The sequence below is a fragment of the Gadus macrocephalus genome, chromosome 18 (genome assembly GCF_031168955.1).
Source record: "Gadus macrocephalus chromosome 18, ASM3116895v1".
Classification (NCBI taxonomy): domain Eukaryota; kingdom Metazoa; phylum Chordata; class Actinopteri; order Gadiformes; family Gadidae; genus Gadus; species Gadus macrocephalus.
Window position 1 is genome coordinate 17,045,845 of NC_082399.1, and position 65,574 is coordinate 17,111,418.

General features: G+C 43.7%; 1 protein-coding gene and 1 long non-coding RNA gene across 3 annotated transcripts; both read left to right on the forward strand.

The window, feature by feature from the left end:
• The first annotated feature begins 35,380 nt into the window (after positions 1-35,380).
• si:ch211-214e3.5 (zinc finger protein 518A) lies at positions 35,381-56,378 on the forward strand. Of its 2 annotated transcripts, XM_060036068.1 has the most exons (3): positions 35,381-35,600; positions 35,741-35,846; positions 52,078-56,378. In XM_060036068.1, the coding sequence occupies exons 1-3, from the start codon at positions 35,550-35,552 to the stop codon at positions 56,097-56,099; spliced, it is 4,179 nt and encodes a 1,392-aa protein (XP_059892051.1). In that variant the 5' UTR covers positions 35,381-35,549; the 3' UTR covers positions 56,100-56,378. The 2 variants fall into 2 exon arrangements, with proteins under 2 accessions (XP_059892051.1, XP_059892052.1); XM_060036069.1 differs by having other exon boundaries at positions 35,382-35,977.
• Positions 48,579-51,242, forward strand: LOC132446020 (uncharacterized). Its single transcript, XR_009522762.1, has 2 exons — positions 48,579-49,287; positions 49,321-51,242. It is a non-coding gene; the product is annotated as an uncharacterized LOC132446020 (long non-coding RNA).
• Positions 56,379-65,574: the final 9,196 nt, after the last annotated feature.

Below are 65,574 nucleotides of genomic sequence, written 5' to 3' on the forward strand. Positions count from 1 at the left end.
GCTCAAAAGGAATTTTGGCTCGCAAGATCCATCGTGAGAAAAATCGTACGAGCATGGATCCATCGTTATCGGGAAACGGGGCCAAGGATGGTCTCACGAGGCTACAAAAAATTGTTCTAACACAGCAACAGTAGTCATCATTGTTCTAGACAGGATCTGTCATTGTCCAATCAGATTCGTCAGATTCAAGTTGTGTTTCGAATCGTCCCTCCTCTCTGGGGCGATTTCAATCACATGAAAATTGCCCCAGGAGTTTCACATTGACTCTCATGTAAAATCATTTTTCTCGAAAAACAATGGGTTCGGGGAGAGCTCGCACCAACGGGCTTACGTCATACGTAACTGAGTAAAGAGAGGGAGGGGGTATCTTCGATCAAGTCACGTACTACCTTCCAGATTGCGACTGTACAGTGCGTTGTGTCTTTGTAAGTAGTTCCATTTAGTCGGCGATCAAATTCAGCCAAATTGGCATTAAATTAAGCCGATAATTTCCAGGTAAGTCAATAAATATTTGACTTAAAGGACAAATCCGGTGTAAAATGGATCTGGGATATGTTAAGTATGATAACGAGTTGGAATGTTCGTTTGGGAGCATCTGCTGTTTTTAGCAGATTCTACCAAAACGCTATAAACTTGGAACGATGGGGGCATTTTTTATGGTAAAAACGAAATCACTATTTTAAACCACCTAAAAGGCTAGAAGTAGCCCGACATGTCTTGCTAGTATAATAAGGGTCTTAGCATTAACAAGGAGGCATTAATAACTTTGTACGTGGACAGATTGTTTATTAAAAAGGAAATTGTGTACACATAGTACCATCAGTAGTTCACCCGTCGACGCCATCTTGTTTTTAAGCCTCGATAAGTAGATTGGCGAACACAGAGCTTGCATGTTGCTAACGGATGTCACAACCTCGGTCTTCGTCAAAAGAACGTTCCAACTCGTTATCATACCAAACATATCCTAAATCCATTTTACACCGGAATTGTCTTCTAATATGCTGCCCCTGTCTTTGGGCCCTATTTTAACAGTCTGAAACGCAAGTGGGAAGCGCAAAGCGCAAGTAGCTTTGTGGGCGGTTCTACGGCGCTATCGCTATTTTAGAGGCGGATAAATGACACTTCCGCCGCGGCGCAAGTGTCAAAAGGGTTGGTCTGAAGCAGCCTAATTACCCGTAGGTGTGGTCTGGGCGTAACGTGCAATGAACCAATCAGAGCGTTTTCTCGCATCCCCTTTAAGAGCGATCGGCGTTTGTTCCATGGCGGATTGCTATTATGATGGCGGATTTGCCAGGCGCACGCCAAGAAAGGTTCACAACAGATGATGTCCAGAGGTGGGAGAAAATAATTTATTTTCCGGCTAAATCTCCTTCAAATCTTTGCAACTTTTCATTTTTCGTTTTGTATTATTTTTCTTCATTTACGCCAACGAACATATAGTCGAATAAAATTCTCAAGGACATACTATACTTTCCGATGTTTGGGGCTCACTTTCTCTGAATCACAAGGTTATGAATGCATGGTAATCAGTGGCGATTTTGGTTTGGAAACTCTGGTGGGGCCCATGCAGGAAAATATTATAACGCAATCCAGAAATACCACATATTACTACCATCACAAAAAAACAGTAGCAAGTGACAGAGGGGACCAAAATTGCAGCTGAATAATGCCATCACTCAAACGCGAATCTGACAACATATATTAGGCTATTATAGCAATAGCACCACCAAATGGCAGCGATCTCACAATATCAAAACTCAAGAAAACAACAACGTGGCAACAATAAAAACACAACGGCGCACACCCTTTACACAGCAATCAATATACAAAGCCACCACTCACAATATACCAAAAAAAGAAGAAGTATGGTTTAAGTTGCATTAAGTTTGCAGGCCACCATACTGTACAATTAACAATGAATCTAGCCTGATAGAGTGGTTGCCTATTCAGACCTGGATAATCCTGGGTGAAAATTTAAGTAAGTTTGGGCTAAGATGGTAATTACCTGTGCTTTAAGGACAGTGCTGTCTGGTCTCCTTTGTGTGGCTGAGGTGAAACACAAGCATTTTTTTCCGCTTGAACAACTCCTGGTTGAACGATCTATTCTTGTCCTTTCCCTCTTGAATAATGATTAAATCCGTCCGGCGATGTGGTCCCAAACGTTTTATCTCCAACTTCTGTTCAAGTGCTAAATCTCACATGACAGATACTCAACACGATTCATCATTTAATGAATGAAACGTCCATTTGTTGTTATTTACTGTAACAGTAACTACGTTAGCCAGCTAGCAAGATCTGATCGGCTCCGGCCGTAAACCCCGCCCTTTCTACAAATCAGCCAATGAGAAGAGCCTTGGGGCACTAAACTTCTGGCCCCACCGCCGAAACAGAAGCGGGCGCTGCGCACGCGCTTGCTCGCGCAACAGCACCAGTTTTCTACACTGCAGCAGACGGGGCCATCTCGGCTGTGCCCCACCGAGCGGAAATGACGAGACGGAGCAACGAACTATTTCACACACAACTACTACACTACAACAATTGCGTTCATCAAATTAAAACTGCGGACATGTAATCAATTATTAACAATTAATGTATTATTAACTTATGCTCAATGACATTTTTGAAAAAAAAATGAAAAGTATAATCGTGCCCTGCACGGCAGCGTTCTCTGGTGGGGCCGTGCCCCACTGGCCCCTAATGCAAAGACGCCACTGATGGTAATAATTGTACAATGTAGTTAAACAATAGAGCGGAGATGTCATTAGTTTGCTTATACCTCAATATACGATGCAGCTCCTCTGACAGATGAGCTCTCGATCCACTCCCGTGCTGCTGCGGCATTTGGACGTAATGGCATCGGCACATGCAGTTCAGCATCACGTCTCCTTAAGTCCTCTAATCTATCCTCATTTATGTCATCGACACATCCATGATTCATGGCAATGTTGTGTAAAACACAACATGCAACAAAGAATGCTGCGACTTTTTGAGGACCTACTGTAAAGTACCACCTGACCTATCCAAACACCTGAAGCGCATTTTCAGTATTCCGAATGTACGTTCAATTACACTGCGTGTTTGTGTGTGTTTCCTGTTGTTTCGCGCACTGTTGCTGGCATAAGAAATGGGGTCATGAGCCATGACTTCAACGGATAGCCGTTGTCCCATAACAGCCACCCATCCAAGGGAGGATTCCCCTCGAATATGGCAGGAATGGTCGAGTTTGCCAATATGAAAGAGTCATGGCTTGAGCCAGGGTAATTAGCAAAGACATGATTTATTCTACAATTAGCATCGGAAATGACTTGCATATTAATCGAATGAGATCCGTTCCGTTTACGAGTGCGTTTACTGATGGGGCACGTACCTGCACATGGGTGCAGTCTATAGCACCAAGGACGCCAGGGAACCCTTACTTGGTCCAAAACTCCTGCTTTGTTCTTTCCTGGCTGTCAGGTGTAACAGGGAATTTGATGTATTCCCCAGCATGTCGGACTCGACCTGACGTAACTGCATGTATAGCCGAACTTATTGCCGATTGTGAAATGCGTCCAGGATGCTGGAACGACCCAGATGCATAGAAATGCAGTGCCGCTGTAACTTTCACTTCAACGTGGAGGGCATAGGGACAGCGTGCATCAGTCCCCAGCTCATCTGCCAGGAGATGGCAGATATCTGTGACAGCCTGACGGGTCAGGCGTAGCTTACGCCTGCATTCCTCCTCACTCAGGGAGAGATAGGTGTGTCTGGGCCGGTAGACGCTCTCCCCCCGGCGTCTGATCCTCTGTCCCAAGATGTATTCCATTCCACTGTGCAATAGAAAAATTATGAGCAACCTCAACTTAACTGGTAAGTTGCAGAGTAAGGTTTTAAATGGACCTACAGAAGTTGATTTCGCAGTCTTCAGAATTGTGGTTCCTGATTCTTGACAGGCAACCCACTTTGACAGGTGTCCTTATATACATGTATCTCTTGCCACTATTGGTCAACCAGGTTAATTTGATCCGTCATTACGCCTGCTACAATTCGCGTGAATAATTTGGGTAAATGTGTACGCTAGATTAATGCCTATTTATTTGATCTTTATGGACACCACAATGATTTTCCTTGTGTGGTAATTTTTTTTTTTCCTTGTAATTATGTATGGTTTGCAAAAATGGGAACTGCTGTCCGTGTAGATGAGAGAAGCAAAGTGTATGCGCGAGGTGCACAAGCAATCCGTATGCATCGCATGCGCATGTATGCATGCACCCTTAAAATAGCATCTGAACAACGCGCCACTCACTTTAAACCAGGTATTTCCTGGTCAGTAGCGCAATGGTATTCAGAAACGGCAAAATACCGTTTGCGCCAGAACACGCCTCCTCCTTCCGCCGAACCGCCCCTTGGGGCGCATGATCATCCCTAATTTACCGGCGAGTGGCGGTGGTGGGAAAAGAACGCTCTGCGCCAGTTGTAAACTAGCAACGACACATGCGCCAGTGACTAGTCACTTGCGCCGGATGCAAGATAGGGCCCTTTATGTTGTTGCTGGACATATTTTCTCCTGTTTAGCTATTTTTCATCATTATATTCATGTGAATAATTAATTGTTGCGCACAATATTTTTTGTTGATGGAGTTGCCATCTAGTGGACACAAGAAGGATCTAAGTATTAGTTAATCATCTAACAAAAAAATTATACTGTCTTGCTTAATGCACCTATTGAATGGGTCACCTTAATCCTTATCAGAAAAATAGCCCCACCTGAGATTTATTTCAGGTGCCGCCACTGATTGAACAAGCATTCAAAATTCAAAAAATGTACTTCAGGTGTTTGGATTGGTGAGGTGGTACTTTACAGTACGGTCCTCAAAAAGTCGCAGCATTCTATGTGGCATGTTGTGTTTTACACAACATTGCCATGAATCATGGATGTGTGGATGACATAAATGAGGATAGATCAGAGGACTTAAGGAGACGTGATGTTGAACTGCATGTGCCGATGCCATGAAACCCAAATGCCCCAGCAGCAGCAACGGTGAGGAGAGCTCATCTGACAGAAGAGCTGCATCGTATATAGTGAGGTAAACAAACTATTGACATCTCCGGTCTATTGTTTGACTTCATTGCAAAATTATACCATGCATTCATAAACTTGTGATTCAGTGAGAGTGAGCACGAAACATCGGAAAGTATGTCTTTGAGACATTTCTTATTTACATTTTGTCAAAAACAAAAAATCAACAGACCGTTCTTAACAAAAATATAATAATACAAATGATAAATGAAAAGTTGTAAAGATTTAAACAGAAGATTTAGCCTAAACAATAATTATTTTCCCTCCTACCAGGCACGCCATGGAGAGATCGGACACGTGGGGGTCCGGGATTGGCAATACGCTCCTGGTGGATAGTGGAGCGGGTGGAAGGACATGGGGGGAGGGAGGGGGCCAACAGGAGGAGGAAGGGGCCCAACAGGAGGAGGTGGTGCGTTTGGAGTCCCACACTCCATGGCTGCAGCAATCCTCTCCAAATTTGAGACGATGCACCCGAGAGGCCGCAGCAACATCGCCACCCGGTTAGGATGGGCGTTTGTACTTTGCCGCATCCCGGACAGCTCCTGCTCCAGCATGTCATGTTTGCTTAAGCTGCAGGAACGGGTGGTCCTTCGGTCTGGTGATGCTGCCACGGCATGTAGTGGGTCTGGATCCTCTACACCTTGGTGGATGCTCTGCTCCCTCCTCAGTTGGCCCCGTGCGCACTAGTCCCGAGGCCAGGGTCTTCTTCCTGAGAAGCTGACTCCATCCGTAACTTGTAAACAAATAAGAAATTCAGTTATAAAACTGAAAATTCAGCATGTCTTATTTATGAAACTGCAAAGAATTTGCGCATTTCCACCGGAGGGTGCGGGTCGGTTCGGTGCGGTTCCGCGTAGCTCAGTTACGGCTTGCGTTTCCACCGCCGACAGTACCCTTATGGCGCATTTCCACGTGAGGGTGCAGGTTGGTTCGGTGCAGATTGGTGGAGTGGATGGTAGGGGGGGTATGCTATGAGGTCATTGGGACCTCATAGCAGCCCAAAAAAAAAAGAAGAACGTGCACAATGAGAAAGGATGAACCATGTAGGACGTCTAAGAAGGACGGCAAACTTTTGTACGACATTTTCTTAAATAACCAAAACTTCCGGCGTTGTCCAGAAATACCTCGCGATTAATGTGTTTATTTATTATCCCCCTGTCTCACGGAAGTGCGATTCTGTCGACCAATCAACGGACTGCGTGTGTAGCTCGAACTTTTCGGCACCGTTTCAGGCGTCTCAGTTGTCCCTGAAGATCGTGGATCTAACATTAGTTTGGCATTACATTAATTAATTAACAGTTTCATTTAATTTTATACTGTGTATTCTCCATGTTAATCCATGCACCGAACCGTGACGTCCGTACCGATTCGGTTCAATACGAATACATGTATCGTTACACCCCTAGGGTGGACACAGCGATATCCTCTGCTGGCGTCTGTAACGGGGGGGTTGACCGTACCCCACCCAATCGACCAGATACTGGACCCCACGTCCACGGCGGCGGGAGTGGAGGAGACGCCGGACAGTAAACACCGGGCCTCTATCGACGAGCTGAGGGGGAGGAGGGGGCGGAACGGGAGGAGCCAGAGGGCTTTTCTGGACTGGTTTGACCCTGGATATATGGAAGGTTGGTTGGATCCTCATGGAACGAGGAAGCTGAAGGCGTACCACCTCTGGGTTTATGATGCTGGTTATGGGAAATGGTCCTATGAACTTGGGGGCCAGCTTGCGACTCTCCACTTTAAGGAGCAGGTCACGGGTGGAGAGCCAGACCTTCTGGCCAAGTTCTGTCGTGGCAATTTCTCTATCAGATATTGCGTCTAAGCAGATGTGATATTTAGATGCAAAAAGCACACAATACTTGCAGGCAATTGCTGGTCATATATATTTGTAATAAAAGTACGAACAAAGATACATCACAACATGCATCAACAAACAACATAACAGGCATATATTACAATAATCTGAGGCCTCAGATGGGAGCTTCTCTTTGCGTGTTACTTCATACTCTAAAGGTACGCTCGGGAGAAGTCCCCTGAGTAGCTAAAGGTAGGAGCTTTTATACACTTAGATCGGATCCTTGAGGGCAGTTGGCCCCCAATAAACCAAAAGCCTTTGTTAACCAGAAATTAATCTATTGATTGAGGTTTCTTCAGACGTTAAGAAGGTGGTTGAGGCTGTTCCTTATCACCCTTTGCTTCTCCACGCTCCCCAGGGGGTCAAGTAAAACAGGCCCAAACCAAACTACATACAACACGGAAACGGAATGTGAAACCAGATTACATCACATGAAACACTAAGAATTACAATTTAGAAGACCCTGCAGAATAGCAAGATTCCAAGAACGGAATGTGAAACCAGATTACATCACACGAAACACTAAGATTTACATTTTAGACGACCCTGAACGTAACATGTAGATTTTCCATCACAATCCCCCCTTTGATTATTTTATAATCACAAAATCATGCAACCCTTAAGATTAAAAAAGATCACTTAATCACAACATGCATGTGTTCACAATCTATTATGTCCGACCATGGCCTGCCAGTACAGATATTTAAACCACCGTTCTCTTTTGCAGAAGGTAGTACAAAATCACTTAACATCACCGGGAAAAAATTAAATAAACTTCTATCACACTATCCCATCAGATAGTGGTCCAGGGCTGGTGTCCATTCTGAATGATGTTCATTCTGGCCCCATCTCTCCCCAGGCCAGAGACAGTCTTTTGGGCCTGGTTCTGACGTGATTGTGTTTCAGTGTTGGGGTGGCGGCCAAGGGGGTTGGGTCGGAAGTTACCTTTGTTGTCGGTGATGGTGCCCGCTTGCAGTGGCTGGCGTGGATCCGGGTAGCACTCTTAGCTACCTTGCTATGATCCACAGGACTTGGAATGGTTCCAATCACCTTGGTGAGTTCCAGGCACGTCTCCGATAGTAATCCATGTATCATTCCTTGGGCTGTATCTGCAGTTGCCTTGGCTTGTTGTCCCATAGACGTTGTTTTCTACGGGACCATTCTCCCTCTCTACTGTCCCACCACTCCGAGGGTGGTACGCACAATGGTTGCGTGGGTCAATTCTGTTGGATGACTTGGTTCACCAAATGTGAACCATTGTCACTGGATAATTTCTTTGGGAATCCCCCCTTTTGATAATTATCCACATAAACATCACAATCAAGTCATTTGTTTTTCCATATATTCAAAAGTCATAAAAAAAAACTAAAACAAAGAAACAAGGCTACCTTTTAAAAACATTTCTAAACAAAAATATTCTTCGTATTTGATGTGTCCTTAATGCTGCTTCCGTGATACAAACACATGAGTAGTTGGCAAGCACTTAATGCTTACTACTCTAAACATTAATTGTCAATCCAGCCAGTATTAATAACACACAGTATAACCCAAAATTTTAACGGTATTCTTCTTTTCTTTCACATTGTCCTTCATGATGTCTCTGAGGGACCTACATGGGGTTTGTTTCATTTTTTTTTTCTGAGTAATTATTTCCTTTGGTTTGCTTTGGTATACCCAAGGTTGTTGTTGTGGGCTCCCCATCCCCCCTCTTGACACATGGACTTTTCCATGCATCAATTTACCATAATAAGGGAAAGCCCAGGCCTGTAAGCATGGCTTGCTGTTGCGAGCGCACCAAAAACCCTCTACTTTAACTCTGAAAAACATTGTAGCATACATCATGGTTATGCTTTTTGGGGTTCAATTAATGAATTCTACCGCTTTCGTACATTTGGATTCTGTCTAGCACATTTCTTTAACCTTCAACTTCTCTACTTGTCTTGCTTCTTCAAACCACTTTTCCTGATGACTTCCAAACCTTTCAGATGTACTTTTTAGAAATTATCACGCAATTTATACACAGTCCTAGTTACACATTAGATCTTGTCTCTTGTAATATGTGTGAATGCTGTGTCTAGTGCGATACTTTCCATACACTGTCTTCTCTCCATCCGCCTGGACACTCCTCCACCTCTCTCTCTGCTTCCTGCCTCTCATCCGCATCACGGGCTGTCCTTTGAAGTGCCTGTCCCCACGTCTCTCCCGTCTCTGAGACCCTCCTTTGTCTCTTTGTTCAGGCCACTTCCTTGTGGCTACACAGGCACCATGGAGGCCACCACTCTGGTGCTGTTGGTCCTGCTGGACTGTCTCCTTGTGTCGTCCAGCAGACCGTTCCGTAGCTCTTCAGGTGGGCCTCCCATGGTCTGTAACTTCATAAAGTCTGATGTAGAGGAGTCGTGACGTGGGGTATTTGCACTGGATTGGGCCACTGGTCGGGCTGAAAGCAGGAGAAGGAGGAGCGTTGTCCAGGTCCGGATCTATTTGAACAAAACTAGATGCAGATGGGTTATCTTTCTTCCAACCCCTTTCCTTATCTTGTCTTGCCTTACGTTCTCATCTTTCTGTTCGTTAATTCACCTTCTTGCCATTTGGCCATAAAACATTAACAAAATATCATAATATAAAAAATCTGCATTTTCAATATTAGGCAACACACTTCTGTTGTCCCCGTCACATTGTCAGTCGGGGGTCAGTCGGGGTCAGTCAGGGTCATGTCATGGCTGTGTGATATGGTTGACCATTAAACTGGTTGTGATAGATTGTAATAATCGAATATCCACTGTCTACAATAGCCCGTTGTTTAAAATAACCATATATAATTCTTTTATTATTTATTTATTTTTTAGCAATGTTCTTCTCCCTTGGAGGACAAAATTAGTCATATTATATATTGAAATATTGTCCCTAAGGTCCATGCGGGCCTGGTATCCTATCACATGCGTCGCGCCTAGTTAGGAGCTTTTATACACTTAGATCGGATCCTTGAGGGCAGTTGGCCCCCAATAAACCAAAAGCCTTTGTTAACCAGATGTTAATCTATTGATTGAAGTTTCTTCAGACGTTAAGAAGGTGGTTGAGGCTTTTCCTTATCACCCTTTGCTTCTCTACGCTCCCCAGGGGGTGAAGTAAAACAGGCCCAAACTGAACTACATACAACACGGAAACGGAATGTGAAACCAGATTACATCACATGAAACACTAAGAATTACATTTTAGAAGACCCTGCAGAATAGCAAGATTCCAAGAACGGAATGTGAAACCAGATTACATCACACGAAACACTAAGATTTACATTTTAGACGACCCTGAACGTAACATGTAGATTTTCCATCACAGTTCATAGGCAGGGGTCGGCGTGCAGTGTTTGTTGGCAGCATCAGTGTGGCGACCTGCAGACTTGGAGAGAGCAGTGCGTGCCAGGATCCAGGTGCGTCGACAACGATGGATCAGTGCTTGAGCCAAGGGGCAGGATAGGGGTGGCAGATACCCGTAGGCGCACTGAAGGGGAGAGAGGCCGGTGGATGAGCAGGTAAGGGTGCTATGCGCATACTCTACCCATACCAGTTGGTCGGACCAGGATGCTGGATTGCGGTTCACCAGGCATCGGAGGGTGGTCTCTAGATCTTGATTGACCCTCTCGGTCTGTCCATTGGACTGCCGGTGGAAGCCGGAAGACAGGTGGGCGGCGAGAGGTCTTATTCTGGTTACAAACAGGACAGGCGTTGAAGAAGCCCCGGACATCCTCCTCCAGTGACAGCCACCAGAAGCTCCGTCGCAGGAAGTCCTGGGTCCGCTGGATGCCGGGATGGCAGGTGAGCTGGAAAGCATGGCCCCACTGGAGCACGTCGGAACGGAGTGTGACGGGAAAAACGGGCGGTCAGGGGGACAGCAACTTAGAGCTGGCTGGTCCACAGTGGTGGTTCGTACTCTCTCCTCTATCTCCCAGGTGACGGAAGCGACGAGGCATGAAGCTTGGCCGATGGTGGAAGGCTTGACCGTCTCATCGGGACACTCGGGGAACTGTCGGAAGAGAGCATCAGGTTTTAGGTTACGAGAACCGGGTCGATAGGACAAGGTGAAGTTGAACCGGTCGAAGAACAGTGACCAGCGGGCCTGTCTGGAGTTCAACCTCTTGGCGGACCGGATATACTCTAGGTTCCGGAATCAGTCCAGACCAAAAACGGAACCTTGGTTCCTTCTAGCCAGAGCCTCCACTCCTCCAGGGAAAGCTTCACCGCCAGAAGCTCCCTGATATCATAGTTTCTCTCCGAGGAGGTTAGACGGCGAGAGAAAAAGGCGCAGGGATGGAGTATCTAGTCGGTGGAAGAACACTGGGAGTGGATCGCCTCTACTCCCACACTGGATGCGTCCACCTCAACAATGAACTGCCGGTCGGGCTCGGGGATCTGAAGGATGGGGGCGGTGGTGAAGCGGGTCTTGAGGGTCTCGAAGGAGTTTTGTGCCTCGTTAGACCAACGGAAGGGGACATTGGGCGAGGTGAGGGCCGAGAGGGGGGACGCGATGGAGCTGAAGCCTCTGATGAAGCGCCGGTAGAAGTTAGCGAACCCCAAGAAACGGAGCATCTCGAAGGCAGAGGAGAGTAGTGGAAGGGGGTAACGGTTCTTTACTGTGATGTCGTTCTGTCCTCGGTAATCGATGCAGGGCCGAAGGGACTTGTCCTTCTTGCCCACAAAGAAGAAACCTGCACCAGCGGGTGACGAAGAGGGTCGGATGATCCACGCTGCTAAGGAGGACTGGATGTACTCCTCCATGGCTTGTCGCTCAGGGGCGGAGAGGGAGTGCAAACGTCCCTTGGGGGGTGAAGTGCCCGGAAGGAGATCAATGGCTCAATCATAGGGACGGTGAGGAGGCAGGGAGGTGCCCTTAGCCTTATTGAAGACGTCCCTCAGTTCATGGTAGACTGCAGGGACCCCGGAGATGTCTGAGAATGGAGCAGCAGCGAGGAGGGAAGGCGACGGTGATTGCGTCTTAAGGCAAGAATGCAGACAGGTCACTCCCCACTCCCGGATGGAACAGGTAGAGCAGTCAATATTGGGGTTGTGCCTACGAAGCCAGGAGTGACCCAGGATGACAGGTTGGCTGGGGGTAGGCAGAAGGATGAACCGGATGGTCTCCCTGTGACCCCCCGGTAGGAGCATGTGCACAGGATTGGTTCGGGAAGTTACCCTCCCCAACACGTGTCCATCTAGGGCTCTGGCAGAGATCGGCGACGGTAGTCTCTCAGGGTGCAGTCCCAGCCGAAAGGCAAGGGACCGATCCATGATGCTCTTGTCGGGCCCTGAGTCGACGAGGGCGGTAAAGGGATGGGAACCGGAAGGCAACAGGAGCTCACCGGAAAGAGTGGGTCTTATGGGAGGGGTAGAGTCTGCGACGGAGCTCACCAGTATTGTACTGTTCTCTATGTGTTTTTCTTCTAAAGTGTTGACATAGATAAACAGTCAGCCAAACTCCTTTTCAAGAGCCAGGAAGTGAGCGTGCTTGCTCCTTTATTGACCTCTTAAACAGCAGGTAAGTCAGGATGACAGCATTGAATCGGAGTGAAACTAGAAAAGAAAGATACAAAAAATGCTTTAATGGACTGCTATGAAATAACAGGTAAGTATATGATGGTACATTTGTCTTACAGGCTCAAACACATTACGCTGCTACTTTCTTACAAACTTGGAAAACATATCAGTAAACTCGTCAATATAATCATCAATATAAATTGTTCAACATGTAAAGAATGTTTAACACTTACAGTCATTGCTTTCTGAGGGATACACACAAAGGATTACTCAAGGATTAACAGCCATGAGATCATGCAAACATGCCATCATATCTTCTCACTGTTACTTCCTGCTTCCTGTAACTAGGTTGCTTTCAAAATAAAGGCTCAACAATACCTTTGCAACAATAAAACGTTAACAGTCAATTTAAGTGTCTTTTAACATATAAAACAAATTCAGGGCAGAACAAGTATGCCTCTGGTTACTGGTGAGCTCTGGCTTTTACCGGGCATCGATCAGTGTCCTGGCTGACCGCAGAACAAACAGAGGTTCTGCCTCCGTCTTCTCTCCTTCTCCTCCGGGGAAAGATGGGTGCGACCCACCTACATGGGCTCCGGATCCCTCCTCCTCAAGGGAGCGGTTGGGGTCAGCGGAAGGAAGGCGGGGATTACTGGGGACCAAGGGCGAGAAGGGCTGCGTGGTGGGACCTTCCAATGAGGATGGCGGGTCGTGGGCAACGAGCTCATCTTTGATGTACCCAGCCAGCCCTTGTAGGAAGACATCACGGAGGGCGGCCGGGTTCCAATCACACATTGTGGACCCTGGCGCGGAACTCGATAGCGTAGTCCAAGACAGAACGACTTCCCTGGGACAGGGCCAACAATTCTCATCCGGCCTCAGCTCCCAGAGGACCGGTTCCAAAGATTCTCCTAAACTCTTCGGCAAAGGAGCGGAAGGGGCAACAGACGGGGGTCCCTCTCTGCCATTCAGCGGTGCCCCAAAGACACCCCTGTCCTGAGAGATGGTCTATGTATAAGCCACCCGGGCTTCTTCGGAGGCGAAGGTGAGCGGCTGAAGGGAGAAGATTATGGAGCAATTGCAAAGGAAGGTGTAGCAGGTGGTAGGGTCGCCATCGTGACTTTCAGGGGCTCCCACATTTGGCTCACAGGGTGGGAGTTTCGGTCGCCTCTGGGGCCGGACATGGGGCGGTGGCGCCGGCCTGGACGTTCGCCAATTCCTAAGGGACTTGTGCCAGGTCTTGCTGTCCCTGAGCTGTGGCGGCCCTGGTGGCGGCCATCACCTGCTGCAGTGCGTTCTACGACAGGGAGAGGGGTCGGCAACGGGAGGGCAGACGAGGGGCAGGAAACAGGGAAGCAGACAGGCCGGCAGGCACTCGACAAAAGGCGGGTGGTCAGACAGGCGAGGGGTCGGCAACGGGAGGGCAGACAGGCAGGCGAGGAGCAGGAAACAGGGAAGCAGACAGGCCGGCAGGGACTCGACAACAGGCGGGTGGTCAGACAGGCGAGGGGTCGGAAACAGGCAGGATCAGCGTTGTAGAAACAGTTCAGGAGTTGCGGGAAAGCTCTGTGAGTACGAGCGAAGATCTTGCAGAGACTGAGTGGAGAGAGAGGATTTATATAGAGGGATCACAGGTGAAGGTGGTTGGGTTAATTAGGGGAGATCAGGGTGGCAGGCAGGTGAATGGGCAAACCAGGGGATGCGTGAGGTCCTGGTTACTGGCAGATCCACCTCCAGTCATTCGGCGTGTTCGATTGTTGCCAGCAAGCTTGGCCTTACCTCCCCTTCGGACATCGTTGTAGCCCTCTGATGCAACTGTGGCGATTTCTGCCCACGCCCGTTTAACTGACTCTATTTTGGGTGGGTTTCTCCCATCCCCATACAAAGTAAGCGCTCTGCAAGGCTCTGACGAGCACATCGGTCTCCTCGGCTGTGAACCGTTCCTGGTGTGCGCCTGGCAAATGCCATAATAATAGCAATCCGCCATGGAACAAGTGTGCCTCGCTTTTAAAGGGAATGTGAGATTACGCTCCGATTGGTTCATTGCACGTTACGTCCAAACCACACCTACGGGTAATTAGGCTACTTCAGCGCAACCCTTTTTCGTTTGCGATGGGCGAAAGAGTCATTTATCCGCCGGTACAATAGCAACATCGCCATAGAAACACCCACAAAGCTACTTGCGTTTGGCGCTTTTCACTTGCATTTGAGACCGTTAAAATAGGGCCCTGTGTGTGATGGAGTTGCTTATCTGAAAGCGTGAAAAATACACTGAGGTTGAGAAAAGCGTCACTTTAGCCAACCCGCATAGCGCTCAAGGAGTGGGCGAGCAGACAGCTGATAAAAAGCTGTCTGGCCCCTCCCAACTTCACATAGTGTGTGATGGAATAGCTTGTCTGCAAGCGGTGAATAACACTGCAGGGCAGCTGCAGGGTGGCTATGGAGGTCGGCGATGGAGGAACGTTCCACAAGCAACTTTGAATTCTCAGAGAAAAGGGGGAAATGTCGGGGTCTAGGGGGATCCCCCTTGGGGTCGGGGTCCATCCCCCCTCGCTTCAGTTGTTTTCCTCCACCTTGGCACCAGCAAAGCGAACAGCATGGCTCCACGGGGGCGCAGGGGCCACACAAGGCCTGTTGCTGGAAGCGCCGCCAGGCAGGAGGAGCAGAGAGGCCGTCCCTCTGTGGGCTCCGTCACGCCGCCGCTGCATTTCTTCATCGTAGATGGTTCGAGACTGGTTGAAGCAATTGCTGAAAGAAAAGAGAGAATGACCGCTGTGTTGAGCCGCTTTATATACACATTGCCGTGGTGAATGTGGGAGGTGCCTAGCTGAAATTATCATTGCACACGAGAGCGTTCACGGGTCAAGCCCATAAGGCGAAGCCTAGACAGCGTAGCCTACATTAAATGGAACAGCAATCTCCACATATATTTAATAGAGCTCTTCTATGGCAATATGGAACACCAGGCCATGTATCATTAATTGCAAAACTTTACAATAAACCAGTCTTCCAAAATCACCGCACTTTGTCTAGGGGAGCCCAGTAACAACAGGTAAACCTACTTGATGCAAGATGTAGAACCCAGGGTATCCTCCTGTCCTCACTTGCTCCCCAAAACAGCCGCCCTCAACTGAACACAAAGGGGACTATATATCAGGTGAGGGGAAGCATGATCGCTGATCAGGAACAGGTGGGGCGAATGATGAACTCAGGGGTAGATCTGCGAAAAGTGACAGGAGGGAGACAAAAACACCACAAAACAGAACCAAACAAGACATGCCTACAAACATACAGCATGCATAAACCCCAGACGTAACAGTGTATGACTGATTGTATAGAGGCATGTCTTATATTGCTCATATATATGTAAGAAGGTGTACTTTTTTCAAATCACTAATGAGCCATTTACTTAAAGGGCAACTTCACCCATTTCACATAAGCTTTGTATTTTTAGAACCCCCCGCATATTTTTGAATGGTCTAGCATCATTCCCTTATTTTCTGGAGAGACTGGAGAGATCCGTATGATAGGCGTCGATTACGGGGGGGACAGGGGGGACATGTCCCCCCCACTATTTGAAATACGAATTTTGTCCCCACCAGTTTTAAAAATGTGCAAACCAATTGCGACTGAAAAAATCCCCACATACTCAACCGAAATCGTCGAGTCTAAAATCATGCGATAGGCGCGCTCGAAGACATCATTTATTAGATAGGCCTACCTAATAAACCGTTGGAACACACAAGACCGGAACCCATAGCAACACCGGTAAACAAACCCCGACTCCCGAGAAGCCCAATCCCTATGAGCTCCCTGCGCTACGGCCATCCGGAGGCACACAGAGCTTTTGGCCGTGATATTATATATACAATTATATTATATTATATACTATTATATATAGAGCTCCGAGAGTCGCAAACGGCAACAATCACTTTCTCCTCCATGCTGCAGTACACCCCGGACTGCACTGCGCTGAGTTTGACGGTTGAACGCTGATTGGCTGTTACGTTACACATGTCACTCAGTGGCCACGCTGTTGAACGCTGATTGGCTGTCAGCACGTGAAATTCGTGTCAAAGTTGAAATTTGTCGCGCCACAAATCCTGAACGCGCTCGCCTGTGCACGGCGAAAGTGTGGCGCGACTAATCAAAAAGACAAAAAAAAATTCGCCCGATACGCGTCTATACGTTCACTTTGTATGGGATCTTGTCGTCCCGTTGCGTGTGAACGCACTGGAGAAGTTTCAAGACAGACAGCCAAAATTGACATTTTTATTCAGAAAATAGGTCCTTTTGCTTCCTATAAAAAGCATGTTTGTGACACTGGATATCGATATGGATACGTTATCTAGCCTGCATGTGGAGGGCCACATAAGGTAAGAAATTGGTTTAGTAAACTTTGCTGCTGGTTCTGTTTGCTCGTGAATCGTGATGACCTGGCCAAAGGTTTCCCACGGTCCCAAGCGATTGTGATCTGATTCTGGTTGGTTCTCCAGTTAGTATGCATTGTATATATAGATTGCAGCTAGTAGCAGCTACACACGGTGCGATTGCTATGCCAATGTGGTTATAGTTGGTTTTGTCTGATTGAGATATGTGACGACTTGGAGCCTGGTAGGCCTATCCTGACATAAATATGTTCTCGCATAACCTGTGTGATTATCCTAAACTGAAGGGGATTTTATTTGCGGACAATTTTCTTATGATGTTGTAACGAGTGAAGTCTACATTGGTCCTTCGCAAGTGTTTACTGGTGGTCAGGATTTGGCAGATGCAATTCTCCTCTGGGTGTTTGTATTTTTCTTCTTTTTTTAATGCAGCATAACATGCTACCATGCAGCAGCCCTTGCTCGTCTTCAAAAGGCTGATGCTCAGTACTTCGTTTCATTTCGTACCCCCTTTACAGTCTGGCATTGTTTGTCTGGTAAACTTTGTTGAAGTCAAGATAAGTGTTAAATTGCCAACACTGTTCTTTGTCCTGTGTGCACTAGTATTAGGCCTACATATCCCGAGCCAATACCCTGGTGTTTCCAACGCCGCAAAACACAAACTGTGGTTTTCAACTTTTATTGTTCGAATAGGATCTTCATAGGGCTGGCCCGAATGCCATTTTTCAGGCTTCGAATACTTCGGTTTTTCGGAGCGAATATTCAAATACTCGTTCCAGAAAAAAACACCATCAAAAACAACATTAATAATCCTTATATACTCCCTCGAACCGATTTTGACAGTATCTGCATATTTTGTTGACGATTTAATAGCTTTTGACCGTTAATTAGTAGGCCTAAATAGGTTGAAGTTCCTTCGTTTTTCCCCGTGAAAGCGAACAGCTGTTGCTCCGTTCCAAATCAGCTGTTCTCTGCCATCTCAGCCCTTACGGGAGCTTTTCAATTAATCCTGGAACGTGCATCTTTTCAGGGAATTTGTACAATAAATCCATAACAAATACAGAATATTGATTGTCTTATGTGTCCATATTATATCCATTATATTGACCGGCTATTCCCAAGACGCTCACGCTCTGCAGCAAGCCAGTCACAGTTGATTCGCGCGGCGCTGTACAGCGAACGTAAACAAACAACTAAGCTAAGGTTTTAAGTATTACTAATGTTGTGTTATAAAGTAAAGGGAAACAAGATATATATTCTTCCTCCACCTCTCTCGCTTCTCTGCTTGGTGTCGCTGACGCTTATAGTTTGCCTCCCTCGCTCTGGTAAAGTCACGTACGTGAAAAAAAAAAAATAACGAAGCTCCGAAATACTGATTTAAGCTTCAAATACTAATTTTCCGAACCGGTATTCGAATATTCGAATAATTTCAACACCTGACAATACACTGTAGAGCATATTGTAATGCAGCGTTGACTGGATGAATAGCTTACATAAGGGTACCCAGCACTTTTCAGACCACACTCAAGCTTATGGTTATTGTCCCCACCACTTCTAAAAACAAACTGACGCCCTTGTCCGTATCGATCTCCAACACTTCCTGTTTTCAATGACGCAATATGACGATTTTTGCGTACAAGAAAATAGGAAGTGTAAGAGGGGATGATTCTCGTAAGACTACAACCACTAGTCCCACCCCCCTCTAGGGGGTGGGACCCACTGACGCTACAGACCTATTAGAGCAGTGCCAGTGGGTGGGACTTCACCAGCAGAAACTAACATCCACAGCGTCTGAAGCTAAGATAACAGAGGCTGTTGATAAAACTGAAGTACATTGGCGGAGGGTACTGGATCTGACATAGAAGATGGCTCCATGCAAAAGTTCACCATTTCGAAAGAAATACAAACGAGGACTACCGTATTTTCCGCACTATAAGGCACACCGGATTATAAGGCGCACCTTTAATGAATGGCCTATTTTAGAACTGTTTTCATATAGGCCTATAGGGCGCACCGGATTATAAGGCGCATAGAATAGAAGATACTGCAGTCAAACGTTTGACTGGGGTTGCGTTATGCATCGACTAGACCGAGCTGTGCTAAAGGGAATGTCAACAAAACAGTCAGATAAAGTCAAACTTTATTAAGCGTTCTGACAACTCCGGTCACTCCCATGGTAACGATGTTCAAACGTTAATGTGCATATTAACAATATCTCATCAATATCTGATCAATATCAATATCTCTTAACAATAAGCTCACTTTTTCAGTTCATTCCCCGTCTACGAATCCCTCGAATTCTTGTGTGTCCGAATTGAACAGTTGGGCGAGTACGGCATCCAACATGCCCGGATCCCTCTCGTCATTATCCGAGTCAGTGTCGCTGCTGTTGCCTGGCAGTTCAGTGATTATTCCTGCCTTCGTGAAAGCTTGGACCACAGTTGAGACTGTTATATCAGCCCAGGCATCCACAATCAATTGGCAGATAGTGGCGTAAGTCGCCTGGCGCTGTCTCCCCGTCTTGGTGACGTGTGTTCGCCTTCTTGGCCCCGTCCACACGAAGCCGATTTTTTTGGGTGAAACCGCATAAAAAAACGCTTTTGGTGGACACGGGCTACGGCCACACCAAACGCGTGTAACGTGCCTAACTTGACGCTTGATCATTGTGTGTCACAAAAATGGTTCAACGCGCCAGTGGCTGCGCTGGATTTAGGAGTCCGAGGTAGGAAACCCAAACACCGCCGTGTTTGGGTGCATGATAGAGTTTAGATCGGGTTAGATTAAATAATCTCGGATATAAATAACAATAATCGGGTTAAATAACTTCACATGGTGTGTCTGGTGTGTTTCCAGCATTCGTAGTGTTGATCAGCAGATAGTCCGCCAAGACGTTGAGGTTGCTTAGCAACCAGAGACGCTGTCCATGCAAGTGAATGGAGCGTTCCCTCTTCGTCATAACTATCAAACCAAACATCCTTCACATGATTCAACAAGCGAACATTATGAAATTAAAATGCACATTTCTCGCTAAAAATGTTTACATAAACGCATTTAATGGCGTAACTATGTTACTATTTCCACCCAGAATAAAGAAAGATGTCGGCCGTATGCTTCTGTGCAAGCGTCACTACTCTAGTGACGTCGGGTCAAGCTCCACGCTGATTTGTTCCATTAGTAGCTGGAACAAGGAGGTGTCCGATAGGCGGAGATGATCAGCGGGAGTGGCCGCCAGCGAAGCTGTGCATGGTGGGAGTTGTTGTCTTCAATCCACAAGCGCCAAAAAGTCACTTTCTGCCTTTTCTCGGTCAAGACGGCACCAAATTAGAATTTTATTTTATTATTCGACTACATATAGGACCCAATTTCAATACATATTCATGCCTCCACCGGTGAAATGCTCCTTTAATGATAATGATTTGACAGAATCAAAACAAGTTTCCTCTGCCCAAACTGCGGGCCTAACCATTCGGCCAACCAAGCAAACGGAAAGGGCCAAATATTATTGCAACAAAACCCTACTAATAGAGCTATGATAGAAGTGATAGTTGATAACGCGAAAGACATGCCACAAAACAATGCCTGGTACGTGGACAAAGCGAACCCTTTCAATGCCATCCCCCTTACATTTCTATATCCTTGTGTTTTAATATACCATTGTCTTTCCTTGAAACAGATTCACCCCAGTTCCGTGCCCCCACAACCGTCCTGCACACACCAGGTGATAATTATGGGTTCTGCCTTATTTATTCTGGGCTTGGCAAACAAAGAAGTACAAATATAAAATCGAATGCTGATCTCTCTCTGAACCCTTTTCTTCCAATGAAACAGATTCAGTCCAGTTACATGACCCTTTGAACCCTACACACGCAACAGGTGATTATATTCTAGGGACTGTACTGTGTTCAGCATAAATGATGTATTGATGTATAATGATGTATAAGATGTATTCTTAATTGTATCTATTGCATATCTCTCTAATATCTCACCCTTGCCCTTCATTGAGCTGATTGAGCTCAGTGCAGTGCACCTTCCATCTTGCACACTAGTACATAACAGGTCACTATTATGGGTTCTGTAAAAGTAGAACTCGGCGCGTCTGAGCTTTGTTTTTTCAAAAGCAGAGCCCATTTTGGCAAGGCCACCTAGGGCTTGTTTTACCCCTAACGCAATTTCTAGCTACTGGGGGACCATAGGCAGGCTAGGGGAACTCATATTAATGTTAGAAAACCTCAATGTGAAATTTTCCTGCCATGGGACCTTTAACTAAGTGGAAAGTATTTTGCTCTCATTGTAGGAATTTCAAAGAAACTGTTAGCAATCAGTATGCAGAAAGACTGAGAAACTCAAGAAGTGAATGAAGAGCATCAACAACCACATGCTCAACCTCCGGGCAAGAGAGAATTACAAAGTGGACCTTGATCCTGAACCATGTTTGAGATGTCCATATACATGAGGATCCTCTCTACCCCAAGTGCGAGCATTCGATCCGCAAGACAAATGACCAGAGTAAATGGCTCCAAGTTGGTATTTCACCAATATACAGGTTAAATGTAAAAAAAGACTACACAGTTATTTACCCGAGGACATTGTTGTAATATGCTGAACTGTATGGTTAATGGTTTTCCAATATAATATTTTCTTATGCCTGCAGCAACTCCCAACTTTCTACAAGTTTTTATGTTGCTGACATGATTGACCTTATTTTGTCTTTCCCAACCTTACGCCATACACCGAGGCACTGTTTGAGATCCCTGTCACAGATGACCGTACATCACAGTATGAGAAGCCTGACAAGGAGGCGGTCATCGGTAGCCTTGAAGGTTCAAAAGGGGGGCCGTTTAAAACCAACGTATAGTGACCTTCCTCATTAGAAAACTCTGAGCGGATGCGCAAGACCACACAAGCTGGAATAACCCGGATTCTGCGTCCCAGCACCAACTCGCAAATGAACGATAGGAGAGATACCTGTAGCGACTGAACAATTGATTCAGTGGATTTAGTCTTGCAGAGATTTATCATTGCTTTGTGTTATTATGAAAATAAATATTCCTTTGCTATGGATGGCTTGTTTTGTAACAATATAAGTTTTTTTTTTCTATCTTTTTCTATCTTGACAAAATTAGGCACAAGATTTAGAACAACTTTATTTATCAGTTTATTACATTTTGTAACAAAGCACAACTTACTGGTGTATTCCTCGAAAATGCAGAGGACCATAGTCAGCTCGGTATATTTGGCTGGCATTCTGAAGAGAGTAGAAATTGAGGCAGACAGGCTCCAATCTACAGATGAACATTTCAACAAAACAAAAAATATGTATGTAGACTTTAGGAAACTCCCCAGGGCAAAAGAATCAACTAGTATAAATGGTCAAATAGCTGAGTGTGTACACAACTACAAATACCTTGGGACAATCATCGACAGCAAACCAAGTTTTGAGGCAAACTATGAGGCTGTGTATAAAAAGGCGAACCAGCGCCTACATTGTCTGAGGCAACTGTCCTTCCATATTGACAGAAAGATGCTCACAATGTTTTACAGATGCTTCAATGAATCTGTAATTTCCTTTAGCCTGGTGTCCTGGTTCAGCAAACTACCCCTAAAAAATAGCTAGTAGGTTAATTGGAGAGCCACAGCTGAACCTAGAAATCCTTCACACTAGGCAGCAACAGAGGCTTGTTTGGTCCATCCTAGAAGATGGATCCCACCCAATAAATGGTGAATTCCAGCTTCTCCATCAGGCCGTAGGTTTAAAATGCCTACAGGTAAAACCAAAAGGTACAGAGGTAGTTTTGGTTCCTTCAGCTATTAAGACCCTGAACAATACTTTAGGCTATTTGTAGACTACACACTTATCTTTTTAAATTATGCGCAGCACAGCCTACCTAATCTATTTATTTATTCATTTATTGACCCAGCTTTTTTGTATTTGATATGGTGGTTTTTATTCTGTATTTTATCAACGGTATTTTGATAGTACTATTGTGTACTTTGTATCTATATCTCTACGCCTGGGGAACTTGTTGTTATTGTTATGTCATTGTCTTATGTCAATGTTGTCAATGTTGTCAATGTTGTCTGTGTGTAATTTGCCACTCTTTTTATCTGCAACCAAATCTACCCTTGGGTACAAAAAAAGTTACCTTACCTTAGGGTGGCGAGACAAAACGTCTGCCACTGTATTCTGCTGCCCAGCCTCTACAAAGTCTCCACCCATAACAGCCGTGGAGGTGCCGGACCAGGAGCTGGTTCAGCTGCATCCGGACACTCCTCCAGTGCTGCTCCTGCTGGAACGCCTCTGTTCCATTCTGCGCCAGATTCGGCCTCGTCCTCGCTGTCCACCTCTTCCTCATCTTCCCCCTCGTTTCTCCGGTTTCTCTATGGCGTCGCTCAACCCACTACAGCAACCAAATGTGAGGGACCAACGTGGTCCCCCCCGAGTATTTGGGATACGGACTCACTGGACTGGAGAGTGTGGACCAAAAACGAGGGGTAGCAATTCCGTTTAGCATAGCAAAGCAAGACTTTAGCGTAGCGTTTTTATTACTGGCCTCCCATCAAGCCAGCACCTACCCTCACTCACCCCAAACAAAACATGAGACACCCCTTAAATAAGCAAAGGAATTAGTCCCAGGTTGAGCAATCAGGGCCAAATAGGCCATACCACTTACATGGGGGAACAATTCCTGGCCACGGCTAGATGGACTGACATACTGCCCCCTACTGTGGCAGAAGTACAATTCCAACAATCAGTTTGCAGGAATGTGAGAGACAGTGAGAAGGGGTTTCACTTTCTCACAATGCCTTGAAGATTGAGAATTTAGACCAAGACCTGGGGAAACTCAAGTCTGCCAGACTCACTGCTTCAAAGTGCCTAGTTTAACAAAATTTTTGCGTTCATTTCTACCATCATTAATTTCTACATCACTGTTTTACTTTAATCAACCTTTTATGGTTGCAGCAGGCTAAGGATGCAGTGTTTGTAATAAGAACGTAGTAAGCAGTAAGAACGGCGTTAGGTAACGCCGTTATTTTCTCAGTAACGGGGTAATCTAACTAATTACTGTTTCTGTCGTTACAACGCCGTTACCGTTACTGTATGTTAAATGCGGTGCGTTACTATGAATTGATTGAATAAACTGCGTAATCCGAACGCACCCCTGGCTCCAAACACAAACTGCTAGTGAGGAGACCGGGGGGGTATTCCATCAACCAAGCTAAAGCCGAAGCCGGGCTTATTTTGCTTAGCCTCGCTACTTTAAGCTAGAGTTGCGTTACATGAACGTGACTTAAGGGAATCTACGCTAAGTAACCATGGCAATTTATCAGACCAAACTCTCAGGCTTACTTGAGGGGTGTTTCAGAGAAGACCCATCTGTCGGAAACAAGTGTACCATCAGACGGTTCCGCCAAGCCTAGTCCTCATGATTTTGTCATAAATGTACATATATGAAGTTCAAACAGCTTATATTTTCAGTAATGCCCTGTTTACACCTACCCGATAGTGGGCATCGGGAAACACCGTTACTCTTCCCGGGAACATCGTTAGACAACGGGAAGAAACGGGAAGAAATGCTCAATGATCGGGCAACATGGGGCAACATCAGCAAAGAACGAACATGTTTGTTAATTTTGGGTCTATCGGGGTAGAATCGGTTACCAGGTGTTGCTATGGTCTAATCGGCTATAATCGGGAATAGAACGGGAGTATAACGTAAGACATCGCAAGTCGTTCGGGAATTTTCCTGGGGTACATTCCTGGGGTACTATATTCGTTAATCTTCCGTGCTTTATCGTATTTTATCGTCTTTATATCGGCAACCTCAACACACGAAAGACCCCTGAGAGACACCCGACGTCTCTAGGGAAGACATAAGGAATAGCACGTTTATTACACGAATGCACACGAATTACACCCGATAGAGTCACGCTATTTATTTATTTCCGCGAATTAGACCCGTAAGCCAATGTAACCCGAAACATACAGATTGCAGGCCGAATTATACCAGTAGTCTAACGACAAATAACGATTGTGACCAGATTGTGGAAGACCCTCAATCTGTCACTTGGGTATAAATAGGGGGTGATGGATGGATGTCCTACTTTTATAATTAAAGGGGTACTTCGCCCATTTAGAACCGGCGTTCTATTATTATAAAATCGCTATTGTAATATAAATAAATATATAAATAAATATCAGTCTAAACCAGTCTCCCCTTGGTCTTCTCCCGAAATGACGCCAAATGACGTCAAATGACGCCAAACGCACTTCGGGTGTCTTCCCTGGCATAAATCGTTATGTTATCGTTATAACATTGGGTATGTGTAAATGCTACCCCGATAAATTGACCCGATCATACATTTTTAGCCCGATGTCACCCGAATCACCCCGACTTCCACATCGGTGGTCCATCGGCCATTAGCGGGATGGTGTAAACGGGGCATAAGGGTCTAAGATTAAATGATGCAAATAAAATAATGAAAAGAATTGCTATCAATTGTTATTGTGGATATTTTCTATACACATTTTTTGCCAAATTTTTGTATTCAATCTAAATTGGGCACCAGCAGTTGGGTGAGGTCTGGCCCTATAGTACGGGCGACCCGACTTCGTATCCTGGGTACGTCATTGAATTCTTGCCTTTGGCTTATTTCCTTTATATCAGAGAAATTAGGCCTAACAATTTACTTTTTATATAATAAATATGTCTCACAATATCCCTAGAACCCAAATATAACTTGCAAAAACCCATGGTAAAGTTAATGTTAATATTAATGTTACTGATAAACCTTTGTCACAATGACCAAGACAATGCTGCATGGGAAATTGCAACCACATAAATTCCACTCAGGTGAGTTTCACGGCAGGCAGCCAAGACGACTTCTGTTGAGAAAAATACTATGGTCAGTCAATTTAGAATAGGCCCATTCAAAGAAAGCAAATAAATTGCATGAACTTTTTTGGATTTCTCCAGTAATCCTTCCTAAATCACTAATTAGGTAGACCGGGTGCAAGTCTGACACGTTACCTCAAGACTATCACCCTGATTTCTAAACTAGAGTCAATATTACATTAAAATATGTTACGCTTAATACTACTTAATCATACAAAAGATCGGCGATTTTATTGTCAGGCGGCCTCCCTGTTTTTATGAATGGTTCCGGTGTTCCCTTTTTGAGTTATTATATGCTTGTACTCCTCATAGACCTCCACAAGCAGCTTCGGTTCGCCGCTGGAAAAGATCCCGTTCGGTCCTTTTCGGATATTTGATCCGTGATTCGACATTCATGGTTCTGGGCTGGTTACATATCTCGTGAGCCCGCGTAATCCACGATAAAGTAAGCCTGGCTGGAAATAACATGAGCAAGGCGCGGCTGAACTGGGTTGAGTGAACGGCTTTTGCCTCAAGTGGAAGTTGGCTTTAGTTCTAACCGGGCTCAACTAAGCGCCACTTTCGTTAGCGACGTGGATGGAATACCCCCCGGGTGGGTTAACAACGAGATAAGCGATTATGATTGGCTAAGGCAGAGTGATAGCCAATCGGAGGCAGTATTTTTACACACAAGCCAGGACACGCGCGCCACACACACATGCACACACCAAACTGATTCGATGAAGCAGCAGAAATGGCGAGTCCGGAGCAATCCGATGAAAAGTTGGCATTTTCTGTAGTATTCGGCAGATGTTCCACAGCCTTTGCAACCAAGCAAATAAAAATTCAGTTGGAAGTGTATCAGGGCCTTGAATGGCCAGTTCAACCATTTAAAACATTAAGGCCAAGTGAAAGAAGAAAAATCCAAATTCTTTGACAACTTTCTCTTTTTTAAATAGAACTTGAATAAACCAATAAAAGGAGTGTGGAAATTATGAACCATTACACGATTTACTGTTTATCTTGATACAAGCACATACATTTCACTTCTTTGAATCCATCAGCCTGTCAATTTGTAGTTTGAACCATAAATAGAACAGTGTTTGGGTGGGTTAAGGTTGTATTGAAACGATTTAGCTTCATTCACACCCATTCTCTTACCGTACGTCCACACCAGGAACAAAGTTTCGCTGCGAATATTTCTGTTCGCTTTGGTCGCTCATGACGTACAATTCAATTATGCAGACGCATTTAAAGGAGCCATCTGCTTTTAGTACAGACAGCCATATCAAAGAGTTAACTCCCATACACTTTGGCCATATTGCCGAGACGGTTTTGCTTGTTGGATAAAGTGCTTCGACAACAGTGATTCCCCCCAATATAATTTTTTTTTTTAATGTGATGTATTGTGTGTATGTCCAGTCAGACTTGTTCTGTGTGGTCTTGTAGGCTACTGTCCTGTGTGGGCCGAACCACCTAAATGGATTCCCGACGATTTGTGTCGTTTGGTATTAATAAAGACTTGACTAGGCTATCTATCTATCTAGACTATTTAATTAACAATTATTCACCTCAGGCTCCGTGAATAGTGGGGAATAGAGGGATAAAAGACAAGAGATATATCCCTTGTCATTTATCCCTCGTCTTGTCGATTAGTTTGTTTATGTGACGATTTCAAAAACTTTTTTGTTTTTGTTTAAAGCATGCTACACGCGATTGGTTGGTTAGATTGGTGGCATGGAGAGCAAATTAAAATGATTCCCGCTTAAATACGAACGTTCTAGATGTCATCATCATCATCGGGTGCCCATCAACCTACAGCCGCGATTAATACTTCAGCCGACATTTTGTTCAGTGAGTGAATAAAGGTAGGTAGGAACCAAAGTGCCTGCCGATGTTCCCTGGGATCCACGCAAGCGAAGAGCGTCTACATTCCGATTGGCTGTCAGTGTTTGGACGCTGAAGCGAATCATAGTCATTTGCATAAAGTTAAAAAGTTTTCAAATTCTTTTTGACGCTCTGGTCGCTCAACTTTGGCCGCTGGTAGCGTTGGTCGCTTTGGTCGCTTTGGTCGCTCTTGCCCATAGAAAGCGAATGACTTCCGGCGATTTGGTCGCTCAATTCGCTTCTGGTGTGGACGTACAGTTACTGGTGAAACTTCTATTAACTCTTCCAGTCACTGTTGCTTCTGCAGATACAAGCTTCTCAGCTTTAAGACTCATTAAAACCTATCTCAGGTCAACCACAACCCAGTGTTGAGGAATGCATTAATCACTAAACTGCAAAATATGCTTTCGTCTCATTCTGTTTTCATCCCCCTCCCTGCCAGATCCCTTTCTCTGAACCCCGGTTTTTGCAGTGTAACAATTGATAGCTTCTAGGAGGGGGAAGAATGTGTGGGCGAGTGCACATTCTTCGGAAATGAAATTTAATTCTCATCTATCTTTCCACGGACCCCTGCAATCTGCTCACATACCACTAGGGGTACGCATACCCCCGGTTGAGGACCAATGCCCTACAGCATCCATCCATGCGAGGGTTTCAGCGTTCCCATGGGCTGCCTCTGACCGGTGACTGACAGAGATAGCAAAACGATGGATAAAATGATGGGATAGGATAGGATGGTGTCCTGGTCTTAACTGTCATTATTCTATGACATCCAAACCTGTGGTTCACCACTTGATCGCATGACATTCCTTCTCCATTATACACTATCTTGGTTTCCACGGCAACAGCTCAATGTACATTAGCTTCCTGCTAATGTACATGAATGGGTGTGCGTAAGTCTGCACCACCAGTGGTTGGTAAAAGTCCAGGGTCACCAGCAGGGGTCCCGAACATGGTGCTCCTTTTACGTCTCCACAGTCCACGTACCTGGGCAGACTCCTCCTGGTCAGATACACAATAGACGGGGCAGGCAACAGGCGGGTAATTCGACAGGAGGGGGTTTTACAACAGGTGGTTAGTCAGAGAGACAGGCGTGGGTTTCAGAAACAGGCGGGTTGTCAGTGAGACAGGAGAGGGTATCAGAAACAGGCGGATAGTCACTGAGACAGGCGAGGGTTCGGCAACAGGCGGGTAGTCAGTGAGACAGGTGAGGGTTTCAGAAATAGGCGGGTAGTCAATGAGACAGCTGAGGGTTTCAGAAACAGGCAGATAGTTAGTGAGACAGGCGAGGGTTCGTCAACAGGCGGGTAGTAAGTGAGAAGGCGGGTTTGGCAGCAGCCGGGTAGTCAGTGAGAGAGGCAAGGGTTCGGCAACAGGCAGTCAGTGAGACAGGCGAGGGTTCGGCCGCAGGTGGATATTCAGTGAGACGGGGGTGGGTTCGGCAACAGGCAGTTAAACAGACTTCGCACAGGGAGAAGATGCTTAGCGTGAGTGCCGGAACACTATAACTAAGAATCTCAAAAGGTGAAGGACCAAGTCTAATGATCTAGAGATTAATGTCTGGAAAACTGTGGTTGATATACTGTGTGCTGATGAAGTAAATTGCCGACAGGTTTGTAGAAAGGAGATAACGCTGACCACCGCTAAGATGCAGAAGACAATATTTCTGAAAGGATTTGTCAGCGAAACACTAAATATAAATATGAGTTTATATTGCTGGGATATCAAAAAACGTATTAAAATAATTAAATCATCATTCTGGCATTATTGTATAAAGTGTGACTGTATCTACCCTGGTTACAAAAACGATGTACGCCTCGTACTGATGTCCACAGCCACTTTATTCTCCAAAGTTATGGAACACCGTGAAAACTGCAGTAAAATAAAATTTATTTTCACAGATTATTAACTAGTACATCGGAACACATAGTTTACGCCTGTTTAGCCAGCAGTAGACTCCTCTCTCGTCTCTCTCTCCCGCTCTCTCTCTCCCGCTCTCTCTCTCCCGCTCTCTCTCTCCCGCTCTCTCTCTCCCGCTCTCTCTACTATTTCCAGTTCACGTCTAACTTGACCAGGAAGTGACCTCTTCATCCATTTGTTGTAGACATTTCAATTTTAACAGCAGAACCATAAAGTAAACTGCATTTAGCTATCATTAACTTATTTAACAGAATAAAATGAACATAATAGAATAAACATAATAATATAACAGTTAGAAATCAAATTACTTTTGTACTCCTACTTCCGGTGTTGCCATAGTAACACATTGCCATATTTCGAGCGGTAGCTACACTCCCACCAAATTACCTTCAATAACACAAATGGAGATGTGAAATACATTTAAACTCTTCATTAATGGTAATTTCCAAGCTCTGGTCTGCTATTTCCCGTAACATTCTGACATTTGAAAATGAACCATGTGACCATAAGCACCATTTTCCACAACAAACAATTCAACAACACAGTTAATCAACATAATTCACCTCCCAACACTTAAGAATACCCATTTGAAAATGAACCACAGTATAACGACTACCTTTAACTTAGAAAGGATACATTTAATCAATATCTGACCTTTCTCCCCTTATTCGCTACTCTTCACTAGAACTACTAACTTCTGAATGGGTCTTTGAACAATGGATGGTTGATTGAGACGTTCCGTTCTCTCACTTTCCGTACCAGACCATCATCGTCTTCAGGTGCTTCGACAACCTTGGCAAGTTTTCATTCATTGCGAGGGACGTCCTCGTCCTTGATGATCACAATGTCACCAACATCCACGTTACGCCTTGGCGCATGCCATCGCTGACGCAGAGTAATAATTGACAGGTATTCCTTCCTCCATCTGTGCCAAAATTGCTCAGACAGATATTGGACCCTTCTCCAAAGTTTTCTAGCATACAGGTCTTCCTTGATAAACTTTCCTGGCGGAGGAAGTGGAACCGAAGATTTCATTGTAATCAAATGATTCGGCGTGAGCGGCTCCAAACTTGTGGGATCACTGATGGTGTCGACAGTGAGTGGACGACTATTTACAATGGCCATAGCCTCGTTTTGCTGGATTCCTCACTTTAAGATCTGCAGGAAGCAAATATCTTCTTGATATGCTTTTGTCGCCTGATTTGGTGTCTGCAAAGTCGGACTCATGAGCCTTGATGATAGAAGAAGGCGTGACAGGTGGTAGCTCTCTTACAGATACCCGATGGCAAAGTCCAGTCACATCTTTAGCATGCACCCTCTGTGGCACGCTTCCCACAATGCTCCAACCGAGGTCGGTTTTGATGGCGTAGGGCTCGTAGTCACCCCCAGTGATGACCTTTCTTGGTATTAGCGCTCTGGAGCAGTCATAGCCAATCAATAATCCCACACCACAGTCCATCAATGGGGGTATCTCCTCGGCCATGTTGACGAGGTGTTTCCATTTTTGAGCTGTTTGACAAGTGGAGATATGTGTGCGTTCAAGAGGAATGAAGTCTCTCGTGTAGGCTGGAGGTAAGCTGATGGAAATGTTTGAGGAGAGACCTCTGATTTTGAGATCACATACTCTTTGACTCTTAACAACTGAATCTTTCCCCATCATGGTGGAGAGCTTCAGCTTCACAGGTTCCATCGCTGCCTGAAGCTTTTCACACACCTCTTGATCCACAAATGTGTGACTGCTTTGAGTGTCCAGTAGGGCATATGCTAGCGTTTCATTATTGGGAGCGTTAGGTGCTGAAATCCACACTGGCACGATCATAGTTGTGCTCCCACCTTCTCCATTTACGCAGCATGATAATGAGGATGTACTTTCCTCAACTGCACTTCGCCTTGAGTCTGCTGAGAAACGATCCTCATGCAGTGGAGTTGGGTGATTCTTTCTGCATATGACACGGCTGGCTGTTTCTAAAGTCTTTAGAGCTGTGACCTTTTCTTAGACATGCAAAACAGTTTATTTTCGTGTATGCATTTTTTTTTTCTTCCATAGACATTTCGGTTAGCTTTCTGCTAATGTAGACACCACCGCTCGTTGTAGCTCCTAGCCGGTAGCGTGTTGCAGGATGTAGACACCGCCGCTCGTTGTAGCTCCTAGCCGGTAGCGTGTTGCAGGATGTAGACACCGCCGCTCGTTGTAGCTCCTAGCCGGTAGCGTGTTGCAGGATGTAGACACCGCCGCTCGTTGTAGCTCCTAGCCGGTAGCGTGTTGCAGGATGTAGACCCTGCCGCTCGTTGTAGCTCCTAGCCGGTAGCGTGTTGCAGGATGTAGACACCGCCGCTCCTCGTAGCTCCGGGATGTGAAGCATGGTTGCACTTGTGAAGCCTCGTGATGGATTAGGACACGTTTTCACTGTAAAAACGTGTACGCCTCGTACTGATGTCCACAGCCACTTTATTCTCCAAAGTTATGGAATGCCGTGAAAACTGCAGTAAAATAAAACAAATTTCACATACATTATTTTCACAGATTATTAACTAGTACATCGGAACACATGTCTCAATATTAAGAATATTACCGTTTACGCCTGTTTAGCCAGTAGTAGACTCCTCTCTCGTCTCTCTCCCGCTCTCTCTCTCCCGCTCTCTCTACTATTTCCAGTTCACGTCTAACTTGACCAGGAAGTGACCTCTTCATCCATTTGTTGTAGACATTTCAATTTTAACAGCAGAACCATGAACTAAACTGCATTTAGCTATCATTAACTTATTTAACGTAATAAAATGAACAAAATAGAATAAACATAATAATATAACAGTTAGAAATCAAATGACTTTTGTACTCCTACTTCCGGTGTTGCCATAGTAACACATTGCCGTAAATGACAACCAGCCCTACTCATTCTTTCTAGATTTAAGTCACACATTTCGGTGCACAATCAAAGCTCTCATTAATCTACTTGACTTGAACATTGACCATTTACTTCGGCTGATTGAAGCAATCATCAAATGAGGAAGTGAATTAATCACATAAGAAAGTTTGAGAGATTGATCGTAGATTGCTATGATGTTAGGTGATACCACTGTTAATGTTTGCAAACGTAGCTAATGCTAGATTTAATGTTAGAATTGTGTCATGTTGAAGAAAAAATGTGTAATACACTTAAAGTATGTATACTCTATATTATAAAATATAATAAAGTTACTATTACAGAATTGCATCTCACAAACCTTTGTTTCGATGCATGGTTTGAAACAATATTAGGGACTTATTAAAGATGGTTACTCATGTCTTCAATTTAATATAAATGGAAACACAAAAATAATTAGTGACATACAATAACTTTAAATCATATTTATGACTAATGTTTGCTTGTCTTCAATGCTCTTTTTGAACTTTTAACAGAACTCATCAAGACATTTGTTTAGAACCAGCCAATTGCCGAGAAAGGCAAACTCTTAAATATGTGGGATCACTGTTTCTATCCTGAGGCAGTACTGAAGGTAGTCAGTAGTCATAATTTGAAAACAACTAGATATATGGTTACGACAAACAATGTTTTTAGTGCTATTTATTCACATGTTGGTGCAGAATAAAGAATTTAGAAGTGTTTTTGAATGTCTTCAGAATACTTTTACTGCAATGCAATCTTTAAAGGTACTTGAGTATCAACAAGAATAGCTCTGCTGGTTACAGAGCAAAGCTTAATGACAAGAGAAAGTTATATGGTTATGTCCCCCAGTTGTTGAGAGTGTAGTTCCCAATATAGTACGTTTTTCAGTTCACAAGATGTCAAGATTATTCAATTCAAAATATAATTCCTTTGTGTTAAAAGTTCTCCTCGCCGGCTTCTTTGAAATGCACATGGCTAGCATAGAAGTGGATGGGGAAGGGTCATCAATGAGTTGTTACGACAGTGTTGTAAAATATCTACTACTACTACTAAAAGGGTGAGCGCAAACTGAGAAAACTGCAAAGAAAAGGCTGATCCTGCATAGTGGGCCATTAATATTGATGATTAAAATATATTTTTCTGCTTCTTATTTTTACATATATACTAACTTATTTTACCTGCTTTTTACTTACTTTAGCTTGTATTGTTGCTGCTATGTGGCTGTTGAGGAACTAAGCCTAAACATGATACGTATGTACTTATCACATGAGAAGGAGTTTTGTTGTACTGAATATCAGCACCGCTGTGATTACGCCGTAGGCCGAGTTCCGAAGATCATCACAGCCGTGCTGATATTCAGTTCAACAGCACGACCTAGAGTGTGATATTGCTTTTTTATTACACGTCTCTTCGAAATGCTGTGGAAAAAAATCGAATTTAATAGATTTGATTTCCTGTATTCAGGTGCATTTTGGGGGTGGCCACTACCTATTTACAAACTATTCATTCAGATTCATAGCCTACATCCTGACTTGCAGGGCCTTGAAAAGCTTACACTGCATATACAGACCTAATTCATGGTCATTCCACCAGCCATTGCTATTTGACCCATTGTTGTTATTCTGATATTGAGACAAATCATGATCAATGTCCTATAGCGTCCATTTTTGTGAGTCTCAATGTCTACTTCAAATGCAGTTAGAAATATGGAACAGCTGCTTTATTTTGTTTTTATGCTACAGGCCGAAAGACTACATTAATAGGTAACTTACTTGCTCCTTTTAAATATAACATCGCTTGGGGAGTCCAATTCCTCCACTGAAAAGGATGGAAAGTGCTTACAACTCTACTAATTAGCGATCTAGCTCTTCTGTATGTAGTTGTGTTGAACGAATGCTGCTGCGGGAGGTAGCCTATTTGATTGATTCGCTCAATTGTCCAATCATGTGGTGATAACAAAAAAGAAAAGCGATACCATTGGCCTGGGGCGAACACTGGTGCGACGCAAGGGCGAATTTTCTTTCGCCAATGAAAAGCTGTCTCTGCTTGCAAAAAGTTAGCGAGCTTACATTGACTTCAACGTGGCCGGCGCCCTGACTTGGAAGAGGGCTTTATTTCGAATGACCAATAGCTAGCCTAGCCCAAATCATCGACGTTCAGACGCATTTAAATGGTTGCTGGCAGTATTGTTATTGATTTATTTCGTATTGATAATTGTTGACAGATAAATTCAAGTGAACATTTCACGGAGGGGCGGCGCCCTAGAGCCCTCTATTGACCCACCGCCACTGCTGTATTCAGCTCGGTCCTCTTAAAGGACTGAATTTCGAAGTTTAAATTGTTGGGACTTAGCCAAGTCTGAAAGCAGTTCAAAGCCTGTGTTGTACGCCTTAAAGTGTAAGGTCAATTTCTGCTCTTCCCTAATTTGTCGACGTCGGCTGATGTAATATGAGCAGAACACCTGCGCTGAAGTATCCAGGCTGCTTTCCTTCCCCCTCTTCTGACGAGCATTCGTATTTCAACTCAAATGTTACGCCTGGAAACATGTTCATCTTTGCGGTGCAAAGTTTGTTGCCTTCTAAGCTACATAAAGACCGTTTATAACATTAATGTTTATTATAACGCCTATAAAGCGGAGTGATACATGTATAGTTAAAAGTCCCAATGCTGTAATACTCTCAGCATTCATGGAATGCCTCTTTTCCAATCAAATTACTTGGTCGGAACTAACTGTTGTAGGCTATACTATGTAATACAAGTAGCTCTGATTCTGAAAACCATTGGTTATAATGTATTCATTGTATAATTATCATTTGTTAGTTTTTGTTCAAAATATTCCAAGCCATAATTGTAATGGTTTTAAAAGGGTTAGGGTTTAAATACCCGTAATCCATAACTGATACGCTAGTGTGTTACATAAGAATTGGCTCATCGGTTTGGTTGTGGGTGGGCCTACCTCCCCTTACATTGTCTACTCTGCCTCTGCCATTTCTTTTTCATGCGAGAGGCCTGAGTAGCTTAAGAACTGTTTATACCCCCAGCTCCCATGAATGATTTAAAAAGACATTCTTGCTCAGTTGTCCCGTTGCCCTGCAGATCATCCAGCCAAAACAATGGTCTGAGCTTGTAGGGTTGAAGGATGTAGGAAATGGCGTCCCAGCCCATGACTCACAGCCTCCCGCCCGCTGCCCACCGTGACGTAGGTCCTACACAGGCACTAGCGACGCCGTCCTAATCACGGAAATATTTCGTTTTCCCTGTTACGTTGGGTCTTTTCCCGAAGAAAAGGCCACCTACGTAGTACTTTGGAATGGTTTTAATGGCTTATTCTGCATCCAGTTTCCTGAACCAAGTGTGAGCCTCGTAGTGGCGGACCGGAGCAGTACCCGGATGAGACTGTCATGGCCGCGATCGTTGACCTGCGAAAGTGAGGAGGAAAAGAAAGGTAACCGCTTGTTTATCACGGCGAAACGAGCTGCTTCGTAACACACACAGCGGGTTGAGGAATACAGTTTAATGTGCGGCGGACGGGGACCGGGAGGACGGTGTTGGTGGTGTATGTTCGAGGAGGTGGAGGTTTGTTTTGTTGTCATATGAGTGCTTAACTGTGGTGTAGACACTGAACTGTGGCGAAGTACCGTTAATATCCTTTAACTACACGGAGAAAACCCTTCGAAGTACTTTACTACGCTTTGTCTGCTTTTCGCGCCGTTTGACTTTTCATCCGTGCAATAGTCGGGCTCTTCTGTGTTTCACAAACTTATTACACTATTATGAGCTCGTATATGGCATAGCAATTCCATTATTGTCGTGCGCATTTAGGACAAATAACATGAGCCCTCGCGTCTCCTGTGATGGTTGTAATGTTCATATTGTGTCTCGTCTCGTGACTTTATTTAGTGAGGAGGAACGGCTGCAACTCCTCTATAAACTCAGTCTTTTCTCAAGACTTCCTTGGTTGAAAGGTTACAAGCAGCCATGTAGATGTTTATTCATATTCGCATCAAGTCACCACAATTCACCAATGTGATGTGCTAAAAAAGGAGATGGTAGTTTGATGACAACCCGATGTTTCAAAGTGATATTCACTTCATTCAAGTCATGTATTCGGCAACCAGCTGATGGAGAGTAGTCATGATGTTCCGGCAGCCATTTTCAACTCAAACATGGCTGCCTCAAGTCTTGAGGGTTTGCAGGGTAGCCATATTGAGGATTAGTTTGCTGTTATGCGATTGCCAATCAACTTATTTTATTCCCAACAGTTATTTGATTTGAGAGTTTCTGTTATTTTCATTGATAAGCCTATTTTCAGATGGTCAATGCAAGCATTGATTGTGTAGCTGTAATTTACTATGAAATAGGCATATTGAATTATAGACACAAATATCTGCCTTCATGGAAATATTGCTTTATTAGATCAATTTGGAACCAGGCTTATTTATATGTAATGTAACCAAACATGGCAACACATTTAACACGTGTTACCATGTTTCAACATGGTAAATGTTACATTAACCTGTTTTGGACTCAAGGACCCTATCACAGATTGTATTCGGTAGTTTCTAGACCAGTGGATGCTAGTGACTTCAGAAACCAGAGTGATGCATATTTTTATGTATAGATATTAGGAAAGCGCCGGTGGACCTGGCATTATCCACAGCTGGCCGGAATGCCCCTAGAATGCAATCATTGACTAGCCTGTCAATTAAATATTGTGCAGATTGTAGGAGCCAATCATGTGACGCAAAAATAGTATTGTGAACAATACATGCTGTCATTATGTTCAGTCACTAGAGACAATTAATGCTTACAATTAATCACGTTTTTATAAATGCTTTTCATTTTCATTTTAACAGTTGTAAAAAATAATACAACTACTAGGATTACTGAGCCGATGGCTTTGGATCAACTCTTAGACCGACTTGGACAATTTCGCAAATTCTGTAATATTCCACGTGTTCCATTTTTAGTACCACATTCTGTGATATCATAGGGCCCTAGATTATTATGTGGACGGTCGTATAAGAAAAATTAAAATAACCTGTCTCATTAGGTTAGCATAAAAATGAGTTCCCCTAGCCTGCCTATGGTCCCCCAGTGGCTAATATTTGCATTTGTAAAACGAGCACAAGGGGTTCTGCTCGTCTTTGAAAAAACTGAGGTTCAAGCGCGCTGATTTGGAATGTGCTCCTATATGTCGTCATAAAGGATCTAAGCTCCTCCCCTTTCTCTGCCTAGCCCGCCCAGAGAATTTGGCCCGCCAATGAGACGCGACCGTGCGAGCGCCACCTGTGTGTGTGTGATCACACGCACTGTAACGCAAGTGTTTGCTGTTGGTGTAATGGCGCATAACACGTCGGTTCTTTGACGTCTCTTGTATTTCCACAACGAGACTGTAGTTCGGGTTATCTCAGCCATGGTTGAGAAGGAATTGGGGGAAGGAACTTTGGCTTTGACTCCCTGAATTACATGAACGGCGACATGCTGCCTGCCGCCGGTTGCCGCGAGGCACCACCGCCGCAAAGCACCACCGCCCAACAGCGGGCAGCCGGCAGCAGGCAGTGCTCGGTTCAGTCTATTTCAGATTGATGTGAGAGTGGAAGAACCAGAGACGTCGGAGAACCCCACGATGTCGTTTGCGATTCATAATATCGATTGGAGGCACACACAGCTTTTAGCCGTGATAATATGTATTTTATGATATAGATAAGATATTATTTAGATATAGAGCTCCAGGACTGTAACGCTAGTGTTGTACACTTCCTTGTTATTTGGATAACCGTTCTGCTGTTGGTGTTATGGCGCATAACACGTCAGACTCTCGTCTCTGGTATTTCCACAACGAGACTCGTAGTGGGATTTATCTCAGCCATGGTTGAGAATGAATTGGGGGGGGAAAGGAACTTTGGCTTTGACTCCCTGAAGTACATGAACCACGACATGGAGGAGAAAGGGATTGTTGGCCTCGAATGTTTCGCTTGAGCAGGGCTCAAGCGAGGCTGTAATTCTGCACCACGGCTGAATTTCGGGAACGTCTTCAAATACTGTTTGGGGCCTACTAATATCTATATTAAAGCATCCATAAAGTCACATGCCATGGGACCTTTAAGCTGCTCTGTATGGCACTGGAACTAAAAAAGTATCGCAAAGTTGCCTTGGGTCATAACGAGTGCCCCTCCTATATAGAACACTCCAAGTGTGTTATGTAAGGGTGTGCTCTATGACGATATTAGATTGTGAATAGGGATGCAACAATCACGATTTTTAGGCCATTCCCATTCACCGATCTGTTTAATGTGATCAGCCAACCTGAAAAATAATAAAATCTTTTTAAAGTGAAATATAAATTAATAGGATCTTTCTCGCAATTTCTTATTTTAGGGGTTTTGTTTGTTGCTGTTATGCAAGTCTTATTGTTGAGCCGAAAGAATGTGTTTGTGTGTTTTCCTTTTAAGTAAAGATGACTGCAAGCACTACAGAGTTTAGTTTAGACTATTTAAGATTGGAACCACACGGTTTTCTTCTACACGGGACCGTTTCTATAAGTTAAGACGTAAAGGAACATCAACTAATTTTCTCATCACTCACAAAGGAGATGGCATCTGTCGGAATACTGTTTATTGGAATCACTCACTAAGTAGCGCACTGAGGAAAGTGTTTAGGCTAACGTTACATGGGAGATGCTTACATTTGCAGCCTACATTTTGCTTCCTGTGATGTTGCCCAAGACTAATATACAGATATACAACCGCGTTGCACATAGGGCAATGTGGCCTATGTGAGTCTCGTATTATGACATTAAGTAGTCAATCAAGTCGGCCATGGCCTATCTATGGTTACATTCAATATTTATTAGGATTTAATCAGTGTTGCACACGTGTAAACAATTTGGACATGATTGGGTGAATAAATGGGGCCAAAACTACAATTTAAATGCTAACCTGCAAAGGACGCATCACGTTCCCTCATCTTCCATTCAAGTGAGAAGTTAGCTTCACATGAAGCAGCGGGGATTAGTGCGGAGCTGCCTTATGTCCTATCAAGTACTTCAGTAGTTTGCATAACGTGGAGATGTGTGAATAATGACAAGTCCGTGTTTGCTACTTTTTGCCAACCTACATAAAATAAATAAACATAGGGAGAATGAAGCCAGGTGAGATGCAGGCTAGTTATTGCATCATATAACCAATATTTCCATGGTTAAGTCCATGTGTCTAAGTGATGGCATGTGTGCACGATTGTTTTTGAGGTACGTCATTGGCAAATTTCAAGTTGTATCGGCTGATCACAATCAAGTGTTTAGGGCGTATATCAGGCGATTATGATTGTTTGTTGTGCGAAAGGTCACATTCTATTAGTTCTATGGCTTATACATTAAAAGTTGTTTTCTCAGTCAAATTTTAAATCGCGCTTGATCAATAAGGGTTATTGGCTTCATTAAGGGTTGGGCTCCCTGGACACCTATAGTATCATGCAACGGTTTGTGTGAATGGTGATGCTCCAGCTGAGCGGTAGTTTATTTTTGGTATCCATGTCCATTGAGTCTTAAGCTTCTTGGAGAATTGTAATATAACGCAACGGTGTCAAGCGCATTTAATAACATTTGTCATAATGTTCATACACAACGATGGTACTAAATAAACTATCACAAAGTTTCCGTGGGTCGTAACACTGAATGATGCCTTACAGTGTGCTATAGAAATACCTGATGCCCTACGGAGTAGGTCCTGCCAATGGAGTGAATCGTTTTCACCAGCGCGAGTGGGTGGCGTTAATTAAAGGTTGGGTATGGGATTTGCGAAACGCCAGCCGATTTTGAAAAGACACAACTCGAATGGTCCTACCCGCTCTCCTTCAACGCTGACTATGACTCCACCCATTCCAATTACATGGACGCGCAATCATGCACGAGCGAACACAGATGCGCGAGAGCGAGCCATTAGCTAGTTAACTAACTCCAGTAGCTACCGCAGGATAACCAGCCAGTCTACGGATTTTTGTTCAGAAAGATGAGCATGTTGACATGCTCTGGGGTCAGACACGAACGCAGCCTGGTGACCGTCAGTCCAGCCGCCGAAAACACCGGCTCTGAGGGGACCGACGTTGGCGTGATGCACAAATACCGCCGTGCTAACTTGTCAAGGCGGGGGAACAACTTTCCACAATCCAGGGGCTCAGAAAGTTCTTTATTTCTGCTTCGATGCAAACCTCGCCTTGAGTGGTATGCCTATAGTGCTCCCCAAGAAGTCATTTTTTAAATCATGATGGTCCCACACCAGACTTCGCCGTGGCCTCGTTCGCTTCATGATTACATCACCGTGTTCCAATATCCATGCTATCCGTACTTACTAGCCTAAGTTTGAGTACGTAGGGCGTTCCAATTCAGATCGGGCGAAAATAAGTGTACTGAAAACTAGTGGTGCAACGGTTCACGGGTTTCCCGTGATCCGCACGGATCAACCCTCACGGTTCGGGACGCAAGTGATCCGCGGATCGGCTGATAAAAAAAAAAGGTTGTGCGTTCACGTGATCAGCGCATGTTTAAAGGACAATTCCGGTATTAACAACATCATCAAGTATCGTAGCGAAGTACAGTTTCTGTTGTGTTTTTATTTGGCGTTCCGTAAATCCTATTGAAACCGGAACCGGAAGCAGACATGTTTATGTTTGGTTGTCCGTATCAACCGTAGGGCTAGAGCCGAGCGAAAAGACTACAACCAACCTCCCTTGCAATGAGTCTTCCAACCGAAATCAATGGATTTACAAAATGCCATATAAAACACGACAGAAACTGTATTTCTCTACCATATTTGATGAAAAAAAAGAAGATGAGGATGTCTGCATTGCCTTGGGAGAGTGTAGACTCTAAACTCTCCCCAGGCAATGCAGACATCCTGAATTGTAAATCCTGGGTTAGGGATTATTTACTATTCATGTTAAAAAGAAGAAGGAATAATGCCTCAGATTGCAATTTTTTAAAATATTGACTATGCTTAAAGGAAGCTGGATTATTACCTAATTTTTCATTTAATTTTGTTTTTACACCTTTGAAGATTTTATTTAAAGTCACATTTGTCTTGTTGTCTTTATTGTTGTTGTTGTTCCGAAAATGATCCGACCCGTGACTCAAAAACCGTGACACAATCCGAACCGTGAGTTTTGTGATTGCAAAATGTGTGTGCCGATGTACACTTTTCGTACTCAAAGGCAGCCATCTTGGCTACGTAGCGGAAGAGGGCGGAGCCAGGCTGAGCCAAAGTCTGCGCATTTTCCACATAGCCTGTATTAATAGTCATTTTGTAGTTTTTATAGCTTTTTATAGCTGCTAGGCGTCAAGAGTTCACCGTTCAAAGCGGGATGTTTATTGCGGGGAAGGAGCCGCAAATTTATATATTGCCCCTGTGTGGTAAAATGTTTAATTGCACACTGCATTAGTAGAATCGATGAAAAATGTACGTAATCGACGAAATTCTTAACGATCAATTAGTCGATCGTCGATTAATTATGCCCATCCCTATTCCATACCCAACCTTAAGTCCCTGACTCTAGATATTCTGGTTTTTTCTTCGTCAACTAAGGCCATACCTGCCAACATTTGACTAGCAAAATCCGGGAGATTTCAGCGGCGGGGGGCGGGGCCGGTGGTGGGGAGCATGGATGACAGAGGTGGTTACAAATGTTGGTTTTAAGGGATGTTGTGCATTTATAGACAACATATTCATCATGTAGTCTTCAGTATATAAATAAATACACAATAACTGTATTCATTAACAAAAAACTTATTTTTTATGTATCATTATGTATGTATTCACAATGAATTCATTGACAATCACTTATTTATTAACTAACTATTACAATAACTTATCAATTCATGACACAACAAAATCATTCTCATGAACATAACAGCTCTGCGCTCTTGAGAAGTGACCATAGACGTGATCTGATTGGCTACAGCCTGTGCTGTCGTATTTGCTGCAAATGCATTTGATTGGCTGACGTTTGATACATGATCTGGCAACTTAAGAACATTCGACACACATTTTGATTTGATTATAAATAAAATAAGTTTGGACATCGTGAAATACGGGAGTTAACCGGGAGAAATGACAAAACGGGAGGGCGGCGGGAGTTGGATCAGAAAACGGGAGAAACCCGGGAAAAACGGGAGAGTTGGCAGCTCTGACTAAGGCGGACAAGACCACACTGAAGCGCGTTCTCAAGCGGGGACGGAGTCATTCAAAACTCGGGTCTAGCTGTGTAAACAGCTCGAACCTGACCAGCTGTCCCTTCTCATTATGCCCCGCTTTAACACCATCCATTTCAGTTTTCAGTTAACACTGCTGGACTTGGTCCGCATTTGTCCCATTCACTTATAAAAAAAAACGATCACTTATACTTACATGAATATAGTCAACATGCGCATCCCGGGTTCGACTTTATTTTATTTTTTACCGTTGTGGAGTTTTCCCCAACATCAAAGTCTTTAGTTGTAGATCTATCATAAGATTCAACCTAACAATAATTGTTATTATATGTTGGATCCGTCATTTCATCCAACCTAAATCTTAACAATTCTTATTTAATTTTACCCATGGTTAATAGCCTATCGAAGCCTTATGAACCGGATGTAGGCTTATTAGAATTGGCTGTAGGCTATCATTTTTGTGATTTGTTAAAAATGGCATTGTTATACATCAGGTATTGATGCTTGAAATGTAAGAATATCTGTTTTTAGTTGACTGCCCTCATATGAGACCATTAAGCTTTAAGAGCACTCCCGCCTGATTTCTGGCCAATCAGGTCATCTGTTCTCCATATTTTTTTAAATAAGGACATTTGTTTGGTTAAACTATAATTTGCAAAACATGAAAAAGAATCATGATAAGATCGTGGATCATGATCCTGTCTGAAAAAATAGCAGAAAAATAATTTACGTCACTTGATCAGCTTTATTATCGGCGCTTTTGGGGTTGTCCGATCAAGGAAAATAAGACAATATTGGCCGATCAGTCGGAGCAAAAACAAATGAATGGATATATTACTTCCCCCTCCATTTCAAACAAAGGCTATATAATCATTGTCTAATTCTAAACCCAATGATCTATTGCTGTCCCCCTCTACAACTAGATGTCCAGAGAGGTCCAAAACACTTATTTTGATGGCACCTTTTATTGCTGAGATATAAGGCTTTCATAAAAAATCCTGCTCTGGGTTCAAAGGTCAATAAACCCATCAAGGGTCCGCTGACATCTCAAACTAACGTGTGACCTTCAAGATACAGTGCCTTGAAAAAGTATTCGTACCCCTTGAACTTTTTCACATTTTGCCACCTTACAACCATAAACTTAACTTTATTGAGATTTTATGTTATCGACCAACACAAAGTAGCAAATAATTGTAAAGTGGAAGGGAAATATTAGGTCGTTTTCAAAATTGTAAGCAAATAAAAATCGGAAAATGTGGTTTGTATTTGCATTCAGCCCCCCTGTGTCAATACTTAGTAGAGCCATCTTTTGCTGCAATTACAGCTGCAAGTCTTTTGGGGTATGTCTGTACCAGCTTTGCACATCTAGACACTGAATTTTTTTGCCAATTCTTCTTTGCAAAATAGCTCCAGCTCAGCCTGATTGGATGGAGAGCCTCAGAACAGCAATTTTTAAGTCTTGCCACAGATGCTCAATGGGATTTAGGCAGGGCTCCAAACTGCGACCAAATGGTCGCATTTTGCGACCAAAATTTGAGTGTGCGACCAAATTTTCCATATGTTCGTGCATGTGCGACCAGTAAGTGTGTCCCTTTTATTTTTTACACGTTAAACGTGGAAGGGGCTCTTCAATGAATCCGGAATCTTTAGCAGGCCAATGAGTGTAAGAAGGATATGGAATGTGAGTGGCTAATGTGTCGAGGGAGATGGTCCTAGAGATTACCGAGCGGGCGTAGGGCTGGGCGATATGGACCAAAACCCCTATCTCGATATTTTCTGTTCGAATGGCGATATACGATATTATAACGATATTTTGAACAAAACAGGTAAAGTGTGTAGTTTTAACTCCGCGCCACTATCAACCATTTATTGAGTGTTTTTTTTTTTTTTTTGCTCAACGAAGCATAGCTGTGCTTTAACAACAGATATGTAAGGGATAATGTAAAGAACGCTGGTCATTATCGGGAAAATAAGCCCCGACAGGGCGAACAGGACACCGACCTGAAGGGGCTTATTTTCAATAATGACCGACGACTAGAGCTGTCCCAAACGATTATTTTTCAAACGATTATTCTAGCGATTATTTTTTCGATTAGTCGACTAATCTAACGATTAGTTTTACCATTAATCTAACGATTATTTTTTCAGTTACCGATTACTTCACATTACTTCATCAATGTAACTTTTCACACAATATGGATATCAAAACATTTGTTGTTAAAATATCAACATTTATTAAACATTTCTTTAACATGCCACTTTTTTGTGCAATAACATTGTGCAAACACGGCACTTAAATTGTGCAAACTGCAAAATAGCGCATTTTGATGCCATATGTAGTATCTAACAAATGAACAAAATAAGTCAAGCAGGAGGAATATACCAAATATAAAAATACTGTTCTACTCCTTCCTCCCTCTCTCATTGTGCAAACTGAAAAATAATGCACTGCCACCTCAGAGACCCAACTTCGAAAAGGATTTATGTAATTTAAATTGTCAACTTGTAGTGTGTGTTTACTACTGAGAACTTGTTGATAGATCGTGGAATTTCGCCGCCATTGTTATGAATTTAAACAATTGGCGACTAGCGTTCTGGTGCATATTTACCGCCACGACTGGAGTGAGAGTGGCGGGGGGGGGGGGGGAGGCGACGCGTGGACGCAAATTATTCATGTAGACGAATTTTTTAAGTCGATTATGTCGACTAATCGTCCCAGCTCTACCGACGACGTTCTATCAAATTGTGTGGGTCACCCGAACCAGTGCAGGAATCAGCTTCAGGTGCCATAAAAGGGCTTTTCACACGGGAGGTGTTTGTCGGGCCTGATAATGCATTCTCAAAGGAGAGGCGAGCGGGCAGAGAGGAGGCTCAGCGTCCTGACAAGCGGGCGCACTGAAACTGTCGCTTCAGTACTACTTGTCGAACGCATGCATGCGCAAACCTGGAAACCGTTGGGATAGATGAGAATCACATACAATTTCATAGAAGAAATTCAAGTAAAACTGCGGTTGACTTAACCTTTACATCTGTAACATCTGAACTAGGGATCGACCGATACCGATTTTTTAGGGCCGATACGATACCGATATTTTTTCCTCAGCCTTAGCCGATACGCCGATACCGATTTTCTTGAGCCGATTTATTTATTTTTATTTTTTTTTTAATGGAACATTTATTGAACTTCAATATAAAAAACAATATTTAACAAATAGTAAAAACAGGTGAAGTAGAACAAGTAAGAACAAGTAGATGAACAATATTTAACAAATATTAAAAACGGGTGAGGTAGAACAAGTGAAAAAAAAAATAAAAAAAAATCGGCGAAAATCAGCCGCGTATCGGCCGATACCGATACACGTAAAAAAACGCGAATATCGGCCAATAATATCGGCCGACCGATATATCGGTCGATCCCTAATCTGAACTATTCATTTTATTGAAAAACAAATCAAAGAGGCATTCGCAAGGATGGCTACGTGTCTGGTCCCGATTTCCAACAGCTGGCGTAGCCACGACAACAAGCGACGAATTCGGCTGCTCACCAGTTAACACGGTCACGAGTTGAACTGAAACACCGGGCTTCTCAACGGTAGAGCGGAAGCATATCCTTAGCTATGTGATATGCCACGGCCTGGGTTATGTCTTTGTAGCGTTTGGATGCTTTGTCATAAGGCACTGATGCCGAGTACCTCTCCATGGTGGTCTGCTGCTGCTTTTGCGGCGTTGCATTTGCAGATGTTGTTGGCCGTTTTTTTGATACGGCTGTGCTCCAAAGGGTGAGAGCGGCTAAGGTGGTAAAATAAGTTTGTTGCATTCCCAGTCTTGGTGGGGACTACGGTCTTGCATAATTTACAGACAACATTAGTCTGACTACGGTCTGACTTGTAAAATCCAAAGAACTGCCATACTGGCGAGCTGACATTTCCATTTTTATCGACTATTTCCTCGCTTGTTGCGATACTCATCTTTCACATCCCACAGCACGCTGTTTCTGTGAACACGAGACAATGAGATGGCGCAACCAAACTTTATACTGTTACATGATTGACTATTAGCGTGTCACTCCATACATTGCTGGTGCGTTTTAGTATTCTCTGCGAACCGACTCGGATCTGACGCCTCGCCCACACTTCAAGCGTTTTATTTCGCTCGGTCGAAGCTTTTGTCGCGGTAGCATTGGCAGAGTACCAGGCGCTCCAAAATAGGTAGGCTATAGGCCATAGGCAGAGATACGGACGCAGTAAGGTATTGCAGTAATACGAGTGATTGAAATTGCCATTTAAACCACCAAAGCCGTCCAAGCACAATGAAAACAGTTCATGCTTCAAGTCACACTGGGCGCAGCCATCTTGAATAGTTCAACCAACCTTGCTTCGAAACCTCTGGTTCAAAGCGGAGCTTGAAGTAGACTTTTTGCTCCGGTTTCTTACAACGAGGAATAAAAATAATATCGAAACGTTATTGTCATTCGCTGTGAATTTTTTTCATAAAGACTAGGCTGGGCCGTTATATCAGGGTATATGGAGCACGTTCTTGACTGCCGGTTATGTTGATGTTCACGTCCGTGAGAGAGTTAAAAGCAATGCTACGGTGTCAGGGCTGTACGCATACTTTTTAAAATGGTAGCACTGGTGCTAGCAAGCGAAAAAATTCAGTAACACAAAAATAATTTTGGTAGCACACATACTACAGTCAAAAAAATAAAAATACTATATGAACAGAATAGGACGTATATACAAAAGTAACACTATATGAACAAATTTAACAACAGTAAAGTAACAATGAACATATTAAATAGTAAAGTGACTACGAGAGCCTCTTTTAAAACATCAGCAGACAGAAGTGGTGAACACATTCAACAAAATTAAGTAATTAGTGCAAATTTAACAAACACTTATTTATTAACCTCTGATGTCCTTTCCCCTACCTCGAGGCAATATTTACAAAACATAGACTTCTTGGATTGGTCGTCCGGAACCTTCGTCCGAAGGTTCCGTGCTTGTGGTCGCCGAGTCAATCTCTTCCATACCTGGATTTTTTTCCAAGTTTCCATCTTTATTTGAGGAAGAAGAACTTCCGAATACAGGGAAATACCTTTTCATTTTTCGGTTTTGCTTAAAAAGGGAATTTCCCGCGACCGTTACAAAGCCTCTTCCTCAACGTGCAAATGTTCGGGAAATGTAGTTTTTTATTAGTCGAGCGGAACTGGCGAGCCTATAACTCAAAATACATTTCCCAACATTCAACGCTCCCATCATGCTCCCACACACTTGCGCTTAGTGGTGCCATTGAAAGCCGTACAGAAAGGCGTATATTTTTTTTGGCACGGGTCCTTCTCACCCTTTCGCACCGGTGCGAGTGGACTTGTATTTATCTTCGCACGCTAAATATTTCAATAGCAAATGCGATTGTAAAAAAAACTGTCGCACTGTACAGCCCTGGGTGTGTATGTGGAGCTCCGTCTGATGGTGAATTATTTTGATCAAACAAACTATTGTCTAGAGTAAAGGCCCTTCTACATCAGGCGGTTCCACTTTTTTCAAAACCCGAAAATCATTAACGTTTGGGCTTATCGAAACCACTATCGAGTCCCGTCGCTCATTTATAAAAAAAAAAAAGTCCCGTAGGTCCTGTAATGTTGAGTCCCTCGAGTCGCTGCATTTAAATCAAATCAATCCAATCACTGCAGCATTCCATCAATGTTTTTTAATGGAATTGTAAGCAAACGGGTATTACAAGTAAAAAAAGTGAAGTCTGGCAGTTAACTTTGCTCGCAAGGATGGCTGTATGGGTGAAAATCATTTATTGTAAAGGGGGGAACACAACCTCAAAGGCCAAGCACATTAGCATTGTGCATCAAATAAAGGCCAAATGCAGTACCTTCTGAGTTTAAAAGAGTCCTCTCCTGTCTCCTCCTTCTCCTGTCGCACCACAGACGGGCACGTCTTAATCATCCACTCAAAGTACGAGTGGAAATCGCACACAAACATTGTCGCTAGTCCCATCAGTTAAAAATAGTAATCCAATTGTAAAATCTGTGTTGTAATCGGCAGCGTACAAGCTAGTTATCTTAAATAGTAAATAAAGTTTCAGATGTGCTGCGTGATGATGTGTTGAGGTTGGCTCAGTAAAACGACTGTTATGTTATCATGATGCGTTCCAATGTAAGATAGAGAAACGGTCAATTGAGTTTTTGGTGAGAAACATGAATAATGTATTACTCATGTTTCTGTATTACTAATACAGTTGTATAGTGCTCTAATCATTTTAGTATATATAATTAAAACTACTGATGTCAATATTTATTAAGAATTACATATTTAATTTAAAATATAATTATTTATTTCCTAAATATTTTCCTCATCACTAAAAACTAGGGGTGCAACGGATCACAAAGCTCACGGTTCAGGTCGGGTCACGGTTTTTGAGTCACGGGTCGGATCATTTTCGGATGAACAATAAAGATAACAAGACAAATGTGACTTTAAATAAAATCTTCAACTGTGTAAAAACAAAATAAAGTGAAAAATTAGGTAATAATCCTGCTTCCTTTAAGCATGGTCAATATTTAAAAAATGTGCAATCTGAGGCATTATTCCTTCTTTTTAACATGGATAGGATAGTAAATAATCCCTAACCCTGGATTTACAATTCAGGATGTCTGCATTGCCTGGGGAGAGTTTAGAGTCTACACTCTCCCAAGGCATTGCAGACATCCTTATCTTCTTTTTTTTAGTTTGGTAGCGAAATACAGTTTCTGTGGTGTTTTATTTGGCATTTTGTAAATCCATTGATTTCGGTTGGGAGACTCATTGCTCATTGCAAGGGGGGTTGGTTGTAGTCTTTTCGCTCGGTTCTCGCCCTACTGTCGATACGGCGAACCGAGCGAAAAGACTACAACCAAACCTAAACACGTCCTGTTCCGGTTTACATTTCAATGGGATTTACGGAACGCCAAATGAAACACAACAGAAACTTTTTTTCGCCACAATACTTGATGACGTTGTTAATACCGGAATTGTCCTCTAAACATGCGCTGATCACGTCAACGCACAACTTTCTTTTTCTATCAGCCGATCCGCGGATCACTTGCGTCCCGAACCGTGATGGTTGATCCGTACGGATCACGGGAAACCCGTGAACCGTTGAACCACTACTAAAAACGTGTCGTATTTCCACCAATTAATAGAAAAGTATCAATAAAGACTCGGATCGTTAAGGAGTATCGAAAATGGTATCGATATCAATAAATATTAATGATCCCCATCCCTAGTTACGACATGATTATGCAACATTTTCCAGTAAGAATCGGGAGGCTGAAAAACACTGCTGGATCAGCCTCGTAGAGCCAGTGATGACAAGCTCCATCCTTTCACCAAAGAATCCTATGTATTTAGAGGGTTTAATAATATTGGGGTTGCATTTATTTTAAATAGTGTAGCGAATGGCAGTTCACAGATGAGGGGATTATGATGGATCGTTGAGCATTTGGAGCGGTCTATAATGGTTGTTAAGCACGATCGCTGTTCTTTAACTAAAAGTAGGATATCCCTCCTTTGGTGAAAGTTGGTGTCAAACAAAACGTTTGCATTGCACTGCAACCCTTCATGTTGTCAAAAGCAATTCCAAATAAATCAAATCAAAATCAACATGAATAAACAAAAAATAGCGCTGCTGCATTTCAAGCTCTGGACCAGTTGTTTGTTAGATTTGATTAATCTATGTATTGGGCGAGCTGGTGTAGACTACACAGTTCTCCTGTTGATGTTGTTCAAGTTTTTGAAGGTGTTTTCAGGTTGAAGATCTGTCGGTGTTCTTTACCCGGACGGTGTGTGTGTCTGTGGTGTGTGTGTGTGGAGATGTTCCTTTTATACCACTTAGCAATTGCAGAAGTCTATGGTTATTCGGTTTTCTGGAAATGTATGTTACATAAGCTTCTGTTGAGCTGTGTGTTTCTTTTAATACAGCACCACCGTAGAGCTGTTTTTCTATACATGTTACTTTACGTTTGGATTTCGGGGAATAGACCACCAAAGAATAAGTCCCGCCTCCAAGGCTCCTGGTTGCATAGTCTCCTTTGGTTTTGGATTGTCGGTGCCGTTAAAGTAGCATTTATAATCGTTTACTACTTACGGCGCCGACAATCCAAAACCCAAGTAGAATCTAGATGGAAAAAGGGTGTAGTTCAAAACGTGAGCAGCTTTCACTTCTTCGTTACCTAGAGTTTGTCTACGATTCAAAAACCCCATGTTATTTCGCATAATCATTTGATCGATGGAACCGGAGCCTCTGATGCGGGACTTATTCTTCAGAGGTCTATTCCTGCCGGTGGTAATTGTAAAATTGGTTGAACATGAAGGAACACCCCGGCTAGGTAGTAAATATGGGTGCGCTTCACAAAACTCACCGTTCGGATCGTGTCACGGTTTTTTAGTCACGGGTCGGATCATTTTCGGATCAACAACAACAAAAAAGATAAGAAGACAAATGTGACTTTGAATAAAATCTTAAAATGTGTAAAAAAATAAAGTGAAAAATTAGGCAATAATCCTGCTTCCTTTAAGCATAGTACATTTTGAAAAAAAAATGCTTGTGTCTATAAAAACGTATAAAAAATAATGTAAACAAAAAAGTGCAATCTGAGGCATTATTCCTTTTAATAAAAACGTATAAAAAATAATGTAAACAAAAAAGTGCAATCTGAGGCATTATTCCTTCTTCTTTTTAACATAGATGGTAAATAAAATAAAAACTGTCCAAAGGAAGCACAGCAGATCTGGATTTACAACTTTAAATTCAGGATGTCTGCATTGCCTGGGGAGAGTTTAGAGTCTACACTCTCCCAAGGCAATGCAGACATCCTTATCTTCTTTATTTTCATCAAGTATGGTAGCGAAATTTGGGGGGGATTTGCCGACAAGTTTGCAAAGTGTTCAACCAATCGCAACAGAGTTGGATTGGGCTACTCGGGAGGGGGGGCCTTAAAGCGACATAACTGAACGTTTTTGTAAGACACTGAGATTGGTTTTGCAGAAATGATCAGTGTGAGAATAATAAGGGGTATTTTTTAACATACAGGCATGTAACCCTATTCTACCAGTACCCCCAAATGCAATTATCAACCCTATAAAGCATGATATGGGATTTTTACGTTATTTCATTCTGTTTATGTCTAGCTACAACTCAAGCCACTAGAGGTAGCTAACAGAAAACTATCAATTGCAAATCCTTTTTGTCACCAAGATTTCCCTGGAATGCTTTGTCTTAATTTTTTTTTAACTTGAAAAGGCACTGGTGCCTTGGAGTCCTGCAGTACACTTTAGAGAAACTTCCACTTGTTGAGATAATTGATTATTTTATGGAATACAACATACTGCTTTACTTGCATTTAAAACAGCAAAGATGTATCCATGTAAATCGTTTATTTTTAATGCAATTTTGCTCTTTGTATTTTTATTCTTTGTTTCAGATTCCTGCAGTGGTGAAGCGATGGAGCAAGACCTTTCAACGGCTGACCACCCTTCACTAAACGACAACACTTCTAAAACGGAAGAAGAAAGCAATGAGATGAAAGACTTTGTTTACAAGCATTTACGAGTAGTTACTGAACAATCGAATGGGACACTCCAATGCAAGCCTGATGACTACGCAATAGAGGAGACTTCAACTCGCAAAACTCTAAAAGTGATTAGGAAATCACGTAAAAACACACAGGGCGCTGTTTTCACAGGAAATATTCTGAGCTTCAGCTGTTCCGTGTGTAAAGATGATTTTACATACAGTCCCAATGACCTCCTTAAGCATTTTAAAAAGTCTCATAAGGACAGCCTTCCTTCGTATCCTTGTGATCTGTGTAGCTTCGTCACAAATGAATTCCCTGATCTTCAGCGCCATCGGATTGGACACAGAAATACCCTGGTTACATGTGAGATCTGCAATAACAAAGTTCAGTACTCTCTGTTAATGCTCACCAGGCACTACATCATGTGCCACAGTTTGAACGGGCGCTTTCAGTGTGAAAAGTGTGAGTTTAAAACTCTGGATGCAGGCACATTTGTCCAGCACATTCACCATCATAACGAGGGACGCTTCAAATGTTTAAAATGCCCCCATGTGAGCTTGAACAAAGACGAATACCAGAGACACTTGAATGTTCACGCAAGTAAACTCTCATTCAATTGTCCAATATGTGGCTATGTTTCAGAGAGGATTGATTTTTTCAAAAACCACATGAATAATACTCATGGTGAAGTGACCGAAGATTGGATAAATGGGCCGAGAGCTCAAGAGGATGAGGCCACAGCAAATTCATCTGCAGCTATTAAACTAAAAGAAGACTCAAGGAGTTCTCGAAGGTTATCAAAACGGAATTGTGTCTCTGGGAAATTGATCAAAGATGTACATTTGTTAAAACCTGAAAAGAGTTCAGAAGAGACACTGCAGTTTGACAAGTTGGCAGCGAAAAAGAACAAAAATGGCAGCAAAAGCCATAATGCTACAGAACAGCAGGCTGCCAGTGAATCAAAACCACCAATACAATTAATCATGCCAGATTGTGGGAACTCTTTAGAGACGAGTCAAAATAACCCCAATGGACTTGTTATCAAGCTTAAAAACAAAATATCTATACCCCCGAATTGCACCACTAAAGTAATTGGTTTCAAGGTGGTTGATGGCAAAAAGCATTTGGTTCTCAAAGTCCTGCCAGCTTCAAAAGTAGATTTGCCCACAGAGGATCATTCTCAAACAAAAGACTTTGTAGGAAATATACGAACATGCAACAGCGAGGGTTTGACAAACCCTCGCTGTACTTCTTCGGAAAACATCAGTGCTTCTACACACGTTTTTCAGGATGATATTGTGGCAGTAAAAGTTAAGGTTGAGGAGGAAGAAATCCCTCTTATTGGCCTCACTCCAGCTGTCCAGGAAGATGAATGTAGAGAACAGGCAGAAATTGAACAAAATGGCTCCCCAAAGTACTTTGCTCAATCCAGTACAATACTTACTATGGAAAATAAGATGGATCACCCCAAAGAAAAAAATGATGTTAATTCAAATTCAATCCCTGTTAAGACAAACCCCAACCTGACCTCTCTTAGTAAATCTAAAATACACAATGTGAGGCCTCTTTTAACATCGATTGAGGTTGACTTGCCCACAGATATCCATGAAAGATTATTGGATACAGCAACTAACTCATTGGTAACAGAGTCGTCTGAAAACCACAGAGACTTCAGCACTAGTGGGGAGATAATATCTTTCCAAATTGGAAGCAAACATGATCTCACTAAAGGTGATCAGAATTGCACACAAAAAACTTCAACATGTGCAATGCCACTTCCAGAGATGCATTCTAGTTCTGCTAGCTACTCTATGGAACATACCATGCCGGGTAAAAACTCACTTATAAATACCCCCAACGAAAAGGTATTTAGTTTTCATAATTATTCAAAAGAATCATCAGACATTTCACCTCATTCACCTAACTTTGACAGTTGGACTGAAATTCCAACAGAATCGTTTGCTCATGAATCCTCTCAGGTGAGTTTACAATTGGCACAAACTCCAAAATCATCTAGCAAATCTGGACATGGGAGTAATGCAAATCCAGGGACTAATGGGCCTCCCCATCATGGGTTAAATGAATCAATGCCAGAGATTGACACTGACCATGGCCAGGGCAAAATGTATGCTGAAGAACAAACTACTGAAGAGACACCCGAGTCAATTTTTCAAGACTTTAATATCATCAAAGTTGAAGAGGATTATATACCTGTGTCTAATCCTCAACAAGAAAGCAACAGTTTGGGCCACCCGTGCCATGATAAAAGCATTCTGATAGTGAAACAACATTCTGATGCAATCATTAACCACCAGCTTAATAAAGAGAAGAATAAAGAAAGGCTAGGAACTTGTCCTGATAGCATTGAATCTGGAAAGCAAGCAAAAACAACGCTACGCTTTTTTCAGATCCCAGAGGGTAAGCAGCAAATGCTATTGCAAACTGCAGAAAACAAATATGCTATCCCAGTGCCACTCAAGGGGAACAGAAGTTTCAAACTGATAACTAAGTCAAATAGTCCTCGGATCAATGTATCTTACATGAAGCCAGGTTTTGAATTCTCAAGTAACCCTACTGGGTTGGTTCCTGCCAAAACTGGCAGAGAGGTAGGAATGGAAAAACCCCTCTTGAGGACTAGTAAAACAGGGATTACATCTGTTTCTGCGGTGCCGCCAAACGTAGGCACAATCTCAAACCATTACCTTCTCAACAGTACAGGATTTAATGGACCTGTTCTTGTTTCTAAAACAGGACACGGTACACCAGTGGACAGGCCGTCTGCTGGGAAAACACAACAGACATGCTATTTGGTAAAAAGGTCACTTCAAGTTGCGAAGCCCCCAAATAATGTTGGTTTCACGTTGGCCAGCTCACAGGTACCGCTTTCTTCGTGTCAAATGCTGGCAATGCCACTGAACCCTGCAATAAAATCCAACATTTTGCCAGACGGGCGTCAAGCTTACCTGGTAAGGTATGTCTCACAAGCAAAGTCTGGCAAAATTTCGAGTAATCTTGAAAGCCAGACTTTGACTCAGGCAAAGAAAAATGGTGAAAGCACTGGATCCAAAGTCTTGTATAGGATTGTCACACCTACCAGTGGGCTATTTGCAGGCATTGTACCAACTGCCAATGAGGAGCCTTTATTTCTTGCTCCTCGTTCACAGAGTGATCAGTCAAAAAAAAACAATGATATGGCTTTCACTTGTGTGAAAAGTATTTTCCCTGTACAGAGACTATCAGCAGAACATGATTTTGTGTCTGGTATTTTTCAGTCCCAATCAAATTTAGAAAATCCATGGCCAATTCGGCCACCAAGCCAAAGGAAAAGACGGAGGAAGGCACTTTTTGACGAGCTTCCAATGCATAAAGCTAGAAGACTTGCAAACAAAACACTGACTACAGAAGTATGTCATCCTCTATCCAAAGACATTGAGAGAAAACTGAGACTCTACCCTTTCAGTTCACTACAGCAGATCAAGTGCCCTCGCAGACATCAACCTGTTGTTGTGCTTAACCATCCAGATGCTGATATTCCTGAAGTGGCTAGCATCATGAAGTCAGTTAATCGATACAGAGGAGCCGTCACTAAAGTCTCACTTTCTCATCAAACTGTAGAGGCTCTATCTGTACACAACCAAATGGGGTTAACAGGGAAAAAGCCAATTGCCAAATGTCTGCCCCCTGCAAGCAATGGCTCTAGATTGCAACTGGATCGGAGTTCTGTTCGTGAACGATTTCTTCTGAAACTGAAGTTGAAGAAAAAAGGAAGGAGAAAGTATGAAGTCGTGAAGACTTTATCAAGCTGTGGTGGGAAGCCCATTTTTGACTGTTGGTTTTGTGGCCGGCTTTTCCACAGCCAAGAGGACTGGATTGGTCATGGTCAGAGGCATCTTATGGAGGCTACGAGAGACTGGAACAAATTATTCTGAATGTGTTCCTACATTTTCTCGTTTGAAAAATATTTGTATACTTTTAAATAACTTTCCATTATGCTTCTATTCTTGCAATTTCTTGCCCTATAAATAACTACTATGAATCTTTTTACATCTATACTGGTAACTTATATTGTTTTTAATCAGACATGTATAACTATACAACTGTGAAAACTATACTGTAATACAACTTTTTTTTATCAAACCAGCAGTTCATTTGAAAATAGTTTTGATTTAGTTTGTACTTATGTAAATAAAAGGGGTTTAGAAATTAAAGCTGTCGATTTTTCTTACATTCTTTGAATTTGTAATGTTGATCAGCAGTCGGTCAACTATTTACCTCTTCAAAGTACATTTGACCAGCGCTATAAAGCGCATCATTAAACGACACCTCCAGTATTATGTGTTGCTTGGCTGGAACCCAATTTTGTGGCAAGATATAATTTGAAACCTATACCTCCACAATTTAGTTGATGTTGATAAACTCAACAGCAGTATGAAACAGCAGAGTATATGGTAAACCTATTCCTTATTATATGAGGATAAAATGTAAGTTGTCCTCTTGAAAAAAATATTTTTAATGTCCACGCTTATTTTATTTAGTCTTGTATTTACTATAATAGCATTGTACTGTGTTTTTGTGGTTCTTTCTGCATATGCAAAAATAATATATGCATGTTTTACTAGGCAAAACTGAAATCATTTGAGTTGAATAAAAATACAGTAAAACTGAACCAAACACTTACTAGAAAGTCAATGAGGCAAGGCAAGTTTATTTACAAAGCCTAAACTAATAACCATTCATAGTGAAGATACATAAACAAACCTAAAAACATTAAAAGGGCAATCACTAAATGAAAATAAAACAGTAAATAATACATTTTAGAGCAGACAATGTATAAATTATGGTATTTATATACATATGTTCGCAGAGCGCGGCAGAAAGTCAGTCAAACGTAGTAGGTTACCATCGGAGGAGAGATGAGTGTTAACAAGGGACCTTCCCTGGAGGTTGTGGATGATGTGGCGCAGAAGAGATGGTCGGTGCGCCAGGCCCATGTGGTTGGTTTAATGTTGTCCATCCAATGCGGTTTACTTCAAGTGTGTTGATGTATAATAATTTCGAAAAACATTTCACATTTAAATGCATACTAGAAATTAAAGTAAAATTAATTTTATAAAAACGGATGATGGAGCGGATGCTAATGGTTGGTTTGAAGCAGGAGAGATTGATTCGGCTAGCAAAGATGAGTAGCTGTTACTATAATAACGTAATTCATGTATTTTCAGAATTAACCGTAATCTATTGCAAATGCACTGATGATAGGTGCCCTAGTAATTGCTTCATAAACAATGCTTATAACTAATTAAGATATTTGCTTGCAGCTAATGTAAGAATTTACCCTGCTAACTTTATTAAGATGGCTCAAGATGGGGGGGGGGGGGGTGACAAAGTGACAACCAATATATCGTATTGGGTTGTCGCTTTGCCTGTACGCTATCTAGCAGAAATCCAGCAACCTGAAGAAGTTAAGTGAGAACCCGATAGTATATATTGGTTGTCACTTAACTTGTTCTGGTCACTGTATTTCTGCTCGATAGCCTACAGCCAAAGCCCCTCCAAATCACTGTCTGAATTGCTTAAACATTTAGATATTTTTTTAAATGTCTTGACTAGAAACAAACATTAGTTTGAATAAAATGTACACACAACAAACATATATTACACAATTACTATAATCTAATCCTTAAAACTACACTTAAAACACCCCACAAAAATAGATTATTTACCAATAATCAGATCTCTCCTTGTGAGGATGGCCCTCCTCTTCCTGTCCTTTTATCTCCTTAGTTAGAGAGTCTTCCGTTTGAGAAACAGAAGAATGAAAGACCAACATGTAAGCAGTCGTGGCATGTTTGTGAGGCAGGATGTGAACGTGAAACATGGGTGAACTCTGTGACACAGGGCTACGGTATTGATCCTTCTCTCCTCTAGCTCAGCCTGTGAAGGGGGCTGGGAAGAAGAGGTCCCTGACTCCTGGTAGGGGACCTCAGCTTCGTCCTCAGAGGTGGTCAGGGTCAGAGACGGGGACTTCCTCTTCCTCCCGGTCTGGATGGCCGGGGCAGGGGCCCACTGCGGCCCAGCCTCCCTCTTCTCCGCCAACGCAGGAGATGGGCCGGCTTATGACCCTGGCACGGGCACCACTGCCTCCCCTGCCAAGTCCTCCAACATCGCGCCTGCTGTGGGTTCAGGTTCACCATGTAGTACTTGTCGGCGGTGGAGGTGGCGTGGAACATGAACAGGGCGGCCTCCCGCCTTGTCCAAGGATGAATGGCAAAAAAAAAAAGGTGGATGGAAGGGACACGGTTGTCAATGTCCAATGTACAATTGGAAACTATTGCAGATCATTAGGTGTTCTAGTCCTACTAAGGCTGCCCATCCCGATGTATCTGCATTACGTCTGTCTAACTCTCTGCTCTGGGACTCGGTTCTGGGTGAAGTTTGGGACGCTTGGATGTCGCATCTCCCTCCAGGACCCCTTGAAGGTAAAGGCAGAGGGGCTAACGGGCGCCGCCTTCAGGGAGAGGAGCTAGTGAACCGCCTGTTCTCCTTTCTGGGCCATCTGGGCCCTCCCATAGGCCACGCTGTTCTGGTGGTTCTCCACCTATAGGTCAAAGGTTAATGTACAATATGAAAAAGAAGCTCTCATCTGAACATCCGAATGAATAAGACATGTTAAAGTCAGCATGCTGACGTTGATCAGGTAGATCAAAGCTGCCTCGTCCCTCGGTGCCGCCTCCTACTCCTTGACCCGCACGTTCTGAAACACCCGCCCCTATTGCCAAAGAGCGTAGACAGGTGCGTAGACATGAAGCTATAGATGCGAAACCGGCTGCTGCTGGTCCCCTGCACCTCTGCGTTTTGCGACACAGAATACAACTTCATAAGTTGACTGAACGGATAGAATCAACTTCAGCAGCTCTCGTTTCTCAGAACTTACATAGTGCCTCCTCCATAGCCGCCTTGGCCACCCATCTGGCTCTGCAGAACCTCCTGGGGGATGACAGACTCACTTTAAACAGACTTGAGTTGAATGCCGCTGATGGTGTGGACCAGTCTCCTCTCCTCTCTGTCTTTTGCTAGGTAGCGGGCGGGAAGCCTTAACGTACCTTAAGAACTGTAGGACATTCCTGAGGAAGTTGGCCCGGTTTGTGACGTTGAAACAAGCTACAGTTAGAGAGCGATGCCAATATAATAACACTACACAATGAAGTAGTGATACTGAACACAACTACTATCAATGACTGATCACTAACCCCCTGATCCGCTCCTCCTCGTTAGGAATGTGGGGTAGGACAACCGCGGGGCCCCGCGGGCATTGAAAGGCAGGATCCGGTAGATCTTGGCAGTGGATATTGTACCTCTTCTTGACCGTTGGGTCCAGACCCACCTCGTGTCTCCGGTTGTCTCCATGAACCGGTTTGTTGAACACAAGATGATATGCACGCAAGAATATTGTTAACTTTATGTTATATAAGCGTGTGTGTTTGTGTGTGTGTGTGTGTGTGTGTGTGTGTGTGTGTGTGTGTGTGTGTGTGTGTGTGTGTGAAAGAGTTGGAACAGTTGAATGGTTTTAATACATTATTAAACATTATTAAATAAAAATGTAATCTTACTCCATGAGGAAAGTGGTCCGGAAAGCGAGGAGGGTCCTGATGGTCCTGCCTCACGTGGGGTAGGTAAGGGGAGCGGGGCGTGGGCTGGCTGTGCTGCGGAGGCTGGTCTTTGGCAGGCTGGCCTCTTGGTGGAGGCCGCACAGGACGGGGACCTTAAGGCACAATAAATAATAGAAAATCCTGGACGGGTTCATTTTAATAAGCTTGCCATGGCTTGCAAAAGACGCCACGTTTAAGGTCAGAGACACATTGTTGGTCAAAAAGTGATTCTCTCACTCTGAAAAGCATTTGCCACTCTGAAAAGCATTTGCCACACATAAAAAAAAGAAGTTGATACATCTTTCCCTTTCGATGCAAATGCCTTGGGTACTTGTGTATTCCAATGATCCATGAGGTTTTCTGTTTAATTATGCATATCAATTGTGTGTTCTGGTTCTTACCCTTATATTCTTCCTGATCTTTTTATTATATTTATATTATAGGAGGGCAGTATTTGCTTAACCAACAGTTAGTTCAAATCTTCCAGACACAATATTAATCTGTTAGTTTATTGCCGATGCCTCAGTCTTGATGAAAATACATTTACTCTAACAGCAGATAAATAATCACACCCTTACTTGAAAAACCTGTTTTGCACTATGTCATCCATTCATCTTCACTAAAAATAACAACATTTAGGAAAAGGCGAAATGTCCCTTCTTGACTGATTTGATTAACAAACACCACTGTATAATTGCATGAGGGAGTCGAGGTCGTGATGACAGCACCAAACCTAACCCTAAACCCCTTACCCTGACCCCTAATCGGATGGCCAATTCGCACATCCCAGAACAGACCCTTTCCACCCTAACCCTAACCCTAGCAAGAAAGAACCTGTAGTATGACGGAATGAAAACCTTTTCTATTGTGAAATCCATGTGGGTATAGTTCTGGTGCTACTGTTTAGAATGTGGCTACCGTCTATTGCTCCAACTCATTTTGGGCGCTCAAAATCTATTCAGGAAGAAGCTCTTCTATTACAGTGTTGCAGTAATCCTAAACACAATGTACAAGAGTCGCAATACTCTCCCAAAATAGGTCCCTCACACACGAGAGACAAAAATGGTCAGCATGTCACATAAGGCCTTTAAACAAGTATCAGAAATGTCCGTCCACTGAGGCAGCTGGGCTGGGGGGTTTAAGGGTTTGATATGTAACGAACGCACTGTACTAAATCATACAATTATCATATGTATCAGAGATAAAGGAAACAGCTAAGTCTAAATACTGGCTTCTCTATACACTCTACCTGTATACTAGGATTTATTTTCTCAGAAACAAATTGACACTCAAACAACAACAAACAAACTGGTTCAACTGAGATTGTTCTAGATTCAACCTGACGTAGAAGCCAATTCAGAAAAGCTCCGGGACATAAGCCTTCCTAAAACAAAGGTCAATCTTAATCTTTTTTAAAGTTTCATTAAAAATGGATTCAGCTTAGAGCCCAGAAGGATTTCAAGACGGATGCTACATGAGCTGTTCTGTAATTTGCAAACAATGAATACATTTAAATTGTACACATTAGCTGATCAACTTACATTGTAGGATACGTTGACGCTGGAGATTGTCAAAATAGTATAATAGTTGTAATAGTTGTCGTTTTTGTTCAATGTCCTCAACCTGTCATCCCGGTAGTAGTACCCATTTGATATGCTCTCTGTCAAGGTTACATTTATATATTTTGGAGATCTGCTTTCTGGGAATACATGTGGTCGAATTTTTCGAAATCGGGCTGATTTATAGGCGTTAGGTATACTAAGGTATATAATAGGTATCCACACATTTGCAGTTTGAAAATAATTATTATAAATATTTTTCAATGAATGTATTTTATGGCTTGTTGTTATTTCAACAGAAGTATAAGCAGTGGTTTTTTTCCACTGTCTCCAACCAAGCATGGCCTTCTTACAGTAATAATTCTGTCTAGATGGGGCGTCCGCACTCATTGCTTAGCCACTATTTTCTAAAGTTTCTATATGGTATTTATGGTCCGCAAAATATATTTTTTGTCCGAAAGTCAAATGATGGGAAGAGCTTTTTTCTATAGCACTATTGGTTCTTTCTTGTAGAGATGCTTCCAGAAATACAGTACTACTACCGGACTTCAAAGGAACAATATCGGCACTTTAAAGAGAGCGTGGAAAGAAAAGTGTGATAAAAGTTTCAGTAATTTCTTGAGGGAGGCCAGGATAAGGGACAGCCAATCAGAAAAATTGAATGACAGTAAGAAGAGGCAAGGCAGACAGTGGCGGAGGAGGGAATTGACTCTGCCTGAAACAATAAGAGCACAGATGCTGAGAGAGATCTTACAGTGTAGAAGTCTGCAGGGGAGTATATACAGTCAACCCTGTCTCGTCAAAATTACGTTCCCAGAGAACTATTCGGCATTCTCAATTACGTTTGTCATAAAACGTATTTTGTCCGCGATTACGTTTTATTGAACGTATTGCAAATACGTTCGTCCTCAGCCTATTTTTTGCCATTTATTAACCTCTAGGATTATGTTTGGTTGAAACGTATCCCAGATAGGTTAAATGTCAACGTATAGCACATTATTGTCATTAAGGCATATCTCCCTTTCAGGAAACGTTTCATTTAACGTATTTTGTCTGAAAAACGTATCTTGGCTGTGGATACGTGTTATTGAACATATCGCAAATACGTTCGTTGTCAACCTATTTTTTGCCATTAATTTACCTCTAGGATTATGTTTGGTTGAAACGTATTCCAAATATGTTAAATGTCAACGTATAGCACATTATTGTCATTAAGGCATATTTCCCTTTCGGGAAACGTTTAATTTAACGTTATTTTGTCCCTGATTACGTCTTATTGAACATATTGCAAATAGGTTCGTTCTCAACATTTTTGTTGTTATTTATTTAAGCTACCTCTTGGATTACAGGCTACATTTAATTGAAACGTATTGTAGCGACCCTGGGACAATTAAATAGTTTGTGTGTTATGTGTTGCATTGTATTTCATTGTCCGTTATGCCAGTTGTTCTATGTGCATGTATTGTAATGTTCTTATTGTCAATCAGGGTGGGGGCCTGCACGCGAGTGAGACCGTGTTGCCGGGGTAACCGGGGGTTTGTTTGTGTGTCGGTTTTCTGCGGTTGTTTACATTGTTACGGGTTTTTCAGTGACCTGGTTTTGGTTGATTAAAAACTACGATCAATTACTAATGACTCGACATGATTATGTCACCGGCGAGGTCGTTACATTGGTGTCAGAAGTGAAACTATTTTATTTTTATTTTTATTTATTTTTTCTCGGTCCCGCTGTGCTCGGCGAGTAGGCTGAAGTTGCGATCGCCGTTAGCTCTGTTTTTGTTGTGGCTTGTTCTCTGCAACAATAATGCTTCCTGCGGACTGTCGGGTGAAGATAGAGATGGACGACTACGGCGAGGGGGCATGTGGAGAAGCCTCGGAGTCTCTGGTGAGGGGTAGAACCAAACGGGAAACGGCCGCCGTGGAAAAAGATGATTTTTCACGCATAGTTCGCAGCGCCGACTGCCCGTGGCCACCACAAGACGGCGACAGACACGGCGGCGCCTTTCTTACATCAAGCCCGGTGTCCATCAAGACGCCTAGATACACCGGTAAGGCTGACTGGGAAGCTTTCCACGCGCAATTTGAACTTTTAGCCGATGCTGCCGGATGGTCAGTGAAGGTCAAAGCGCTGCAGCTTGCGATGTGTCTGGCGGACGACGCATTGTCTTGTTTGTTGCTGCTTAGCCCAGAGGACAGGGGGGACTATGTTGCCCTAGTGGGGGCACTAAGTAGGCGTTTTGGACTATGTGTTAAGCCGGGGCTAATGCGCTCAGAACTCTGTAATAGGCGCAGGAAGCCTGGGGAGACGCTGCGGGCACTGGCCAACGATATCGAGAGCCTGTCTCGGCGAGCATACGCCCACATGCCGCCAGCCGTGCAGAGCGAACTCGCTCGGGATCAGTTTCTCCAGGCCCTTTCCCCTACAGAACTACGCATTCAGACCCAGCTAGCCCACCCGCAGACTTTGCAAGAGGCCTTGGAGATGGCCATAGAGAGGGAGCTGGTGTGGGCTGGAGCAATCGACGGTCATCCTGCTCCTCAGCCGATGGTGAGATCGGCGAGGGAGAGGAGTGAGGACTCACAGAAGCCAGCCTGGGTGGACGAGCTCACTGAACTCGTCCGCGCTGTCTCTATGCAGGCGGACCGCCGCCCCCCGTCTCGTCGAGAGCAGAGGGTCTGCTGGGGCTGCGGGCAGCCTGGCCACCTTGTCAGAGAGTGCCCTACAACTGTGAGAGCCCAGGGAAACGGGTCAGGGTCCGCGTAATTGGGGAGACGCGAGGCCCTGCCCCCTTACCCCCGCCGTCGTCGTCTGGAGGAGCCCATCATCACAGCCGGGGGGGCGGAGCTCCACCCCCCCCAGAAGCAGACGACAACATCCCGGAGCCTGTTGTCGTGGTGGGGCGGACCTGGGCGGGGGACTTTTGTCATGTTCCTGTCACTGTTGAGGGGGTGGCCTGTTTGGCTTTAGTCGATACGGGGTCTACTGTGACCCTGGTGAGGCCAGACATTTTGCCGACCTGGACGGTACTCCAACCTACAACCGTGCAGCTCCGCACAGTCACGGGGGAGAGGGCTCCCATGAAAGGGAAGGGGTTGTTGTCCATCTGCGTAGGGGGAAAGACTGTCCTCCACCCAGTGTGGGTAGCAGCTGTGCAGGACCCCTGTATCCTAGGGTTGGACTTCCTGCGGTGCACTGGCTGCCAGCTGGACCTTGAGAGGGGGGCGATTGGCTTCCAAGGAGGGCCCACAGTCTATATGGCCCCGCCAAACACCTCCTACATCCGCCCCCCACCGACAACAGCTCAGATGGAACAGTCACACGTCACCGGCCCCCTTCACCCCCTTGCAAAGACCTTCCAACCACCCTGTCTTCCCGATCCCTGTCCATTGTCTCAGTCCTCCTCCTGCAACCCTTCCCCCTCCCTCCCACCCCCTTGTGTCAATGTTTCGGCTCCTACAGACTACTCCCTTGCCACCCCAGCACCCCACCCCATGAGCCTGGGCCCCTTCCCCTGCCCTGCCCAGCTTCCTCAGACAGGTGAGGAGACTGTGCTGTCGACTGTGCGGGCAATTTGGCAGGGGCACTGTGATGGACTAGACCCTCAACAGCAGGAGCAGCTGTGGCTACTACTGGCAGAGTTTAAGGACAGCTTTGCCTTGAACGAGAGCGATGTGGGTCAGACGCACCTGGTGCAGCATGAGATCGACACTGGGGATGCCAGGCCCATCAGAATGCACCCGCGTCGCCTGCCCTTGGCCCGCCAGGAGGCTGCGGACCAGGCGCTGTGGGAGATGCAGCAGGCAGGCCTCATAGAGCCCTCAGATAGTCCCTGGGCAGCAGCCGTGGTGATGGTGCCTAAGAAGGGGGGTAAGTGGAGATTCTGTGTCGACTACAGGCCACTTAACGCAGTGACGAAGAAGGACTCCTACCCCATCCCACGCATTGATGAGGCCTTAGATGTCGTAGCTGGGTCGTCCTGGTTCTCCTCACTCGATCTCCGCTCTGGCTACTTCCAGTGCCCTCTCGCCCCTGACGCCAGACCCAAGACTGCATTCTGCACTAGCAGAGGACTGTGGCAGTTTCGGGTCCTCCCTTTCGGCCTCTGCAATGCACCTGCGACCTTCGAGAGGCTGATGGACAGAGTGCTCGCCGGCATCCCCCGGCAGCAGTGTATCGTCTACCTGGATGATATACTG

Excerpts from the sequence above, each read along its gene's own strand:
- si:ch211-214e3.5 (XM_060036068.1), top strand. The coding sequence starts at position 35,550 with ATGGCGTCCCAGCCCATGACTCACAGCCTCCCGCCCGCTGCCCACCGT. Across the intron at positions 35,601-35,740 it reads CGCCCGCTGCCCACCGTGAC|TTTCCTGAACCAAGTGTGAG; the intron begins GTAGGTCCTACA and ends TTCTGCATCCAG. Across the intron at positions 35,847-52,077 it reads AAGTGAGGAGGAAAAGAAAG|ATTCCTGCAGTGGTGAAGCG; the intron begins GTAACCGCTTGT and ends TCTTTGTTTCAG.